The following is a 72,089-nucleotide window of genomic DNA, read 5'->3' as shown; positions in this document are numbered from 1 at the left end:
ATCATAAGCGGGAGAGGAGGTGTTCAGCTGCAAGAAGGTGTGAATGTCTACCCATAATTACTGAAAAATGGGTAAGAAAAGGTGCGAATGCCTAACCATACATCATCAAAAGAGGGAGCGGAGGTGTTCCGCTGTAAGACGGTGTGAATGTCCGACCATAGATGGTAAAAAGCGGGTAAGAAAAGGTTAAATTACCCGACTGTACACAATCAAAAGAGGGAGCGGAGTTGTTCAGCTAAGAGAAGGTGTGAAAGTCCGACCTTGGTTTGTAAAAAGCGGGTAAGAAAAGGTTCGTATGCCCGAATATACACCATCAAAAGCGGAAGCGGAGGTGTTCGGCTGCAAGATATTGTGAACGTCCGACCAAAGTTTGTAAAAAGCAGTTAAGAAAAGGTTCAAATATCTAACCAAACATAATCAAAAGCGGGAGCAGAGCTGTTCGACTGGAAGTAGGTGTGAATGTCAGATCATAATTTGCAAAAAGCTGATGAGAAAGGGTGAGAATGCCCAACTATACACCATCAAATGCGGTAGCGGAGTTATTTGGCTGTGAGTAGTTGTGAATCTCCAACCATAATTGCTGAAAAATGTGTTAGAAAAGGTAAAAATGCCGGTCCATACATCATCAAAATCGGGAGAGGTGGTGTTCAGCTGCAAGAAGGTCTAAATGTCCATCAATAATTGCTAGAAAACATGAAAGAAAATTTTCGAAAATCAAACCACACATGATCATAAGTGGGAGAGGAGGTGTTCAGCTGCAAGAAGGTGTGAATGTCCACCCATAATACCTGAAAAATGGGTAAAAAAAAGGTGCGAATGCCCAACCATACATCATCAAAAGCAGGAGTGCATGTGTTCGGCTACAAGAAGGTGTGAACGTCCAACCAAAGTTTGTAAAAAGCAGTTAAGAAAAGGTTCGAATATCCAACCAAACATAATCAAAAGCGGGAGCAGAGCTGTTCGACTGCAAGTAGGTGTGAATGTCAGATCATAATTTGCAAAAAGCTGATGAGAAAGGGTGAGAAATCCCGACTATACACCATCAAATGCGGTAGCGGAGTTGTTCGGCTGTGAGTAGGTGTGATTCTCCAACCATAATTGCTGAAAAATGTGTTAGAATAGGTAAGAATGCCGGTCCATACATCATCAAAAGCGGGAGAGGTGGTGTTCGGCTGCAAGTAGGTGTGAATGTCCATTAATAATTGCTTTAAAACATGAAGGAAAATTTTCGAATATCAAACCTTACATGATCATTAGCGGGAGAGGAGGTGTTCAGCTGCAAGAAGGTGTGAATGTCCAGCCATAATTACTCACAAACGGGTAAGAAAAGGTACTATTGCCAGACCATATATGATCAAAACAGGGAGCGGAGGTGGTTCAGCTGCAAGAAGGTTTGAATGTCCAACTAAAGTTTGTAAAAAGCGGGTAAGACAAGGTGTGAATGCCCGACAATGTATGATCAAAAGAGGAGCGGAGGTTTTCGGCTGCAAGAAGGTCTGAATGTCCACCCATAATTACTGAAAAATGGGTAAGAAAAGGTGCGAAAGCCCAACCGCACATGATCATAAGTGGATGAGAAGGTGTTCGACTGCAAGTAGGTGTGAATGTAAGATCATAATTTGTAAAAAGCGGGTAAGAAAAGGTAAGAATGCCCAACCATAAATTATCAAAAGCGGCAGCAGAGTTTCGGCTGGTATTTATCAATGTCTAGATAGATTTCAACAAAAAACAACGTTGTACTTTGCAGTAAAAGAAAGTGCAAATCAAAAGTTTTAGGAATCCGAGAATAAGCTTATTTTCATGAGTTCTGCACGATTTCGGATTTTATGTATAAAATGAATTTCTTCACGCAAACTAAGTTAACACTGCTTTGTCCTTCATATGTACCCATTTCTACATATATTTCAAGCATAAACTTCCTCATATTACCCTGAATGAGAAAGAGCCACACTTGTGATTAAGCCATACCTCCCTTTTGAGGAGTTCTGCATGATTTGGGATTTTATCTATAAAATTAATTCCTTCACTCAAACTATGTTAAAACGGCTTTTACCTTCATATTTATCAATGTCTCGATAGATTTAAACAAAAAAACAACGTTGTACTTTGCAATAAAAGAAAGAGCAAATCAAAAGTTTTAGGAATCCGAGAATAAGCTTATTTTCATGTGTTCTGCACGATATCGGATTTTATGTATAAAATGAATTCATTCACTCAAACCAAGTTAAAACTGCTTTTTCCTTCATATTTATCAATGTCTAGATCGACTTCAACAAAGAACAACATTGTATTTTGCAGTAGAAGAAAGAGCAACACTGAAGGATCAGGAATCCGAGAATAAGCTTCTTTTCATACGTTCTGCATGATTTGGGATTTTATGTATAAAATGAATTCCTTCACTCAAACTAAGTTAACACTGCTTTGTCCTTCATATGTACCCATTTCTACATATATTTCAAGCATAAACTTCCTCATACTACCCTGAATGAGAAAGAACCACACTTGTGATTAAGCCATACGCCCCTTTTGAGGAGTTCTGCATGATTTGGGATTTTATCTATAAAATCAATTCCTTCACTCAAACTATGTTAAAACGGCTTTTACCTTCATATTTATCAATGTCTCGATAGATTTAAACAAAAAAACAACGTTGTACTTTGCAGTAAAAGAAAGAGCCGATCAAAAGTTTTAGGAATCCGAGAATAAGCTTATTTTCATGAGTTCTGCACGATTTCGGATTTTATGTATAAAATGAATTCATTCACTCAAACCAAGTTAAAACTGCTTTTTCCTTCATATTTATCAATGTCTAGATCGACTTCAACAAAGAACAACATTGTATTTTGCAGTAGAAGAAAGAACAAAACTGAAGGATCAGGAATCCGAGAATAAGCTTATTTTCTTATGGGCAAGTGGGAACTGCTTTGTCCTTCATATTTATCAATGTGTAGATGGATTTCAACTTCTTCTACTGCAAAGTCCAATGTTTTTCTTTGTTGAAGTCGATCTAGACATTGATGAATATGGAAGGACAAAGCAGTTTTAACTTGGTTTGAGCAAAGCAATTCATTTTATAGCAAAATCCGAAATCGTGCAGAACTCATGAAAGCAGGCTTATACTCGGATTCCTGAAACTTTAGATTTGCTCTTTCTTTTACTGCAAAGTACAACGTTGTTTTTTTGTTTAAATATTTCTAGACATGGTAAATATGAAGGACAAATCAGTTTTAACATAGTTTGAGTGAAGTAATGCATTTTATAAGCAAAATCCCAAATCATGCAGAACTCACGAAATGCTTTTTCTCGCTTTTCACTGCTTTTTACAAACTTTGGTCGGACGTTCACACCTTCTTGCATCCGAACACCTCCGCTTCCGCTTTTGATGATGTATGTATATACCATTGTTCACCCACTTATGATCATGTGCGGTTTGATTTTCGAAAAGTTTCTTTCATGTTTTCTAGCAATTATTGATGGACATGTAGACCTTCTTGCAGCTGAACACCTCCGCTCCCGCTTTTGATCATACATTGTCAGGCATTCGCACCTTGTCTTACCCACTTTTTACAAACTTTAGTTGAACAGTCACACCTTTTTGCAGCCGAACACCACCTCTACCGCTTTTGATGATGTATGGTCCAGCATTCTTACCTTTTCTAACACATTCTTCAGCAATTATGGTCGGACATTCACACCTACTCAGAGCCGAACACCTCCGCTCCCGCATTTGATGGTCTATAGTCGGGCATTCTACAGCGGAAAAGACTCATTCTTATGTTTGGTTGGATATTCAAACCTTTTCTTAACTGCTTTTTACAAACTTTGGGCGGACGTTCACAATATCTTGCAGCCGAACACCTCCGCTTCCGCTTTTGATGGTGTATATTCGGGCATACGAACCTTTTCTTACCCGCTTTTTACAAACCAAGGTCGGACTTTCACACCTTCTCTTAGCTGAACAACTCCGCTCCCTCTTTTGATTGTGTACAGTCGGGTAATTTAACCTTTTCTTACCCGCTTTTTACCATCTATGGTCAGACATTCACACCGTCTTACAGCGGAACACCTCCGCTCCCTCTTTTGATGATGTATGGTTAGGCATTCGCACCTTTTCTTACCCATTTTTCAGTAATTATGGGTAGACATTCACACCTTCTTGCAGCTGAACACCTCCTCTCCTGCTTATGATCATGTGCAGTTTGATATTCGAAAATTTTCTTTCATGTTTTCTAGCAATTATTGATGGACATTCAGACCGTCTTGAAGCTGAACACCTCCGCTCCCACTTTTGATGGTGTATAGTCGGGCTTTCGAGCCTTTTCTTCCCCGGTTTTTACAAATTATGGTTGGACATTCAGACCTTCTTGCAGCCGAAAACCTCCACTCCCTCTTTTGATCATACATTGTCGGGCATTCGCACCTTTTCTTACCCGCTTTTTACAAACCATGGTCGGACTTTCACACCTTCTTGTAGCCGAACAACTCCGCTCCCGCTATTGATTGTGTACAGTCGGGTATGTTAACCTTTTCTTACCCGCTTTTTACCAACTATGGTTGGACATTCACACCTTCTTACAGCAGAACACCTCCGCTCCCTGTTTTGATTATGTATGGTTTGACATTCGCACCTTCTCTCACCCGCCTTTTACTATGGTCGGCCATTCACAGCTTCCTCTCCACCATACTTGTATGGTGGGATATTCACACCCACTTGCATCCGAAGACCTCCGCCCCCACTTTTGTTGATATTTAGTCGGTCATTCGCACCTTACCCGCTTTTGGCAAACTATGGCCTTCTTGCAGCCAAACACCTCTGATCTCGCTTTTGATGATGTAAGGTTGGGCATTCAGACCTTGCTTCACCTGCTTTTCACCAAATATAGTCGGACATTCACACCCACTTGCATCCGAAGATCTCCGCCCCAAATTTTGTTGATATTTAGTCGGACATTCGCACCTTACCCGCTTTTGGCAAACTATGGCCTTCTTGCAGCCAAACACCTCTGATCTCGCTTTTGATGATGTAAGGTTGGGCATTCAGACCTTGCTTCACCTGCTTTTCACCAAATATAGTCGGACATTCACACCTTCTTGCAGCCGAACACTTCCGCTCCACCTTTTAGTGTTCTATCACACCTTTTTTTCACCGCATTTTATACATTATGGTTGGAAATTTTCAACCACTCTCATCCGAAGACCTCTCCTCCCGCTTTTGTTAATATATTTGAACTTTAGTCGGACATTCAAACCTTCTTGCAGCTGAACCACCTCCGCTCCCTGTTTTGATCATATATGGTCTGGCAATACTACCTTTTCTTACCCGTTTTTGAGTAATTATGGCTGGACATTCACACCTACTTGCAGCCGAACACAACCTCTCTCGCTTTTGATGATGTATGGACCGGCATTCTTACCTTTTCTAACACATTTTTCAGCAATTATGGTCGGAGATTCACACCTACTCACAGCCGAACAACTCCGCTACCGCATTTGATGGTGTATAGTCGGGCATTCTCACCCTTTCTCATCAGCTTTTTGCAAATTATGATCTGACATTCACACCTACTTGCAGTCGAACAGCTCTGCTCCCGCTTTTGATTATGTATGGTTGGATATTCGAACCTTTTCTTAACTGCTTTTTACAAACTTTGGTTGGACGTTCACACCTTCTTGTAGCCGAACACATGCACTCCTGCTTTTGATGATGTATGGTTGGGCATTCGCACCTTTTTTTTACCCATTTTTCAGGTATTATGGGTGGACATTCACACCTTCTTGCAGCTGAACACCTCCTCTCCCACTTATGATCATGTGTGGTTTGATTTTCGAAAATTTTCTTTCATGTTTTCTAGCAATTATTGATGGACATTTAGACCTTCTTGCAGCTGAACACCACCTCTCCCGATTTTGATTATGTATGGACCGGCATTTTTACCTTTTCGAACACATTTCTAAATTGAGAAAGGAAATTATTTTAGAGGAAGCACTAGAGTTTAGATCCCACATTTGTTGATAGGCATTCATTTATTTCTTCACTTCTGATAAAAATGATAAGACTGACCTAAAGAATTGGAGGCCCATCACACTTTTAAACTTTGACTGTAAACTTTTTAGCAAGGTTTTAACGACACGGATGTCCTCTGTTTTAGAGGAGGTAATTCACCCAGACCAGGCTTGTGCCATCTCAGAGAGACAACTCACCGACAGCCTCGTACTGATTCGAGACATCATTGATTACGCTAGAGACAGAAACACCCGGCTTGTCATCTTAAATTTAGACTTTGAAAAAGCTTTTGATCGGGTCTCTCATCAATATCTCTTTCAGGTGTTGCAGCCATCGAATAGGGCCCGATTGTTCCTACTTGGTGAGATTTGCTTGGTTGAGACGCTTGCTCCCCCCCCTTGCTCCTCGGCTGACCAAGTAGGAACAATCGGGCCCTATTCGATGGCTGCCTTGTCTTTTACTCTGTGCAAAAGACAAGGCAGCCACAAACACCACGGGAACACCGTATTGAGGCTTTGTTCTGACCACTCATTCGGTGTCGCGTTTCTTTCAAGCAATTCTCCCGGTTAGCCCACACTCGGCTCGCTCCCAGAGCTGTGTTAAAGTCTACTTCGCATTCACTCTCTTTTCTCAGCAGATTAAAAGAAAGTTTCATCTTGGGCTCCCTGAAACTTCCATCCTGCACCGCTGTTTGCTTTATCACAAGAGCAGAGAAGAGCGCACCGTTCCCAGCGGCACTGCAGTACTGGGTCGATGCTTGGAGTGAACGGAGCAAGCTTCTTTTTCAACTCCTATTCTTAAAAATCCATTTAATATGTAGTCCTCGTATAGAGGACATATTAAACTGATAAGAACAGATACTACACTTGATCTTAGCCAAAAGGCCGAGAAGCGATAACTGTCCACTGTTTCAGGTCCGAGGGCCCTTGCTGGCACAATGCGCACTTGTAGCAGTGTTCTTTTTATGGCCATAGGTGGCCAGAGTGTCACGTTGCACCTCCGCCCATCCGCTGCACTGAGCACTCTTCAGCCCTTTTAAATGGTATAACTTTGCACTCCCGCATGCTCCAGCAAGCACCATTCAAGCAACAACTTTGCACTCCAGCTTCGAACATCGGCACAATCGCAACAAGTAAGGCGACTCTACTCAGAGAAGTCACTCTGCACAGTAACAAGATTTCTTTTGCACAGACAGAAAGGGCTTCACCCGCAAAGGTAAAGCCTGCCAAAAATAGAAACAACTCATTAGTGCTGCTCTCCACGAAAGTCTTTAGTAAAAGGCGAAAGACTTGTATGTTATGAAGAGAAACCAGAGTACGATTATCCGTCACTGCGGGAGCAGGGCATCAGGCTAGTTGCCATAGCCACCTTCCCCATGGTGAGCGTTGCTTGGTTGAAACGCTTGCCCCTGTGCAATCGACAAGGCAGCAACAAAAACACCACGGGAACACCGTATTGAGGCTTTGTTCTGACCGCTCATTCGGTGTCGCGTTTCTTTCAAGCAATTCTCCCGGTTAGCCCACACTCGGCTCGCTCCCAGAGCCGTGTTAAAGTCTACTTCGCATTCACTCTCTTTTCTCAGCAGACTCTTGGGATTTTATCTATTAAATGAATTCCTTCACTCAAACTATGTTAAAACTGCTTTGTCCTTCATATTTACCATGTCTAGAAAGATTTAAACAAAAAAAAACAACGTTGTACTTTGCAGTAAAAGAAAGAGCAAATCTAAAGTTTCAGGAATCCGAGAATAAGCTTACTTTCATGAGTTCTTCACGATTTCGGATTTTGCTATAAAATGAATTCCTTCACTCAAACTAAATTAAAACTGCTAAACCGCTAATCTGTTACATGTAAGGCAGATGTCAAATTCACCGAAATAGGATCTAAGGGTATTCGGCCAATCGAGCTGTAGCAGCTTTGGTAAAAGAGTATAAGTTGAAGAGTTTGTGAATAAAGGTGTGCGCACACATAGTGAGCTGTAGGAAAATAGGCAGGGAACAATGCCGGCTGGGGTATGTGTTCTTGTATGTTGTCTGACTGTTTGATTTGAATGTGTTGTGTAAGTGTCCTGTTGAATGTTACATGTTTGGGCTTTGACACTTCACTGTGGTTGTTAACTGTGTGGTGTGTCCTGAAATGTTATATGTTTGGGCTGTGTGACATGCTTAATGCTTGTCAGTAGCTACCCACTTATTCATATATAGCAACTGACAACATAAGAAGTCTGGACATACTTTGATAGTAGTTGTAGAAGTATCCTTATTGATAATAGATAACCTAATTCATAGTGATAGAACAGTAGATGAACAGGTGCCTGCACATGTCTCACGAAAATAAAATGGGTGTATGATTGCTGACGGCAGAGCAATACTGCCAAACTTATGAGTTCTTGTGGCAAACTTGATTCAGTGTCTTGACGTGTATACGCTGTTTCGCTGACTTGATTGTCACAAGAAACAAAGTGTGTTTGATAAGATCCGACCATTTTATTACGGGAGGATCAGTATGTATGGATTCTGATGTGACTGATAAACCCATTCGTATCGTAAGCATAATCTAATACGTGAGACAACGCCCTGGCACACAATCAAAAAAAAAAAAGAGAGAGCGGTTTTGTGTCCCCACAGTCCATAATGTAGAAAAGAGAGAAAAAAGCCTTTCTGATTTGGTGTGTGTGCTCACAGTGCAGAGTGTAGAGAAAAGAGAGAAAAGAAAGCCGTTTTGGTGTCACGGGTGTTGTGACTTACACACACACATTTCTAAATTGAGAAAGGAAATTATTTTAGAGGAAGCACTAGAGTTTAGATCCCACATTTGTTGATAGGCATTCATTTATTTCTTCACTTCTGATGAAGTTTCAACAATAAACAACAAACTTTGTATTATGAGAAAGAACCAGACTCATTCTTCAGGAGTCCGAAAATAAGCTCTATTTTACGAGTTATGCACGAATTCGGATTCTCCTATAAAACGAATTCCTTAACTCTAACCAAGTTAAGACTGCTTTGTCCTTCATATTTATTCATGTCTAATCAAGTTTCAACGATAAACAACGTTGTACTTTGTAGAATGAGAAAGAACTTCTTCAGCAATAAGCATCTCACGACATATGACGAAATACAGATTTTGCTATAAAATTAATTCCTTCTATCAGCCTGACTTAAAACTGTTTGTCCTCCTTATTTATCCACTTCAAATCAAGTTTCAACAATTAAAAAAATGTTGTAGTTTGAGAAAAAACAACTTAATCTTAAGCAATCATTATAAAAAGAGGGTAAGAAAAGGTGCAAATGCCAACCATACATCACTAAAAGGTGGAGCGGAAGTATTCGGCTGCAAGTAGGTGTGAATGTTCGACCATAATTTGTAAAAAGCGGGTAAGAAAAGGTTCGAATGCCCGACTATATATTAACAAAAGTGGGAGGAGAGGTCTTCGGATGAGAGTGGGTGAGAATTTCCAACCATAATCTATAAAATGCGGTGGAAAAAAAAGGTGTGAATACCCCATAGAACACTAAAAGGTGAAGCGGAGGTTTTCAGCTGCAAGGTCTGAATGTCCAACCATAATTTGTAAAAACCGGGGAAGAAAAGGCTCGAAAGCCCGACTATACACCATCAAAAGCGGGAGCGGAGCTGTTCGGCTGCAAGTAGGTGTGAATGTTCGACCAAAATTTGTAAAAAGCGGGTAAGAAAAGGTTCGAATGCCCGACTATATATTAACAAAAGCAGGAAGAGAGGTCTTCGGATAAGAGTGGGTGAGAATTTCCAACCATAATCTATAAAATGCGGTGAAAAAAAAGGTGTGAATACCCCATAGAACACTAAAAGGTGGAGCAGAAGTGTTCGGCTGCAAGAAGGTGTGACTGTTCGACTATATTTGGTGAAAAGCAGGTGAAGCAAGGTCTGAATGCCCAACCTTACATCATCAAAAACGAGATCAGAGGTGTTTGGCTGCAAGAAGGCCATAGTTTGCCAAAAGCGGGTAAGCTGCGAATGACCGACTAAATATCAACAAAAGTGGGGGCGGAGGTCTTCGGATGCAAGTGGGTGTGAATATCCCACCATACAAGTATGGTGGAGAGGAAGCTGTGAATGGCCGACCATAGTAAAAAGCGGGTGAGAAAAGGTGCGAATGTCCAATCATACATGATCAAAACAGGGAGCGGAGGTGTTTGGCTGCGACAAGGTGTGTATGTCCACCCATAATTAATGAAAAGCGGGCAACAAGTAGGTTTGAATACCCATCATCAAAAGCAGGAGTGGATGTGTTCGGCTACAAGAAGGTTTGAATGTCTGACCATAGTTTGTAAAAAGCGGGTAAGAAAAGGTTCGAGTGCCCGAACATACACCATCAAAAGAGGGAGCGGAGGTGTTCCGTTGTAAGACGGTGTGAATGTCCAACAATAGTTGGTAAAAAGCGGGTAAGAAAAGGTTAAAATACCCGACTGTACACAATCAATAGCGGGAGCGGAGTTGTTCGGCTACAAGAAGGTGTGAAAGTCCGACCATGGTTTGTAAAAAGCGGGTAAGAAAAGTTGCGAATGCCTGACAATGTATGATCAAAAGAGGGAGTGGAGGTTATCGGCTGCAAGAAGGTCTGAATGTCCAACCATAATTTGTAAAAACCGGGGAAGAAAAGGCTCGAAAGCCCGACTATACACCATCAAAAGTGGGAGCGGAGGTGTTCAGCTTCAAGACGGTCTGAATGTCCATCAATAATTGCTAGAAAACATGAGAGAAAATTTTCGAATATCAAACTGCACATGATCATAAGCAGGAGAGGAGGTGTTCAGCTGCAAGAAGGTTTGAATGTCTACCCATAATTACTGAAAAATGGGTAAGAAAAGGTGCGAATGCCTAACCATACATCATCAAAAGAGGGAGCGGAGGTGTTCCGCTGTAAGACGGTGTGAATGTCCGACCATAGATGGTAAAAAGCGGGTAAGAAAAGGTTAAATTACCCGACTGTACACAATCAAAAGAGGGAGCGGAGTTGTTCAGCTAAGAGAAGGTGTGAAAGTCCGACCTTGGTTTGTAAAAAGCGGGTAAGAAAAGGTTCGTATGCCCGAATATACACCATCAAAAGCGGAAGCGGAGGTGTTCGGCTGCAAGATATTGTGAACGTCCGACCAAAGTTTGTAAAAAGCAGTTAAGAAAAGGTTTGAATATCTAACCAAACATAAGAATGAGTCTTTTCCGCTGTAGAATGCCCGACTATAGACCATCAAATGCGGGAGCCGAGGTGTTCGGCTCTGAGTAGGTGTGAATGTCCGACCATAATTGCTGAAGAATGTGTTAGAAAAGGTAAGAATGCTGGACCATACATCATCAAAAGCGGTAGAGGTGGTGTTCGGCTGCAAAAAGGTGTGACTGGTCGACTAAAGTTTGTAAAAAGTGGGTAAGACAAGGTGCGAATGCCTGACAATGTATGATCAAAAGCGGGAGCGGAGGTGTACAGCTGCAAGAAGGTCTACATGTCCATCAATAATTGCTAGAAAACATGAAAGAAACTTTTCAAAAATCAAACCGCACATGATCATAAGTGGGATAGGAGGTGTTCAGCTAAAAGGTGTGAATGTCCACCCATAATTCCTGAAAAATGGGCAAAAAAAAGGTGTGAATGCCCAACCATACATCATCAAAAGCAGGAGTGGAAGTGTTCGGCTACAAGAAGGTGTGAACGTCCAACCAAAATATGTAAAAAGAAGTTAAGAAAAGGTTCGAATATCCAACCAAACATAATCAAAAGCGGGAGCAGAGCTGTTCGACTGCAAGTAGGTGTGAATGTCAGATCATAATTTGCAAAAAGCTGATGAGAAAGGGTGAGAATGCCCGACTATACATCATCAAATGCCGGAGCGGAGTTGTTCGGCTGTGAGTAGGTGTGAATCTCCGACCATAATTGCTGAAAAATGTGTTAGAAAAGGTAAAAATGCCGGTCCATACATCATCAAAAGCGAGAGAGGTTGTGTTCGGCTGCTAGTAGGTGTGAATGTCCAGCCATAATTACTCACAAACGGGTAAGAAAAGGTAGTATTGCCAGACCATATATGATCAAAACAGGGAGCGGAGGTGGTTCAGCTGCAAGAAGGTTTGAATGTCAAACTAAAGTTCAAATATATTAACAAAAGCGGGAGGAGAGGTCTTCGGATGAAAGTGGTTGAAAATTTCAAACCATAATGTATAAAATGCGGTGAAAAAAAAGGTGTGATAGAACACTAAAAGGTGGAGCCGAAGTGTTCGGCTGTAAGAAGGTGTGAATGTCCGACTATATTTGGTGAAAAGCAGGTGAAGCAAGGTCTGAATGCCCAACCTTACATCATCAAAAGCAAGATCAGAGTTGTTTGGCTGCAAGAAGGCCATAGTTTGCCAAAAGCGGGTAAGGTGCGAATGTCCGACTAAATATCAACAAAATTTGGGGCGGAGGTTTTCGGATGCAAGTGGGTGTGAATATCCCACCATACAAGTATGGTGGAGAGGAAGCTGTGAATAGCCGACCATAGTTTGGAAAAAGCGGGTAAGAAAAGGTTTGAATGCCCGAACATACACCATCAAAAGAGGGAGCGGAGGTGTTCCGCTGTACGAAGGTGTGAATGTCGGACCATACTTGGTAAAAAGCGGGTAAGAAAAGGTTAAAATACCCGACTGTACACAATCAATAGCGGGAGCGGATGTGTTCGGCTACAAGAAGGTGTGACAGTCCGACCATGGTTTGTAAAAAGCGGGTAAGAAAAGGTGCAAATGTCCGACAATGTATGATCAAAAGAGAGAGCGGAGGTTTTCGGATACACGAAGGTTTGAATGTCCTACCATAGTTTGTAAATAGCGGGTAAGAAAAGGTTCGAATGCCCGACTATACACCATAAAAAGCGGGAGCGGAGGTGTTCCGCTGTAAGACGGTGTGAATGTCCGACCATAGTTGGTAAAAAGCGGGTAAGAAAAGGTTAAAATACCCGACTGTACACAATCAATAGCGGGAGCGGAGTTGTTCGGCTACAAGAAGGTGTGAAAGTCCAACCATGGTTTGTAAAAAGCAGTTAAGAAAAGGTTCGAATATCCAACCAAACATAATCAAAAGCGGGAGCAGAGCTGTTCGACTGCAAGTAGGTGTGAATGTCCAGCCATAATTACTCACAAACGGGGGAAGAAAAGGTAGTATTGCCAGACCATACATGATCAAAACAGGGAGCGGAGGTTCAGCTGCAAGGTGTGAATGTCTGACTATAGTTTGTAAAAAGCGGGTAAGACAAGGTGCGAATGCCCAACAATGTATGATCAAAAGAGAGAGCGGAGGTGTTCGGCTGCAAGGTCTGAATGTCCAACCATAATTTGTAAAAACCGGGTAAGAAAAGGCTCGAAAGCCCGACTATACATCATCAAAAGCGGGAGCGGAGGTGTTCAGCTGCAAGAAGGTGTGAATGTTCGACTAAAGTTTGTAAAAAGCTGGTAAGACAAGGAGCGATGTCCCGACATTGTATGATCAAAAGCGGGAGCGGAGTTTCCAGCTGTGAGTAGGTGTGAATGTCCGACCATAATTGCTGAAAAATGTGTTAGAAAAGGTAAGAATACTGGACCACACATCATCAAAAGCGGGAGAGGTGGTGTTCGGCTGCAAGAAGGTGTGAAAGTCCGACAATGGTTTGTAAAAAGCGGGTAAAAAAAGGTTCGAATGCCCGAATATACATCATCAAAAGCGGAAGCGGAGGTGTTCGGATGCAAGAAGGTGTGAACGTCCGACCAAAGTTTGTAAAAAGCAGTGAAAAGCGAGAAAAAGCATTTCGTGAGTTCTGCATGATTTGGGATTTTGCTTATAAAATGCATTACTTCACTCAAACTATGTTAAAACTGATTTGTCCTTCATATTTACCATATCTAGAAATATTTAAACAAAAAAACAACGTTGTACTTTGCAGTAAAAGAAAGAGCAAATCTAAAGTTTCAGGAATCCGAGTATAAGCCTGCTTTCATGAGTTCTGCACGATTTCGGATTTTGCTATAAAATGAATTGCTTTGCTCAAACCAAGTTAAAACTGCTTTGTCCTTCCATATTCATCAATGTCTAGATCGACTTCAACAAAGAAAAACATTGGACTTTGCAGTAGAAGAAGTTGAAATCCATCTACACATTGATAAATATGAAGGACAAAGCAGTTCCCACTTGCCCATAAGAAAATAAGCTTATTCTCGGATTCCCGATCCTTCAGTGTTGCTCTTTCTTCTACTGCAAAATACAATGTTGTTCTTTGTTGAAGTCGATCTAGACATTGATAAACATGAAGGATCATGTTTAACTTGGTTTGAGTGAATTAATTCATTTTATACATAAAATCCGAAATCGTGCAGAACTCATGAAAGTAAGCTTATTCTCGGATTCCTAAAACTTTTGATTGGCTCTTTCTTTTACTGCAAAGTACAACGTTGTTTTTTTGTTTAAATCTATCGAGACATTGATAAATATGAAGGTAAAAGCCGTTTTAACATAGTTTGAGTGAAGGAATTGATTTTATAGATAAAATCCCAAATCATGCAGAACTCCTCAAAAGGGGCGTATGGCTTAATCACAAGTTTGGTTCTTTCTCATTCAGGGTAGTATGAGGAAGTTTATGCTTGAAATATATGTAGAAATGGGTACATATGAAATACAAAGCAGTGTTAACTTAGTTTGAGTGAAGGAATTCATTTTATACATAAAATCCCAAGTCACGCAGAACGTATGAAAAGAAGCTTATTCTGGGATTCCTGATCCTTCAGTTTTGCTCTTTCTTCTACTGCAAAATACAATGTTCTTCTTTGTTGAAGTCGATCTAGACATTGATAAATATGAAGGAAAAAGCAGTTTTAACTTGGTTTGAGTGAATGAATTCATTTTATACATAAAATCCGAAATCATGCAGAACTCATGAAAATAAGCTTATTCTCGGATTCCTAAAACTTTTGATTTGCTCTTTCTTTTATTGCAAAGTACAACGTTGTTTTTTTGTTTAAATCTATCGAGACATTGATAAATATGAAGGCAAAAGCCGTTTTAACATAGTTTGAGTGAAGGAATTAATTTCATAGATAAAATCCCAAATCATGCAGAACTCCTCAAAAGGGAGGTATGGCTTAATCACAAGTGTGGCTCTTTCTCATTCAGGGTAATATGAGGAAGTTTATGCTTGAAATATATGTAGAAATGGGTACATATGAAGGACAAAGCAGTGTTAACTTAGTTTGCGTGAAGAAATTCATTTTATACATAAAATCCGAAATCGTGCAGAACTCATGAAAATAAGCTTATTCTCGGATTCCTAAAACTTTTGATTTGCACTTTCTTTTACTGCAAAGTACAACGTTGTTTTTTGTTGAAATCTATCTAGACATTGATAAATACCAGCCGAAACTCTGCTGCCGCTTTTGATAATTTATGGTTGGGCATTCTTACCTTTTCTTACCCGCTTTTTACAAATTATGAACTTACATTCACACCTACTTGCAGTCGAACACCTTCTCATGTGCGGTTGGGCTTTCGCACCTTTTCTTACCCATTTTTCAGTAATTATGGGTGGACATTCAGACCTTCTTGCAGCCGAAAACCTCCGCTCCTCTTTTGATCATACATTGTCGGGCATTCACACCTTGTCTTACCCGCTTTTTACAAACTTTAGTCGGACATTCAAACCTTCTTGCAGCTGAACCACCTCCGCTCCCTGTTTTGATCATATATGGTCTCGCAATAGTACCTTTTCTTACCCGTTTGTGAGTAATTATGGCTGGACATTCACACCTTCTTGCAGCCGAACACAACCTCTCCCGCTTTTGATGATATATGGTCCGGCATTCTAGTCTTTTCTAACACATTTTTCAGCAATTATGGTTGGACATTCACACCTACTCACAGACGAACACCTCCGCTCCCACATTTGATAGTGTATAGTCGGGCATTCTCACCCTTTCTCATCAGCTTTTTGCAAATTATGATCTGATATTCACACCTACTTGCAGTCGAACAGCTCTGCTCCCGCTTTTGATTATGTTTGGTTAGATATTCGAACCTTTTCTTAACTGCTTTTTACAAACTTTGGTCGGACGTTCACAATATCTTGCAGCCGAACACCTCCGCTTCCGCTTTTGATGGTGTATAGTCGGGCATTCGAACCTTCTCTTACCCGCTTTTTACAAACCATGGTTGGACTTTCATACCTTCTTGTAGCTGAACAACTCCACTCCTGCTTTTGATGATTTATGGTTGGACATTCGCATCTTTTCCTACCCATTTTTCAGTAATTATGGGTGGATATTCACATCTTCTTGCAGCTGAACACCTCCTCTCCCGCTAATGATCATGTAAGGTTTGATATTCGAAAATTTTCTTTCATGTTTTAAAGCAATTATTAATGGACATTCACACCTACTTGCAGCCGAACACCACCTCTCCCGCTTTTGATGATGTATGGACCGGCATTCTTACCTTTTCTAACACATTTTTCAGCAATTATGGTTGGAGAATCACACCTACTCACAGCCTAACAACTCCGCTACCGCATTTGATGGTGTATAGTCGGGATTTCTCACCCTTTCTCATCAGCTTTTTGCAAATTATTCTCTGACATTCACACCTACTTGCAGTCGAACAGCTCTGCTCCCGCTTTTGATTAAGTTTGGTTAGATATTCGAACCTTTTCTTAACTGCTTTTTTACAAACTTTGGTCGGACGTTCGCACCTTCTTGCAGCCGAACACCTCCGCTCCCTCTTTTGTTGGTGTATGTTCGGGCATTCTAACCTTTTCTTACCCGCTTTTTACAAACCAGGGTCGGACTTTCACGACTTTTAGTAGCCGAACAACTCCGCTCCCGCTATTGATTGTGTACAGTCGGGTATTTTAACCTTTTCTTACCCGTTTTTTACCAACTATGGTCGGACATTCACACCTTCGTACAGCGGAACACCTCCGCTCCCTCTTTTGATGGTGTATGTTCGGGTATTCAAACCTTTTCTTACCCGCTTTTTCCAAACTATGGTCGGCTATTCACAGCTTCCTCTCCACCATACTTGTATGGTTGGATATTCACACCCACTTGCATCCGAAGACCTCTGCCCCAAATTTTGTTGATATTTAGTCGGACATTCGCACCTTACCCGCTTTTGGCAAACTATGGCCTTCTTGCAGCCAAACACCTCTGATCTCGCTTTTGATGATGTAAGGTTGGGCATTCAGACCTTGCTTCACCTGCTTTTCACCAAATATAGTCGGATATTCACACCTTCTTGCAGCCGAACACTTCCGCTCCACCTTTTAGTGTTCTATCACACCTTTTTTTCACCGCATTTTATCCATTATGGTTGGAAATTTTCAACCACTCTCATCCGAAGACCTCTCCTCCCGCTTTCTTTAATATATTTGAACTTTAGTCGGACATTCCAACCTTCTTGCAGCTGAACCACCTCCGCTCCCTGTTTTGATCATATATGGTCTGGCAATACTACCTTTTCTTACCCGTTTGTGAGTAATTATGGCTGGACATTCACACCTACTTGCAGCCGAACACAACCTCTCTCGCTTTTGATGATGTATGGACCGGCATTTTTACCTATTCTAACACATTTTTCAGCAATTATGGTCGGAGATTCACACCTACTCACAGCCGAACAACTCCGCTCCCGCATTTGATGATGTATAGTCGGGCATTCTCACCCTTTCTCATCAGCTTTTTGCAAATTATGATCTGACATTCACACCTACTTCCAGTCGAACAGCTCTGCTCCCGCTTTTGATTATGTTTGGTTAGATATTCGAACCTTTTCTTAACTGCTTTTTACAAACTTTGGTTGGACGTTCACAATATCTTGCAGCCGAACACCTCCGCTTCCGCTTTTGATGGTGTATATTCGGGCATACGAACCTTTTCTTACCCGCTTTTTACAAACCAAGGTCGGACTTTCACACCTTCTCTTAGCTGAACAACTCCGCTCCCTCTTTTGATTGTGTACAGTCGGGTAATTTAACCTTTTCTTACCCGCTTTTTACCATCTATGGTCGGACATTCACACCATCTTACAGCGGAACACCTTCGCTCCCTCTTTTGATGATGTATGGTTAGGCATTCGCACCTTTTCTTACCCATTTTTCAGTAATTATGGGTAGACATTCACACCTTCTTGCAGCTGAACACCTCCTCTCCCGCTTATGATCATGTGCACTTTGATATTCGAAAATTTTCTTTCATGTTTTCTAGCAATTATTGATGGACATTCAGACCGTCTTGCAGCTGAACACCTCCGCTCCCACTTTTGATGGTGTATAGTCGGGCTTTCGAGCCTTTTCTTCCCCGGTTTTTACAAATTATGGTTGGACATTCAGACCTTCTTGCAGCCGAAAACCTCCACTCCCTCTTTTGATCATACATTGTCGGGCATTCGCACCTTTTCTTACCCGCTTTTTACAAACCATGGTCGGACTTTCACACCTTTTAGTAGCCGAACAACTCCGCTCCCGCTATTGATTGTGTACAGTCGGGTATTTTAACCTTTTCTTACCCGCTTTTTACCAACTATGGTTGGACATTCACACATTCTTAGAGCAGAACACCTCCGCTCCCTGTTTTGATATGTATGGTTTGACATTCGCACCTTCTCTCACCCGCCTTTTACTATGGTCGGCCATTCACAGCTTCCTCTCCACCATACTTGTATGGTGGGATATTCACACCCACTTGCATCCGAAGACCTCCGCTTCCGCTTTTGATGGGAACTGACAACATAAGAAATCCGGACATACTTTGATAGTAAAATAGTTATTCACGTCGGCGGTAATGACACCCGGTTACGCCAATCGGAGGTCACTAAAATTAATGTTGCATCGGTGTGTAATTTTGCTAAAACAATGTCGGACTCCGTAGTTTTCTCTGGACCCCTGCCAAATCTGACCAGTGATGACATGTTTAGCCGCATGTCCTCATTCAATCGCTGGTTGTCTAGATGGTGTCCAGCAAACAACGTGGGCTACATAGATAATTGGCAATCTTTCTGGAGAAAACCTGGTCTGATGAGGAGAGACGGCATCCATCCCACTTTGGAAGGAGCGGCTCTCATTTCTAGAAATATGGACGAATTTATTAGTCATCCAAAAACATGACATCCCAGGGTTGAGACCAGGATGCAGAGTTGTAGTCTTACACACTTCTCTGCGGCTTCCCACCTGATGCTGCCCCCCCCTCAATCAAAAAACACAAAAGGAGCAAATCCTCTTGTGCAAAAAAAAATTAAAACAAAAACTTTAACTGAACAAAAACATCAAACTATTAAATGTGGTTTGCTGAATATTAGATCTCTCCCTTTGAAGTCTCTGTTAGTGAATGATTTGATTTGTGATCATCATATTGATATATTTTGTCTTACAGAAACCTGGCTGCAGCAGGAGGATCATGTTAGCATTAATGAATCAACTCCCTCTGACTATTTAAATGTTCATGTTCCTAGAACCACAGGCAGAGGAGGAGGAGTGGCAGCTATCTTCAGATCAGGGTTACTAATCAGTCCTAGACCCAAGATTAGTTTTAGCTCTTTTGAATCTCTGATTCTCAGTTTTTCCCACCCAAAGTGGAAATCACAAAAACCTCTTGTGTTTGTTGTTGTGTATCGTCCGCCTGGCCCTTATTCTGAGTTTCTGTCTGAATTCTCAGAGTTTTTATCCCAGTTAGTGGTGAGTACAGATAAAGTCATTGTAGTGGGTGACTTTAATATTCATGTAGATGTTGAAAATGACAGCCTAAATATTAACTTTAATTCTATATTAGACTCTATTGGATTTTCTCAAAGTGTTCACAGACCTACTCACTGCCTTAATCATACCCTTGACCTTGTGCTGACTTATGGCATTGAGAGTGAACAGTTAACAGTGTTCCCTCATAACCCTGTCTTGTCTGACCATTTTTTAATAACTTTTGAATTTACATTACTTGACTACACGGTTTCTGAGAAGAATTCTACATATAGAAGGTGTCTATCAGAGAATGCTGTAACCAGATTTAAAGAGTTGATTTCATCATCCTTTTCTTCACTGCCATGTGCTGATATGACACAGGATGGCTACCTAAATTTTACTCCAGTAGAACTTGACTCTCTTGTTGACAGCACTATAGCTTCAATGCGTACAACACTGGACAATGTTGCCCCTCTGAAAAGGAAGGTAATCAGTCAGAAGAGGTTGGCTCCTTGGTATAATTCACAGCTGCGTGCGTTAAAGCAGACTGCAAGAAAGCTGGAGAGACAGTGGCGTTCCTCTAATTTAGAAGAGTCTCAATTAGTCTGGAAAGATAGTTTAATAACGTATAAGAAAGCACTTCGTAAAGCTAGAACTGCGTATTATTCATTATTGATAGAAGAGAATAAGAATAATCCCAGGTTTCTTTTCAGCACTGTTGCCAGGCTGACAAAGAGTCCGAGCTCTGTTGAGCCATGTATTCCTTTAACTCTCAGCAGTGATGATTTCATGAGATTCTTCATCAATAAAATTGTTTCTATCAGAGAGAAGATTAATGGAATCCTTCCCATTATTATCACTGATGTATCATCAAGTAGAGCAGCTTTAGAAGTATCTTTCGAACCTGAATTGTATTTAGACAGCTTCTGTCCAGTTGATCTTTCTGAGCTAACAACAGCAATAGTCTCTTCTAAACCATCAACTTGTATGTTAGACCCAATCCCAACCAGACTGTTCAAGGAGGTTTTCCCCTTAATTGACACTTCCATATTGGATTTGATCAATCGGTCTTTGTTGACAGGATATGTACCTCAGACTTTTAAGGTTGCTGTAATTAAACCTTTACTTAAAAAACCTACTCTTGATTCAGAAGTGTTGGCTAATTATCGACCTATATCCAATCTCCCTTTTTTGTCCAAAGTTCTTGAAAAAATAGTTGCAGTTCAACTTTGTGATCATTTACATAGAAATAATCTGTTTGAAGAGTTTCAGTCAGGATTCAGAGTGCATCATAGCACAGAAACAGCACTGGTGAAAGTTACCAATGATCTCCTGTTAGCCTCTGATAGCGGACTTGTTTCTGTGCTTGTCCTGTTGGATCTCAGTGCTGCATTTGATACGATCGATCACAGCATTCTGTTACAGAGACTTGAACATGTTATTGGGATTAAAGGAACTGCATTAGGCTGGTTTAAGTCATATTTATCTGATAGATTCCAGTTTGTTCTTGTAAATGAGGAATCTTCCTCACACGTTGGAGTAAGTCATGGAGTTCCTCAGGGTTCTGTGCTTGGACCGATTCTTTTTACTTTATACATGCTTCCATTAGGTAACATTATCAGACAGCATGGCATAAATTTCCATTGTTATGCTGATGATACTCAGCTGTACTTATCTATGAAACCAGATGAAACCTACAGGTTGGTCAGGCTACAAGCCTGTCTTAAAGACATAAAGACCTGGATGACTCAGAACTGTCTGCTTTTAAATTCAGACAAAACTGAAGTTGTTCTCTTTGGACCTGAGCGCTTCAGGGAGAAATTGTCTAGTTATATAGTTACTCTAGATGGTATTTCCTTGGCTTCTAGTTCTACAGTGAGGAACCTTGGAGTTATTTTTGACCAGAATTTATCATTTGACGCACATATAAAACTGGTTTCTAGGACTGCCTTCTTTCACCTTCGTAATATTGCTAAAATCAGGAACATCCTGTCTCAGGGTGATGCAGAGAAACTAGTTCATGCATTTGTTACTTCAAGATTGGACTACTGTAATTCCTTATTATTGGGCTGTCCCACATATTCTCTGAAAAGCCTCCAGCTGATCCAAAATGCTGCAGCCAGAGTTCTGATGAGAACTAACAGGAGAGATCATGTTTCTCCAGTTTTAGCTTCTCTTCATTGGCTCCCTGTTAAATTCAGAATAGAATTTAAGATTCTTCTTCTGACATATAAAGTTCTTAATGACCGAGCTCCATCATATCTTAAAGATTTAATTGTAAGATATTTTCCTAACAGAGCACTTCGCTCCCAAACTGCAGGTTTACTTGTTGTTCCCAGAGTTTCTAAAAGTAGAATGGGAGGTAGAGCCTTCAGTTATCAGGCCCCTCTCTTGTGGAATAAGCTGCCAGTAAATGTCCGGGAAGCAGACACCCTTTCCACTTTTAAGATTAGGCTTAAAACTTTTCTTTTCGATAAAGCTTACAGTTAGGGATGGCACAGGTAATCCTGAAACATCCCATAGTTAAGCTGCTATAGGCTTAGACTGCTGGGGGACCTCATCTGTCACACCTTTCCTCACTTTGCTCTCTTTTTCCCCCTGTTTAATTTCAAAATTGATTTTATGTACATGTGACATTATTGTGGTTATTAACCTATGTTTCCCTGTTCCAACAGATATCCTTTGAATGGCGTTATGGTGTTTTTCCCCCCTCTTTTCCCTCTTTTCTGTCTTCTCAAACCCCAGCTGGTCGAGGCGGATGGCCACCCTTCCTGAGTCTGGTTCTGCCAGAGGTTTCTTCCTGTTAAAAGGGAGTCGTTCCTTTCCACAGTTGCCACAGGCACGCTCAGGACGGGAGATTGGACTGAAGACACATTTCGGTGCAATCTGTTGGTTTCCTTAGCTAGGATATTAATTTTTTGAATTAGCTCTATATGAATTAATTGGATTATGATTACAATGAATTGAATTCCAATTGGCTTGAATTGGACTATATTACTTAAGTGCCTTGAGATGACAATTGTTGTAATCTGGCGCTATATAAATAAAATTGAATTGAATTGAATTGAATATGAATAAGTGGGTAGCTACTGACAAGCATTAAGCATGTCACACAGCCCAAACATATAACATTTCAGGACACACCACACAGTTAACAACCACAGTGAAGCGTGTCAAAGCCCAAACATGTAACATTCAACAGGACACTTACACAACACATTCAAATCAAACAGTCAGACAACATACAAGAACATATACCCCAGCCGGCATTGCTCCCTGCCTATTTTCGTACAGCACACTATGTGTGCGCACACCTTTATTCACAAACTCTTCAACTTATACTCTTTTACCGAAGCTGCTACAGCTCGATTGGCCGAATACCCTTTGATCCTATTTCGGTGAATTTGACATCTGCCTTACATATAACAGATTAGCGGTTTAGCAGTTTTAATTTAGTTTGAGTGAAGGAATTCATTTTATAGCAAAATCCGAAATCGTGAAGAACTCATGAAAGTAAGCTTATTCTCGGATTCCTGAAACTTTAGATTTGCTCTTTCTTTTACTGCAAAGTACAACGTTGTTTTTTTTGTTTAAATCTTTCTAGACATGGTAAATATTAAGGACAAAGCAGTTTTCACATAGTTTGAGTGAAGGAATTCATTTTATAGATAAAATCCCAAGAGTCTGCTGAGAAAAGAGAGTGAATGCGAAGTAGACTTTAACACGGCTATGGGAGCGAGCCGAGTGTGGGCTAACCAGGAGAATTGCTTGAAAGAAACGCGACCCCGAATGAGCGGTCAGAACAAAGCCTCAATACGGGATTCTCGTGGTGTTTTTGTTGCTGCCTTGTCTTTTGCACAGAGTAAAAGACAAGGCAGCCATCGAATAGGGCCCGATTGTTCCTACTTGGTCAGCCGAGGAGCAAGGGAGGGGGAGCAAGCGTCTCAACCAAGCAAAGCTCACCATGGGGAAGGTGGCTATGCCAACAAGCCTGATGCCCTGCTCCCGCAGTGACGGATAATCGTACTCTGGTTTCTCTTCATAACGTACAAGTCTTTCGCCTTTTACTAAAGATTTCTGTGGAGAGCAGCACTAATGAGTTGTTTCTATTTTTGGCAGGCTTTACCTTTGCGGGTGAAGCCCTTTCTGTCTGTGCAAAAGAAATCTTCTTACTGTGCAGAGTGACTTCTCTGAGTAGAGTCGCCTTACTTGTTGCGACTGTGCCGATGTTCGAAGCTGGAGTGCAAAGTTGTTGCTTGAATGGTGCTTGCTGGAGTGTGCGGGAGTGCAAAGTTATACCATTTAAAAGGGCTGAAGAGTGCTCAGTGCAGCGGGTGGGCGACACTCTGGCCACCTTGAAAACCGAGGTTACATCCACTACCAGGGGCAGCCCAAGTTCTGCCGCAAGTGTGGTGAGCATGGGCACCTGTTTGAGGCTTGTACCAAGGTGTTATGTGGGAAGAGCAGAGAAATTGGGCAAACTTTTGGAGAGTGTCCAAATGGCAGGAAATGTAATCTCTGTGGAGAATTAAATCACCTCTTCAGAGATTGCCCTAAATCTTTTGCCAACAAATTAAAGACGGTAAAGCCACAGTCAAGCCAACAAAGAGAAGGACCAAAGGTGGCAGTTGGTGAACAAAGTGAAGAGGTTGACCCAATAAATTCAAACTTCCCGCCAAAAGCTTGGATTGGAAGTGAGGAGCAAAAAGGGGAGGGGCCTGTAGAGGCCTCACCACTCAGTGTTGAAGTCTGTGAGAATTCACAGGCAGAGGGTGGAGCTACGCTAAATGAGGAGGAAGAGCAGACAGGTGAGTCTAGTGAAGATACTCACCTCCCCGAAGGTCAACAGAAGGTCAATTTGTTGATAGGCATTCATTTATTTGTTCACTTCTGATGAAGTTTCAACAATAAACAACAAACTTTGTATTATTAGAAAGAACCAGAATCATTCTTCAGGAATCCGACAATAAGCTCTATTTTATGAGTTATGCACGAATTCGGATTCTCCTATAAAACGAATTCATTAACTCAAACCAAGTTAAGACTGCTTTGTCCTTCATATTTATTCATGTCTAATCAAGTTTCAACGATAAACAACGTTGTACTTTGTAGAATGAGAAAGAACTTCTTCAGCAATAAGCATCTCTCGACATATGACGAAGTACAGATTTTGCTATAAAATTAATTCCTTCTATCAGTCTGACTTAAAACTGTTTGTCCTCCTTATTTATCCACTTCAAATCAAGTTTCAACAAATAAAAAAAAGTTGTAGTTTGAGAAAGTACAACTTAATCTTCAGCAATCAGTATAAAAAGAGGTGCAAATGCCAACCATACATACCTACAAGGTGGAGCGGAAGTATTCAGCTGCAAGTAGGTGTGAATGTTCGACTATAATTTGTAAAAAGCGGGTAAGAAAAGGTTCGAATGCCCGACTATATATTAACAAAAGCGGGAGGAGAGGTCTTCGGATGAGAGTGGGTGAGAATTTCCAACCTTAATCTATAAAATACGGTGAAAAAAAATATGTGAATGCCTCATAGAACACTAAAAGCGGAAGTGTTCGGCTGCAAGAAGGTGTGAATGTCCGACTATATTTGGTGAAAAGCAGGTGAAGCAAGGTCTGAATGCCCAACCTTATATCATCAAAAGCGAGATCAGAGGTGTTTGGCTGCAAGAAGGCCATAGTTTTCCAAAAGCGGGTAAGGTGCGAATGTCCGACTAAATATCAACAAAATTTGGGGCGGAGGTCTTCGGATGCAAGTGGGTGTGAATATCCCACCATACAAGTATGGTGGAGAGGAAGCTGTGAATAGCCGACCATAGTTTGGAAAAAGCGGGTAAGAAAAGGTTTGAATGCCCGAACATACACCATCAAAAGAGGGAGCGGAGGTGTTCCGCTGTACGGAGGTGTGAATGTCCAACCATAGTTGGTAAAAAGCGAGTAAGAAAAGGTTAAAATACCCGACTGTACACAATCAATAGCGGGAGCGGAGTTGTTCGGCTACAAGAAGGTGTGAAAGTCCGACCATGGTTTGTAAAAACCGGGAAGAAAAGGCTCGAAAGCCCGACTATACACCATCAAAAAGAAGGTTTGAATGTCCATCAATAATTGCTTTAAAACAAGAAAGTAAATTTTCGAATATCAAACCGCACATGATCATAAGCGGGAGAGGAGGTGTTCGGCTGCAAGAAGGTGTGAATGTCCACCCATAATTCATGAAAAATGGGTAAAACAAAAGGTGCGAATGCCTAACAATACATTATCAAAAGCAGGTGTGAATGTCAAATCATAATTTGTAAAAAGCTGATGCGAAAGGGTGAGAATGCCCGACTATACACCATCAAATGCGGGAGCGGAGGTGTTCGGCTCTGAGTAGGTGTGAATGTCCGACCATAATTGCTGAAGAATGTGTTAGAAAAGGTAAGAATGCTGGACCATACATCATCAAAAGCGGGAGAGGTGGTGTTCAGCTGCAAAAAGGTGTGACTGTTCGACTAAAGTTTGTAAAAAGTGGGTAAGACAAGGTGCGAATGCCTGACAATGTATGATCAAAAGCGGGAGCGGAGGTGTTCAGCTGCAAGAAGGTCTACATGTCCATCAATAATTGCTAGAAAATATGAAAGAAACTTTTCGAAAATCAAACCGCACATGATCATAAGTGGGATAGGAGGTGTTCAGCTGCAAGGTGTGAATGTCCACCCATAATTCCTGAAAAATGGGCAAAAAAAAGGTGTGAATGCCCAACCATACATCATCAAAAGCAGGAGTGGAAGTGTTCGGCTACAAGAAGGTGTGAACGTCCAACCAAAATATGTAAAAAGAAGTTAAGAAAAGGTTCGAATATCCAACCAAACATAATCAAAAGCGGGAGCAGAGCTGTTCGACTGCAAGTAGGTGTGAATGTCAGATCATAATTTGCAAAAAGCTGATGAGAAAGGGTGAGGATGCCCGACTATACATCATCAAATGCGGGAGCGGAGTTGTTCGGCTGTGAGTAGGTGTGAATCTCCGACCATAATTGCTGAAAAATGTGTTAGAAAAGGTAAAAATGCCGGTCCATACATCATCAAAAGCGAGAGAGGTTGTGTTCGACTGCAAGTAGGTGTGAATGTCCAGCCATAATTACTCACAAACGGGTAAGAAAAGGTAGTAGCCAGACCATATATGATCAAAACAGGGAGCGGAGGTGGTTCAGCTGCAAGAAGGTTTGAATGTCAAACTAAAGTTCAAATATATTAACAAAAGCGGGAGGAGAGGTCTTCGGATGAGAGTGGTTGAAAATTTCCAACCATAATGTATAAAATGCGGTGAAAAAAAAGGTGTGATAGAACACTAAAAGGTGGAGCGGAAGGGTTCGGCTGCAAGAAGGTGTGAATGTCCGACTATATTTGGTGAAAAGCAGGTGAAGCAAGGTCTGAATGCCCAACCTTACATCATCAAAAGCAAGATCAGAGTTGTTTGGCTGCAAGAAGGCCATAGTTTGCCAAAAGCGGGTAAGGTGCGAATGTCCGACTAAATATCAACAAAATTTGGGGCGGAGGTCTTCGGATGCAAGTGGGTGTGAATATCCCACCATACAAGTATGGTGGGTGGAGAGGAAGCTGTGAATAGCCGACCATAGTTTGGAAAAAGCGGGTAAGAAAAGGTTTGAATGCCCGAACATACACCATCAAAAGAGGGAGCGGAGGTGTTCCGCTGTACGAAGGTGTGAATGTCCAACCATACTTGGTAAAAAGCGGGTAAGAAAAGGTTAATATACCCGACTGTACACAATCAATAGCGGGAGCGGATGTGTTCGGCTACAAGAAGGTGTGACAGTCCGACCATGGTTTGTAAAAAGCCGGTAAGAAAAGGTGCGAATGTCCGACAATGTATGATCAAAAGAGAGAGCAGAGGTTTTCGGATACACGAAAGTTTGAATGTCCTACCATAGTTTGTAAATAGCGGGTAAGAAAAGGTTCAAATGCCCGACTATACACCATAAAAAGCGGGAGCGGAGGTGTTCCGCTGTAAGACGGTGTGAATGTCCGACCATAGTTTGTAAAAAGCGGGTAAGAAAAGGTTAAAATACCCGACTGTACAAAATCAATAGCGGGAGCGGAGTTGTTCGGCTACAAGACGGTGTGAAAGTACGACCATGGTTTGTAAAAAGCAGTTAAGAAAAGGTTCGAATATCCAACCAAACATAATCAAAAGCGGGAGCAGAGCTGTTCGACTGCAAGTAGGTGTGAATGTCCAGCCATAATTACTCACAAACGGGGGAAGAAAAGGTAGTATTGCCAGACCATACATGATCAAAACAGGGAGCGGAGGTTCAGCTGCAAGGTGTGAATGTCTGACTATAGTTTGTAAAAAGCGGGTAAGACAAGGTGCGAATGCCCGACAATGTATGATCAAAAGAGAGAGCGGAGGTGTTCGGCTGCAAGGTCTGAATGTCCAACCATAATTTGTAAAAACCGGGTAAGAAAAGGCTCGAAAGCCCGACTATATATCATCAAAAGCGGGAGCAGAGGTGTTCAGCTGCAAGAAGGTGTGAATGTTCGACTAAAGTTTGTAAAAAGCTGGTAAGACAAGGAGCGATGTCCCGACATTGTATGATCAAAAGCGGGAGCGGAGGTGTCCAGCTGTGAGTAGGTGTGAATGTCCGACCATAATTGCTGAAAAGTGTGTTAGAAAAGGTTAGAACACTGGACCATACATCATCAAAAGCGGGAGAGGTGGTGTTCGGCTGCAAGAAGGTGTGAAAGTCCAACAATGGTTTGTAAAAAGCGGGTAAGAAAAGGTTAAAATACCCGACTGTACACAATCAATAGCGGGAGCGGATGTGTTCGGCTACAAGAAGATGTGAAAGTCCGACCATGGTTTGTAAAAAGCGGGTAAGAAAAGGTGCGAATGTCCGACAATGTATGATCAAAAGAGAGAGCGGAGGTTTTCGGATACAAGAAGGTTTGAATGTCCCACCATAGTTTGTAAAAAGCGGGTAAGAAAAGGTTCGAATGCCCGACTATACACCATCAAAAGTGGGAGCAGAGGTGTTCCGCTGTAAGACGGTGTGAATGTCCGACCATAGTTGGTAAAAAGCGGGTAAGAAAAGGTTAAAATACCCGACTGTACACAATCAATAGCGGGAGCGGAGTTGTTCGGCTACAAGAAGGTGTGAAAGTCCGACCATGGTTTGTAAAAACCGGGAAGAAAAGGCTCGAAAGCCCGACTATACACCATCAAAAAGAAGGTTTGAATGTCCATCAATAATTGCTTTAAAACAAGAAAGTAAATTTTCGAATATCAAACCGCACATTATCATAAGCGGGAGAGGAGGTGTTCGGCTGCAAGAAGGTGTGAATGTCCACCCATAATTCATGAAAAATGGGTAAAAAAAAAGGTGCGAATGCCTAACAATACATTATCAAAAGCAGGTGTGAATGTCAGATCATAATTTGTAAAAAGCTGATGAGAAAGGGTGAGAATGCCCGACTATACACCATCAAATGCGGGAGCGGAGGTGTTCGGCTCTGAGTAGGTGTGAATGTCCGACCATAATTGCTGAAGAATGTGTTAGAAAAGGTAAGAATGCTGGACCATACATCATCAAAAGCGGGAGAGGTGGTGTTCGGCTGCAAAAAGGTGTGACTGTTCGACTAAAGTTTGTAAAAAGTGGGTAAGACAAGGTGCGAATGCCTGACAATGTATGATCAAAAGCGGGAGCGGAGGTGTTCTGCTGCAAGAAGGTCTACATGTCCATCAATAATTGCTAGAAAACATGAAAGAAACTTTTCGAAAATCAAACCGCACATGATCATAAGTGGGATAGGAGGTGTTCAGCTGCAAGGTGTGAATGTCCACCCATAATTCCTGAAAAATGGGCAAAAAAAAGGTGTGAATGCCCAACCATACATCATCAAAAGCAGGAGTGGAAGTGTTCGGCTACAAGAAGGTGTGAACGTCCAACCAAAATATGTAAAAAGAAGTTAAGAAAAGGTTCGAATATCCAACCAAACATAATCAAAAGCGGGAGCAGAGCTGTTCGACTGCAAGTAGGTGTGAATGTCAGATCATAATTTGCAAAAAGCTGATGAGAAAGGGTGAGGATGCCCGACTATACATCATCAAATGCGGGAGCGGAGTTGTTCGGCTGTGAGTAGGTGTGAATCTCCGACCATAATTGCTGAAAAATGTGTTAGAAAAGGTAAAAATGCCGGTCCATACATCATCAAAAGCGAGAGAGGTTGTGTTCGACTGCAAGTAGGTGTGAATGTCCAGCCATAATTATTCACAAACGGGTAAGAAAAGGTAGTAGCCAGACCATATATGATCAAAACAGGGAGCGGAGGTGGTTCAGCTGCAAGAAGGTTTGAATGTCAAACTAAAGTTCAAATATATTAACAAAAGCAGGAGGAGAGGTCTTCGGATGAGAGTGGTTGAAAATTTCCAACCATAATGTATAAAATGCGGTGAAAAAAAAGGTGTGATAGAACACTAAAAGGTGGAGCGGAAGGGTTCGGCTGCAAGAAGGTGTGAATGTCCGACTATATTTGGTGAAAAGCAGGTGAAGCAAGGTCTGAATGCCCAACCTTACATCATCAAAAGCAAGATCAGAGTTGTTTGGCTGCAAGAAGGCCATAGTTTGCCAAAAGCGGGTAAGGTGCGAATGTCCGACTAAATATCAACAAAATTTGGGGCGGAGGTCTTCGGATGCAAGTGGGTGTGAATATCCCACCATACAAGTATGGTGGGTGGAGAGGAAGCTGTGAATAGCCGACCATAGTTTGGAAAAAGCGGGTAAGAAAAGGTTTGAATGCCCGAACATACACCATCAAAAGAGGGAGCGGAGGTGTTCCGCTGGACGAAGGTGTGAATGTCCAACCATACTTGGTAAAAAGCGGGTAAGAAAAGGTTAATATACCCGACTGTACACAATCAATAGCGGGAGCGGATGTGTTCGGCTACAAGAAGGTGTGACAGTCCGACCATGGTTTGTAAAAAGCCGGTAAGAAAAGGTGCGAATGTCCGACAATGTATGATCAAAAGAGAGAGCAGAGGTTTTCGGATACACGAAAGTTTGAATGTCCTACCATAGTTTGTAAATAGCGGGTAAGAAAAGGTTCAAATGCCCGACTATACACCATAAAAAGCGGGAGCGGAGGTGTTCCGCTGTAAGACGGTGTGAATGTCCGACCATAGTTGGTAAAAAGCGGGTAAGAAAAGGTTAAAATACCCGACTGTACAAAATCAATAGCGGGAGCGGAGTTGTTCGGCTACAAGACGGTGTGAAAGTACGACCATGGTTTGTAAAAAGCAGTTAAGAAAAGGTTCGAATATCCAACCAAACATAATCAAAAGCGGGAGCAGAGCTGTTCGACTGCAAGTAGGTGTGAATGTCCAGCCATAATTACTCACAAACGGGGGAAGAAAAGGTAGTATTGCCAGACCATACATGATCAAAACAGGGAGCGGAGGTTCAGCTGCAAGGTGTGAATGTCTGACTATAGTTTGTAAAAAGCGGGTAAGACAAGGTGCGAATGCCCGACAATGTATGATCAAAAGAGAGAGCGGAGGTGTTCGGCTGCAAGGTCTGAATGTCCAACCATAATTTGTAAAAACCGGGTAAGAAAAGGCTCGAAAGCCCGACTATACATCATCAAAAGCGGGAGCGGAGGTGTTCAGCTGCAAGAAGGTGTGAATGTTCGACTAAAGTTTGTAAAAAGCTGGTAAGACAAGGAGCGATGTCCCGACATTGTATGATCAAAAGCGGGAGCGGAGGTGTCCAGCTGTGAGTAGGTGTGAATGTCCGACCATAATTGCTGAAAAATGTGTTAGAAAAGGTAAGAATACTGGACCATACATCATCAAAAGCGGGAGAGGTGGTGTTCGGCTGCAAGAAGGTGTGAAAGTCCAACAATGGTTTGTAAAAAGCGGGTAATAAAAGGTTCGAATGCCCGAATATACATCATCAAAAGCGGAAGCGGAGGTGTTCGGATGCAAGAAGGTGTGAACGTCCGACCAAAGTTTGTAAAAAGCAGTGAAAAGCGAGAAAAAGCTTTTCGTGAGTTTTGCATGATTCGGGATTTTGCTTATAAAATGCATTACTTCACTCAAACTATGTTAAAACTGATTTGTCCTTCATATTTACCATGTCTAGAAAGATTTAAACAAAAAAAACAACGTTGTACTTTGCAGTAAAAGAAAGAGCAAATCTAAAGTTTCAGGAATCCGAGTATAAGCCTGCTTTCATGAGTTCTGCACGATTTCGGATTTTGCTATAAAATGAATTGCTTTGCTCAAACCAAGTTAAAACTGCTTTGTCCTTCCATATTCATCAATGTCTAGATCGACTTCAACAAAGAAAAACATTGGACTTTGCAGTAGAAGAAGTTCAAATCCATCTACACATTGATAAATGCGAAGGACAAAGCAGTTCCCACTTGCCCATAAGAAAATAAGCTTATTCTCGGATTCCTGATCCTTCAGTTTTGCTCTTTCTTCTACTGCAAAATACAATGTTGTTCTTTGTTGAAGTCGATCTAGACATTGATAAATATGAATGAAAAAGCAGTTTTAACTTGGTTTGAGTGAATGAATTCATTTTATACATAAAATCCGAAATCGTGCAGAACTCATGAAAATAAGCTTATTCTCGGATTCCTAAAACTTTTGATTGGCTCTTTCTTTTACTGCAAAGTACAACGTTGTTTTTTTGTTTAAATCTATCGAGACATTGATAAATATGAAGGTAAAAGCCGTTTTAACATAGTTTGAGTGAAGGAATTGATTTTATAGATAAAATCCCAAATCATGCAGAACTCCTCAAAAGGGGCGTATGGCTTAATCACAAGTGTGGCTCTTTCTCATTCAGGGTAGTATGAGGAAGTTTATGCTTGAAATATATGTAGAAATGGGTACATATGAAGGACAAAGCAGTGTTAACTTAGTTTGAGTGAAGGAATTCATTTTATACATAAAATCCCAAATCATGCAGAACGTATGAAAAGAAGCTTATTCTCGGATTCCTGATCCTTCAGTTTTGCTCTTTCTTCTACTGCAAAATACAATGTTGTTCTTTGTTGAAGTCGATCTAGACATTGATAAATATGAAGGAAAAAGCAGTTTTAACTTAGTTTGCGTGACGGAATTCATTTTATACATAAAATCCGAAATCGTGCAGAACTCATGAAAATAAGCTTATTCTCGGATTCCTAAAACTTTTGATTTGCACTTTCTTTTACTGCAAAGTACAACGTTGTTTTTTGTTGAAATCTATCTAGACATTGATAAATACCAGTCGAAACTCTGCTGCCGCTTTTGATAATTTATGGTTGGGCATTCTTACCTTTTCTTACCCGTTTTTTACAAATTATGATCTTACATTCACACCTACTTGCAGTCGAACACCTTCTCATCCACTTATGATCATGTGCGGTTGGGCTTTCGCACCTTTTCTTACCCATTTTTCAGTAATTATGGGTGGACATTCAGACCTTCTTGCAGCCGAAAACCTCCACTCCTCTTTTGATCATACATTGTCGGGAATTCACACCTTGTCTTACCCGCTTTTTACAAACTTTAGTCGGACATTCAAACCTTCTTGCAGCTGAACCACCTCCGCTCCCTGTTTTGATCATATATGGTCTGGCAATAGTACCTTTTCTTACCCGTTTGTGAGTAATTATGGCTGGACATTCACACCTACTTGCAGCCGAACACAACCTCTCCCGCTTTTGGTGATATATGGTCCGGCATTCTTACCTTTTCTAACACATTTTTCAGCAATTATGGTTGTAGAATCACACCTACTCACAGCCGAACAACTCCGCTCCCACATTTGATAGTGTATAGTCGGGCATTCTCACCCTTTCTCAACAGCTTTTTGCAAATTATGATCTGATATTCACACCTACTTGCAGTCGAACAGCTCTGCTCCCGCTTTTGATTATGTTTGGTTGGATATTCGAACATTTTCTTAACTGCTTTTTACAAACTTTGGTCGGACGTTCACACCGTCTTGCAGCCGAACACCTCCGCTCCTGCTTTTGATGATGTATTATTTGGCATTTGCACCTTTTCTTACCCATTTTTCATTAATTTTTGGTCGGATATTCAGACCTTCTTGCACCTGAACACCTCTGCTCCCGCTTTTGATTGTGTTTGGTTAGATATTCGAACCTTTTCTTAACTGCTTTTTCACAAACTTTGGTCGGACGTTCACACCTTCTTGCAGCCGAACACCTACGCTTCCGGTTTTGATAGTGTATATTCGGGCATACGAACCTTTTCTTACCCGCTTTTTACAAACCATGGTCGGACTTTCACACCTTCTCTTAGCTGAACAACTCCGCTCCCTCTTTTGATTGTGTACAGACGGGTATTTTAACCTTTTCTTACCCGCTTTTTACCAACTATGATCGGACATTCACACCGTCTTACAGCGGAACACCTCCGCTACCTCTTTTGATGGTGTATGTTCGGGCATTCGAACCTTTTCTTACCCGCTTTTTAAAACCAGGGTCGGACTTTCACACCTTTTAGTAGCCGAACAACTCCGCTCCCGCTATTGATTGTGTACAGTCGGGTATTTTAACCTTTTCTTACACCGCTTTTTACCAACTATGGTTGGACATTCACACCTTCTTACAGCGGAACACCTCCGCTCCCTCTTTTGATGGTGTATGTTTGGGCATTCGAACCTTTTCTTACCCGCTTTTTACAAACTATGGTCGGACATTCAAACCTTCTTGTAGCCGAACACATCCACTCATGCATTTGATGATGTATGGTTGGGAATTCGCACCTTTTCTTACCCATTTTTAAGTAATTATGGGTGGACATTCACACCTTCTTGCAGCTGAACACCTCCTCTCCCGCTTATTATCATGTGCGGTTTGATATTCGAAAATTCTCTTTCATGTTTTCTAGCAATTATTGATGGACATTCAGACCTTCTTGCAGCTGAACACCTCCGCTCCAGCTTTTGATGGTGTATAGTCGGGCTTTCGAGCCTTTTCTTCCCCGGTTTTTACAAATTATGGTTGGACATTCAGACCTTCTTTCAGCCGAAAACCTCCGCTCCCTCTTTTGATCATACATTGTCGGGCATTCGCACCTTTTCTTACCCGCTTTTTACAAACTTTAGTCGGACATTAACACCTTCTTGCAGCTTAACCACCTCCGCTCCCTGTTTTGATGATGTATGGTCTGGCAATACTACCTTTTCTTACCCATTTGTGAGTAATTATGGCTGGACATTCACACCTACTTGCAGCCGAACACCACCTCTCCCGCTTTTGATGATGTATGGACCGGCATTCTTACCTTTTCTAACACATTTTTCAGCAATTATGGTTGGAGATTCACACCTACTCACAGCCGAACATCTCCGCTCCCGCATTTGATGGTGTATATTCGGGCATACGAACCTGTTCTTACCCGCTTTTTACAAACCATGGTCGGACTTTCACACCTTCTTGCAGCGGAACACCTCCTCTCCCGCTTACGATTATGTGCGGTTTGATATTCGAAAATTTTCTTTCATGTTTTATAGCAATTATTGATGGACATTCATACCTTCTTGAAGCCGAACACATCCACTCCTGCTTTTGATGATGTATGGTTGGGCATTCGAACCTACTTGTTGCCCGTTTTTCATTAATTATGGGTAGACATTCACACCTTGTCGCAGCCAAACACCTCCGCTCCCTGTTTTTATCATGTATGTTTTGACATTCGCACCTTTTCTCACCTGCTTTTTACTATTGTCGGCCAATCACAGCTTCCTCTCCACCATACTTGTATGGTAGGAAATTCTCACCCACTCTCATCCGAAGACCTCTCCTCCCGCTTTTGTTAATATCTAGTCGGGCATTCGAACCTTTTCTTACCCACTTTTTACAAATTTTGGTCGAACATTCACACCTACTTGACGCTGAATACTTCCGCTCCACCTTTTAGTGATGTATGGTTGGCATTTGCACCTTTTGTTAGCCTCTTTTTATACTGATTGCTGAAGATTAAGTTGTTCTTTCTCAAACTACAATTTTTTTTTAATTGTTGAAACTTGATTTGAAGTGGATAAATAAGGAGGACAAACAGTTTTAAGTCACGCTGATAGAAGAAATTAATTTTATAGCAAAATCTGTATTTCGTCATATGTCGAGAGATGCTTATTGCTGAAGAAGTTCTTTCTCATTCTACAAAGTACAACGTTGTTTATCGTTGAAACTTGATTAGACATGAATAAATATGAAGGACAAAGCAGTCTTAACTTGGTTTGAGTTAATTAATTCGTTTTATAGGAGAATCCGAATTCGTGCTTATTTTCGGATTCCTGAAGAATGAGTCTGGTTCTTTCTCATAATACAAAGTTTGTTGTTTATTGTTGAAACTTCATCAGAAGTGAAGAAATAAATGAATGCCTATCAACAAATGTGGGATCTAAACTCTACTGCTTCCTCTAAAATAATTTCTTTTCTCAATTCAGAAATGTGTGTGTGTAAGTCACAACACCCGTGACACCAAAACGGCTTTCTTTTCTCTCTTTTCTCTACACTCTGCACTATGAGCACACACACCAAATCAGAAAGGCTTTTTTCTCTCTTTTCTACATTATGGACTGTGGGGACACAAAACCGCTCTCTCTTTTTTTTTTTGATTGTGTGCCAGGGCGTTGTCTCACGTATTAGATTATGCTTAAGATACGAATGGGTTTATCAGTCACATCAGAATCCATACATACTGATCCTCCCGTAATAAAATGGTCGGATCTTATCAAACACACTTTGTTTCTTGTGACAATCAAGTCAGCGAAACAGCGTATACACGTCAAGACACTGAATCAAGTTTGCCACAAGCACTCATAAGTTTGGCAGTATTGCTCTGCCGTCAGCAATCATACACCCATTTTATTTTCGTGAGACATGTGCAGGCACCTGTTCATCTACTGTTCTATCACTATGAATTAGTTTATCTATTATCAATAAGGATACTTCTACAACTACTATCAAAGTATGTCCAGACTTCTTATGTTGTCAGTTGCTATATATGAATAAGTGGGTAGCTACTGACAAGCATTAAGCATGTCACACAGCCCAAACATTTCAGGACACACCACACAGTTAACAACCACAGTGAAGTGTCAAAGCCCAAACATTCAACAGGACACTTACACAACACATTCAAATCAAACAGTCAGACAACATACACGAACATATACCCCAGCCGGCATTGCTCCCTGCCTATTTTCCTACAGCTCACTATGTGTGCGCACACCTATATTCACAAACTCTTCAACTTATACTCTTTTACCGAAGCTGCTACAGCTCGATTGGCCGAATACCCTTAGATCCTATTTCGGTGAATTTGACATCTGCCTTACATGTAACAGATTAGCGGTTTAGCAGTTTTAATTTAGTTTGAGTGAAGGAATTCATTTTATAGCAAAATCCGAAATCGTGAAGCACTCATGAAAGTAAGCTTATTCTCGGATTCCTGAAACTTTAGATTTGCTCTTTCTTTTACTGCAAAGTACAACGTTGTTTTTTTTGTTTAAATCTTTCTAGACATGGTAAATATGAACGACAAAGCAGTTTTAACATAGTTTGAGTGAAGGAATTCATTTTATAGATAAAATCCCAAGAGTCTGCAGAGAAAAGAGAGTGAATGCGAAGTAGACTTTAACACGGCTATGGGAGCGAGCCGAGTGTCGGCTAACCGGGAGAATTGCTTGAAAGAAACGCGACACTGAATGAGCGGTCAGAACAAAGCCTCAATACGGGATTCTCGTGGTGTTTTTGTTGCTGCCTTGTCTTTTGCATAGAGTAAAAGACAAGGCAGCCATCGAAGAGGGCCCGATTGTTCCTACTTGGTCAGCCGAGGAGCAAGGGGGGGGGGCAAGCGTCTCAACCAAGCAAAGCTCACCACGCCTGATGCCCTGCTCCCGCAGTGACGGATAATCGTACTCTGGTTTCTCTTCATAACATACAAGTCTTTCGCCTTTTACTAAAGATTTCTGTGGAGAGCAGCACTAATGAGTTGTATCTATTTTTGGCAGGCTTTACCTTTGCGGGTGAAGCCCTTTCTGTCTGTGCAAAAGAAATCTTCTTACTTACATAGGTTAAAATACCCGACTGTACACAATCAATAGCAGGAGCGGAGTTGTTCGGCTACTAAAAGTTGTGAAAGTCCGACCATGGTTTGTAAAAAGCTGATAAGAAAAGGTGCGAATGCCCGACAATGTATGATCAAAAGAGGGAGTGGAGGTTTTCGGCTGCAAGAAGGTCTGAATGTCCAACCATAATTTGTAAAAACCGGGGAAGAAAAGGCTCGAAAGCCCGACTATACACCATCAAAAGTGGGAGCGGAGGTGTTCAGCTGCAAGACGGTCTGAATGTCCATCAATAATTGCTAGAAAACATGAAAGAAAATTTTCGAAAATCAAACCACACATGATCATAAGTGGGAGAGGAGGTGTTCAGCTGCAAGAAGGTGTGAATGTCCACCCATAATACCTGAAAAATGGGTAAAAAAAAGGTGCGAATGCCCAACCATACATCATCAAAAGCAGGAGTGCATGTGTTCGGCTACAAGAAGGTGTGAACGTCCAACCAAAGTTTGTAAAAAGCAGTTAAGAAAAGGTTCGAATATCCAACCATACATAATCAAAAGCGGGAGCAGAGCTTTTCGACTGCAAGTAGGTGTGAATGTCAGATCATAATTTGCAAAAAGCTGATGAGAAAGGGTGAGAATGCCCGACTATACACCATCAAATGCGGTAGCGGAGTTGTTCGGCTGTGAGTAGGTGTGAATCTCCAACCATAATTGCTGAAAAATGTGTTAGAAAAGGTAAAAATGCCGGTCCATACATAATCAAAATCGGGAGAGGTGATGTTCAGCTGCAAGAAGGTCTAAATGTCCATCAATAATTGCTAGAAAACATGAAAGAAAATTTTCGAAAATCAAACCACACATGATCATAAGTGGGAGAGGAGGTGTTCAGCTGCAAGAAGGTGTGAAAGTCCACCCATAATACCTGAAAAATGGGTAAAAAAAAGGTGCGAATGCCCAACCATACATCATCAAAAGCAGGAGTGCATGTGTTCGGCTACAAGAAGGTGTGAACGTCCAACCAAAGTTTGTAAAAAGCAGTTAAGAAAAGGTTCGAATATCCAACCAAACATAATCAAAAGCGGGAGCAGAGCTGTTCGACTGCAAGTAGGTGTGAATGTCAGATCATAATTTGCAAAAAGCTGATGAGAAAGGGTGAGAATGCCCGACTATACACCATCAAATGCGGGAGCGGAGTTGTTCGGCTGTGGGTAGGTGTGAATCTCCGACCATAATTGCTGAAAAATGTGTTAGAAAAGGTAAGAATGCCGGTCCATACATCATCAAAAGCGAGAGAGGTTGTGTTCGGCTGCAAGTAGGTGTGACTGTTCGACTAAAGTTTGTAAAAAGTGGGTAAGACAAGGTGCGAATGCCTGACAATGTATGATCAAAAGCGGGAGCGGAGGTGTTCAGCTGCAAGAAGGTCTACATGTCCATCAATAATTGCTAGAAAACATGAAAGAAACTTTTCGAAAATCAAACCGCACATGATCATAAGTGGGATAGGAGGTGTTCAGCTGCAAGGTGTGAATGTCCACCCATAATTCCTGAAAAATGGGCAAAAAAAAGGTGTGAATGCCCAACCATACATCATCAAAAGCAGGAGTGGAAGTGTTCGGCTACAAGAAGGTGTGAACGTCCAACCAAAATATGTAAAAAGCAGTTAAGAAAAGGTTCGAATATCTAACCATACATAATCAAAAGCGGGAGCAAAGCTTTTCGACTGCAAGTAGGTGTGAATGTCAGATCATAATTTGCAAAAAGCTGATGAGAAAGGGTGAGAATGCCCGACTATACATCATGAAATGCGGGAGCGGAGTTGTTCGGCTGTGAGTAGGTGTGAATCTCCGACCATAATTGCTGAAAAATGTGTTAGAAAAGGTAAAAATGCCGGTCCATACATCATCAAAAGCGAGAGAGGTTGTGTTCGGCTGCAAGTAGGTGTGAATGTCCAGCCATAATTACTCACAAACGGATAAGAAAAGGTAGTATTGCCAGACCATATATGATCAAAACAGGGAGCGGAGGTGGTTCAGCTGCAAGAAGGTTTGAATGTCCGACTAAAGTTCAAATATATTAAAGAAAGCGGGAGGAGAGGTCTTCGGATGAGAGTGGTTGAAAATTTCCGACCATAATGTATAAAATGCGGTGAAAAAAAGGTGTGATAGAACACTAAAAGGTGGAGCGGAAGTGTTCGGCTGCAAGAAGGTGTGAATGTCCGACTATATTTGGTGAAAAGCAGGTGAAGCAAGGTCTGAATGCCCAACCTTACATCATCAAAAGCGAGATCAGAGGTGTTTGGCTGCAAGAAGGCCATAGTTTGCCAAAAGCGGGTAAGGTGCGAATGTCCGACTAAATATCAACAAAATTTGGGGCAGAGGTCTTCGGATGCAAGTGGGTGTGAATATCCAACCATACAAGTATGGTGGAGAGGAAGCTGTGAATAGCCGACCATAGTTTGGAAAAAGCGGGTAAGAAAAGGTTTGAATACCCGAACATACACCATCAAAAGAGGGAGCGGAGGTGTTCCGCTGTACGAAGGTGTGAATGTCCGACCATAGTTGGTAAAAAGCGGGTAAGAAAAGGTTAAAATACCCGACTGTACACAATCAATAGCGGGAGCGGATGTGTTCGGCTACAAGAAGGTGTGAAAGTCCAACCACGGTTTGTAAAAAGCGGATAAGAAAAGGTGCGAATGTCCGACAATGTATGATCAAAAGAGAGAGCGGAGGTTTTCGGATACAAGAAGGTTTGAATGTCCCACCATAGTTTGTAAAAAGCGGGTAAGAAAAGGTTCGAATGCCCGAACATACACCATCAAAAGAGGGAGCGGAGGTGTTCCGCTGTAAGAAGGTGTGAATGTCAGACCATAGTTGCTAAAAAGCGGGTAAGAAAAGGTTAAAATACCCGACTGTACACAATCAATAGCGGGAGCGGAGTTGTTCGGCTACTAAAAGGTGTGAAAGTCCAACCCTGGTTTGTAAAAACCGTGTAAGAAAAGGTTCGAATGCCCGAACATACACCATCAAAAGAGGGAGCGGAGGTGTTCCGCTGTAAGACGGTGTGAATGTCCGATCATAGTTGGTAAAAAGCGGGTAAGAAAAGGTTAAAATACCCGACTGTACACAATCAAAAGAGGGAGCGGAGTTGTTCAGCTAAGAGAAGGTGTGAAAGTCCGACCATGGTTTGTAAAAAGCGGGTAAGAAAAGGTTTGTATGCCCGAATATACACTATCAAAACCGGAAGCTTAGGTGTTCCGCTACAAGAAGGTGTGAACGTCCGACCAAAGTTTGTAAAAAAGCAGTTAAGAAAAGGTTCGAATATCTAACCAAACATAATCAAAAGCGGGAGCAGAGCTGTTCGACTGCAAGTAGGTGTGAATGTCAGAGAATAATTTGCAAAAAGCTGATGAGAAAGGGTGAGAAATCCTGACTATACACCATCAAATGCGGTAGCGGAGTTGTTCGGCTGTGAGTAGGTGTGATTCTCCAACCATAATTGCTGAAAAATGTGTTAGAAAAGGTAAGAATGCCGGTCCATACATCATCATTAGCGGGAGAGGAGGTGTTCAGCTGCAAGAAGGTGTGAATGTCCAGCCATAATTACTCACAAACGGGTAAGAAAAGGTACTATTGCCAGACCATATATGATCAAAACAGGGAGCGGAGGTGGTTCAGCTGCAAGAAGGTTTGAATGTCCGACTAAAGTTTGTAAAAAGCGGGTAAGACAAGGTGTGAATGCCCGACAATGTATGATCAAAAGAGGAGCGGAGGTTTTCGGCTGCAAGAAGGTCTGAATGTCCACCCATAATTACTGAAAAATGGGTAAGAAAAGGTGCGAAAGCCCAACCGCACATGATCATAAGTGGATGAGAAGGTGTTCGACTGCAAGTAGGTGTGAATGTAAGATCATAATTTGTAAAAAGCGGGTAAGAAAAGGTAAGAATGCCCAACCATAAATTATCAAAAGCGGCAGCAGAGTTTCGGCTGGTATTTATCAATGTCTAGATAGATTTCAACAAAAACAACGTTGTACTTTGCAGTAAAAGAAAGTGCCAATCAAAAGTTTTAGGAATCCGAGAAAAAGCTTATTTTCATGAGTTCTGCACGATTTCGGATTTTATGTATAAAATGAATTTCTTCACGCAAACTAAGTTAACACTGCTTTGTCCTTCATATGTACCCATTTCTACATATATTTCAAGCATAAACTTCCTCATATTACCCTGAATGAGAAAGAGCCACACTTGTGATTAAGCCATACCTCCCTTTTGAGGAGTTCTGCATGATTTGGGATTTTATCTATAAAATTAATTCCTTCACTCAAACTATGTTAAAACGGCTTTTACCTTCATATTTATCAATGTCTCGATAGATTTAAACAAAAAAACAACGTTGTACTTTGCAATAAAAGAAAGAGCAAATCAAAAGTTTTAGGAATCCGAGAATAAGCTTATTTTCATGTGTTCTGCACGATTTCGGATTTTATGTATAAAATGAATTAATTCACTCAAACCAAGTTAAAACTGCTTTTTCCTTCATATTTATCAATGTCTAGATCGACTTCAACAAAGAACAACATTGTATTTTGCAGTAGAAGAAAGAGCAACACTGAAGGATCAGGAATCCCAGAATAAGCTTCTATTCATACGTTCTGCATGATTTGGGATTTTATGTATAAAATGAATTCCTTCACTCAAACTAAGTTAACACTGCTTTGTCCTTCATATGTACCCATTTCTACATATATTTCAAGCATAAACCTCCTCATACTACCCTGAATGAGAAAGAACCACACTTGTGATTAAGCCATACGCCCCTTTTGAGGAGTTCTGCATGATTTGGGATTTTATCTATAAAATCAATTCCTTCACTCAAACTATGTTAAAACGGCTTTTACCTTCATATTTATCAATGTCTCGATAGATTTAAACAAAAAAACAACGTTGTACTTTGAAGTAAAAGAAAGAGCCAATCAAAAGTTTTAGGAATCCGAGAATAAGCTTATTTTCATGAGTTCTGCACGATTTCGGATTTTATGTATAAAATCAATTCATTCACTCAAACCAAGTTAAAACTACTTTTTCCTTCATATTTATCAATGTCTAGATCGACTTCAACAAAGAACAACATTGTATTTTGCAGTAGAAGAAAGAGCAACACTGAAGGATCAGGAATCCGAGAATAAGCTTATTTTCTTATGGGCAAGTGGGAACTGCTTTGTCCTTCATATTTATCAATGTGTAGATGGATTTCAACTTCTTCTACTGCAAAGTCCAATGTTTTTCTTTGTTGAAGTCGATCTAGACATTGATGAATATGGAAGGACAAAGCAGTTTTAACTTGGTTTGAGCAAAGCAATTCATTTTATAGCAAAATCCGAAATCGTGCAGAACTCATGAAAGCAGGCTTATACTCGGATTCCTGAAACTTTAGATTTGCTCTTTCTTTTACTGCAAAGTACAACGTTGTTTTTTTTTGTTTAAATATTTCTAGACATGGTAAATATGAAGGACAAATCAGTTTTAACATAGTTTGAGTGAAGTAATGCATTTTATAAGCAAAATCCCAAATCATGCAGAACTCACGAAATGCTTTTTCTCGCTTTTCACTGCTTTTTACAAACTTTGGTCGGACGTTCACACCTTCTTGCATCCGAACACCTCCGCTTCCGCTTTTGATGATGTATATTCGGGCATTCGAACCTTTTTTTACCCGCTTTTTACAAACCATTGTCGGACTTTCACACCTTCTTGCAGCCGAACACCACCTCTCCCGCTTTTGATGATGTATGGTCCAGTATTCTTACCTTTTCTAACACATTTTTCAGCAATTATGGTCGGACATTCACACCTACTCACAGCTGGACACCTCCGCTCCCGCTTTTGATCATACAATGTCGGGACATCGCTCCTTGTCTTACCTGCTTTTTACAAACTTTAGTCGAACATTCCCACCTTCTTGCAGCTGAACACCTCCGCTCCCGCTTTTGATGATGTATAGTCGGGCTTTCGAGCCTTTTCTTACCCGGTTTTTACAAATTATAGTCAGACATTCACACCTTGCAGCTGAACCTCCGCTCCCTGTTTTGATCATGTATGGTCTGGCAATACTACCTTTTCTTCCCCCGTTTGTGAGTAATTATGGCTGGACATTCACACCTACTTGCAGTCGAACTGCTCTGCTCCCGCTTTTGATTATGTTTGGTTTGGATATTAAAACCTTTTCATAACTGCTTTTTACAAACCATGGTCGGACTTTCACACCTTCTTGTAGCCGAACAACTCCGCTCCCGCTATTGATTGTGTACAGTCGGGTATTTTAACCTTTTCTTACCCGCTTTTTACCAACTATGGTCGGACATTCACACCGTCTTACAGCGGAACACCTCCGCTCCCGCTTTTTATGGTGTATAGTCGGGCATTCGAACCTTTTCTTACCCGCTTTTTCCAAACTATGGTCGGCTATTCACAGCTTCCTCTCCACCATACTTGTATGGTGGGATATTCACACCCACTTGCATCCGAAAACCTCCGCCCCAATTTTGTTGATATTTAGTCGGACATTCACACCTTACCCGCTTTTGGCAAACTATGGCCTTCTTGCAGCCAAACACCTCTGATCTCGCTTTTGATGATGTAAGGTTGGGCATTCAGACCTTGCTTCACCTGCTTTTCACCAAATATAGTCGGACATTCACACCCACTTGCATCCGAAGATCTCCGCCCCAAATTTTGTTGATATTTAGTCGGACATTCGCACCTTACCCGCTTTTGGCAAACTATGGCCTTCTTGCAGCCAAACACCTCTGATCTCGCTTTTGATGATGTAAGGTTGGGCATTCAGACCTTGCTTCACCTGCTTTTCACCAAATATAGTCGGACATTCACACCTTCTTGCAGCCGAACACTTCCGCTCCACCTTTTAGTGTTCTATCACACCTTTTTTTCACCGCATTTTATACATTATGGTTGGAAATTTTCAACCACTCTCATCCGAAGACCTCTCCTCCCGCTTTTGTTAATATATTTGAACTTTAGTCGGACATTCAAACCTTCTTGCAGCTGGACCACCTCCGCTCCCTGTTTTGATCATATATGGTCTAGCAATACTACCTTTTCTTACCCGTTTGTGAGTAATTATGGCTGGACATTCACACCTACTTGCAGCCGAACACAACCTCTCTCGCTTTTGATGATGTATGGACCGGCATTCTTACCTTTTCTAACACATTTTTCAGCAATTATGGTCGGAGATTCACACCTACTCACAGCCGAACAACTCCGCTACCGCATTTGATGGTGTATAGTCGGGCATTCTCACCCTTTCTCATCAGCTTTTTGCAAATTATGATCTGACATTCACACCTACTTGCAGTCGAACAGCTCTGCTCCCGCTTTTCATTATGTTTGGTTGGATATTCGAACCTTTTCTTAACTGCTTTTTACAAACTTTGGTTGGACGTTCACACCTTCTTGTAGCCGAACACATGCACTCCTGCTTTTGATGATGTATGGTTGGGCATTCGCACCTTTTTTTTACCCATTTTTCAGGTATTATGGGTGGACATTCACACCTTCTTGCAGCTGAACACCTCCTCTCCCACTTATGATCATGTGTGGTTTGATTTTCGAAAATTTTCTTTCATGTTTTCTAGCAATTATTGATGGACATTTAGACCTTCTTGCAGCTGAACACCACCTCTCCCGATTTTGATGATGTATGGACCGGCATTTTTACCTTTTCTAACACATTTTTCAGCAATTATGGTTGGAGATTCACACCTACTCACAGCCGAACAACTCCGCTACCGCATTTGATGGTGTATAGTCGGGCATTCTCACCCTTTCTCATCAGCTTTTTGCAAATTATGATCTGACATTCACACCTACTTCCAGTCGAACAGCTCTGCTCCCACTTTTGATTATGTTTGGTTAGATATTCGAACCTTTTCTTAACTGCTTTTTACAAACTCTGGTCGGACGTTCACAATATCTTGCAGCCGAACACCTCCGCTTCCGCTTTTGATGGTGTATATTCGGGCATACGAACCTTTTCTTACCCGCTTTTTACAAACCAAGGTCGGACTTTCACACCTTCTCTTAGCTGAACAACTCCGCTCCCTCTTTTGATTGTGTACAGTCGGGTAATTTAACCTTTTCTTACCCGCTTTTTACCATCTATGGTCGGACATTCACACCGTCTTACAGCGGAACACCTCCGCTCCCTCTTTTGATGATGTATGGTTAGGCATTCGCACCTTTTCTTACCCATTTTTCAGTAATTATGGGTAGACATTCACACCTTCTTGCAGCTGAACACCTCCTCTCCCGCTTATGATCATGTGCAGTTTGATATTCGAAAATTTTCTTTCATGTTTTCTAGCAATTATTGTGGACATTCAGCCCGTCTTGCAGCTGAACACCTCCGCTCCCACTTTTGATGGTGTATAGTCGGGCTTTCGAGCCTTTTCTTCCCCGGTTTTTACAAATTATGGTTGGACATTCAGACCTTCTTGCAGCCGAAAACCTCCACTCCCTCTTTTGATCATACATTGTCGGGCATTCGCACCTTTTCTTACCCGCTTTTTACAAACCATGGTCGGACTTTCACACCTTTTAGTAGCCGAACAACTCCGCTCCCGCTATTGATTGTGTACAGTCGGGTATTTTAACCTTTTCTTACCCGCTTTTTACCAACTATGGTTGGACATTCACACCTTCTTACAGCAGAACACCTCCGCTCCCTGTTTTGATTATGTATGGTTTGACATTTGCACCTTCTCTCACCCGCCTTTTACTATGGTCGGCCATTCACAGCTTCCTCTCCACCATACTTGTATGGTGGGATATTCACACCCACTTGCATCCGAAGACCTCCGCCCCAAATTTTGTTGATATTTAGTCGGACATTCGCACCTTACCCGCTTTTGGCAAACTATGGCCTTCTTGCAGCCAAACACCTCTGATCTCGCTTTTGATGATGTAAGGTTGGGCATTCAGACCTTGCTTCACCTGCTTTTCACCAAATATAGTCGGACATTCACACCTTCTTGCAGCCGAACACTTCCGCTCCACCTTTTAGTGTTCTATCACACCTTTTTTTCACCGCATTTTATACATTATGGTTGGAAATTTTCAACCACTTTCATCCGAAGACCTCTCCTCCCGCTTTTGTTAATATATTTGAACTTTAGTCGGACATTCAATCCTTCTTGCAGCAAAAATTCAAAAAAAGCAAATATTTGATGTATGATCAAAAGCGGGAACGGAGGTGTTCAGCTGCAAGAAGGTCTACATGTCCATCAATAATTGCTAGAAAACATGAAAGAAACTTTTCGAAAATCAAACCGCACATGATCATAAGTGGGATAGGAGGTGTTCAGCTAAAAGGTGTGAATGTCCACCCATAATTCCTGAAACATGGGCAAAAAAAAGGTGTGAATGCCCAACCATACATCATCAAAAGCAGGAGTGGAAGTGTTCGGCTACAAGAAGGTGTGAACGTCCAACCAAAATATGTAAAAAGAAGTTAAGAAAAGGTTCGAATATCCAACCAAACATAATCAAAAGCGGGAGCAGAGCTGTTCGACTGCAAGTAGGTGTGAATGTCAGATCATAATTTGCAAAAAGCTGATGAGAAAGGGTGAGAATGCCCGACTATACATCATCAAATGCCGGAGCGGAGTTGTTCGGCTGTGAGTAGGTGTGAATCTCCGACCATAATTGCTGAAAAATGTGTTAGAAAAGGTAAAAATGCCGGTCCATACATCATCAAAAGCGAGAGAGGTTGTGTTCGGCTGCAAGTAGGTGTGAATGTCCAGCCATAATTACTCACAAACGGGTAAGAAAAGGTAGTATTGCCAGACCATATATGATCAAAACAGGGAGCGGAGGTGGTTCAGCTGCAAGAAGGTTTGAATGTCAAACTAAAGTTCAAATATATTAACAAAAGCGGGAGGAGAGGTCTTTGGATGAAAGTGGTTGAAAATTTCAAACCATAATGTATAAAATGCGGTGTAAAAAAAGGTGTGATAGAACACTAAAAGGTGGAGCGGAAGCGTTCGGCTGCAAGAAGGTGTGAATGTCCGACTATATTTGGTGAAAAGCAGGTGAAGCAAGGTCTGAATGCCCAACCTTACATCATCAAAAGCAAGATCAGAGTTGTTTGGCTGCAAGAAGGCCATAGTTTGCCAAAAGCGGGTAAGGTGCGAATGTCCGACTAAATATCAACAAAATTTGGGGCGGAGGTTTTCGGATGCAAGTGGGTGTGAATATCCCACCATACAAGTATGGTGGAGAGGAAGCTGTGAATAGCCGACCATAGTTTGGAAAAAGCGGGTAAGAAAAGGTTTGAATGCCCGAACATACACCATCAAAAGAGGGAGCGGAGGTGTTCCGCTGTACGAAGGTGTGAATGCCCAACCATACATCATCAAAAGCAGGAGTGGAAGTGTTCGGCTACAAGAAGGTGTGAACGTCCAACCAAAATATGTAAAAAGAAGTTAAGAAAAGGTTCGAATATCCAACCAAACATAATCAAAAGCGGGAGCAGAGCTGTTCGACTGCAAGTAGGTGTGAATGTCAGATCATAATTTGCAAAAAGCTGATGAGAAAGGGTGAGAATGCCCGACTATACATCATCAAATGCCGGAGCGGAGTTGTTCGGCTGTGAGTAGGTGTGAATCTCCGACCATAATTGCTGAAAAATGTGTTAGAAAAGGTAAAAATGCCGGTCCATACATCATCAAAAGCGAGAGAGGTTGTGTTCGGCTGCAAGTAGGTGTGAATGTCCAGCCATAATTACTCACAAACGGGTAAGAAAAGGTAGTATTGCCAGACCATATATGATCAAAACAGGGAGCGGAGGTGGTTCAGCTGCAAGAAGGTTTGAATGTCAAACTAAAGTTCAAATATATTAACAAAAGCGGGAGGAGAGGTCTTTGGATGAAAGTGGTTGAAAATTTCAAACCATAATGTATAAAATGCGGTGAAAAAAAAGGTGTGATAGAACACTAAAAGGTGGAGCGGAAGTGTTCGGCTGCAAGAAGGTGTGAATGTCCGACTATATTTGGTGAAAAGCAGGTGAAGCAAGGTCTGAATGCCCAACCTTACATCATCAAAAGCAAGATCAGAGTTGTTTGGCTGCAAGAAGGCCATAGTTTGCCAAAAGCGGGTAAGGTGCGAATGTCCGACTAAATATCAACAAAATTTGGGGCGGAGGTTTTCGGATGCAAGTGGGTGTGAATATCCCACCATACAAGTATGGTGGAGAGGAAGCTGTGAATAGCCGACCATAGTTTGGAAAAAGCGGGTAAGAAAAGGTTTGAATGCCCGAACATACACCATCAAAAGAGGGAGCGGAGGTGTTCCGCTGTACGAAGGTGTGAATGTCCGACCATACTTGGTAAAAAGCGGGTAAGAAAAGGTTAAAATACCCGACTGTACACAATCAATAGCGGGAGCCGATGTGTTCGGCTACAAGAAGGTGTGACAGTCCAACCATGGTTTGTAAAAAGCGGGTAAGAAAAGGTGCGAATGTCCGACAATGTATGATCAAAAGAGAGAGCGGAGGTTTTCGGATACACCAAGGTTTGAATGTCCTACCATAGTTTGTAAATAGCGGGTAAGAAAAGGTTCGAATGCCCGACTATACACCATAAAAAGCGGGAGCGGATGTGTTCCGCTGTAAGACGGTGTGAATGTCCGACCATAGTTGGTAAAAAGCGGGTAAGAAAAGGTTAAAATACCCAACTGTACACAATCAATAACGGGAGCGGAGTTGTTCGGCTACAAGAAGGTGTGAAAGTCCGACCATGGTTTGTAAAAAGCAGTTAAGAAAAGGTTCGAATATCCAACCAAACATAATCAAAAGCGGGAGCAGAGCTGTTCGACTGCAAGTAGGTGTGAATGTCCAGCCATAATTACTCACAAACGGGAGAAGAAAAGGTAGTATTGCCAGACCATACATGATCAAAACAGGGAGCGGAGGTTCAGCTGCAAGGTGTGAATGTCTGACTATAGTTTGTAAAAAGCGGGTAAGACAAGGTGCGAATGCCCAACAATGTATGATCAAAAGAGAGAGCGGAGGTGTTCGGCTGCAAGGTCTGAATGTCCAACCATAATTTGTAAAAACCGGGTAAGAAAAGGCTCGAAAGCCCGACTATACATCATCAAAAGCGAGAGCGGAGGTGTTCAGCTGCAAGAAGGTGTGAATGTTCGACTAAAGTTTGTAAAAAGCTGGTAAGACAAGGAGCGATGTCCCGACATTGTATGATCAAAAGCGGGAGCGGAGGTGTCCAGCTGTGAGTAGGTGTGAATGTCCGACCATAATTGCTGAAAAATGTGTTAGAAAAGGTAAGAATACTGGACCATACATCATCAAAAGCGGGAGAGGTCGTGTTCGGCTGCAAGAAGGTGTGAAAGTCCGACAATGGTTTGTAAAAAGCGGGTAAAAAAAGGTTCGAATGCCCGAATATACATCATCAAAAGCGGAAGCGGAGGTGTTCGGATGCAAGAAGGTGTGAACGTCCGACCAAAGTTTGTAAAAAGCAGTGAAAAGCGAGAAAAAGCATTTCGTGAGTTCTGCATGATTTGGGATTTTGCTTATAAAATGCATTACTTCACTCAAACTATGTTAAAACTGATTTATCCTTCATATTTACCATGTCTAGAAATATTTAAACAAAAAAACAACGTTGTACTTTGCAGTAAAAGAAAGAGCAAATCTAAAGTTTCAGGAATCCGAGTATAAGCCTGCTTTCATGAGTTCTGCACGATTTCGGATTTTGCTATAAAATGAATTGCTTTGCTCAAACCAAGTTAAAACTGCTTTGTCCTTCCATATTCATCAATGTCTAGATCGACTTCAACAAAGAAAAACATTGGACTTTGCAGTAGAAGAAGTTGAAATCCATCTACACATTGATAAATATGAAGGACAAAGCAGTTCCCACTTGCCCATAAGAAAATAAGCTTATTCTCGGATTCCTGATCCTTCAGTGTTGCTCTTTCTTCTACTGCAAAATACAATTTTGTTCTTTGTTGAAGTTGATCTAGACATTGATAAACATGAAGGAAAAAGCAGTTTTAACTTGGTTTGAGTGAATGAATTCATTTTATACATAAAATCCGAAATCGTGCAGAACTCATGAAAATAAGCTTATTCTCGGATTCCTAAAACTTTTGATTGGCTCTTTCTTTTACTGCAAAGTACAACGTTGTTTTTTTGTTTAAATCTATCGAGACATTGATAAATATGAAGGTAAAAGCCGTTTTAACATAGTTTGAGTGAAGGAATTGATTTTATAGATAAAATCCCAAATCATGCAGAACTCCTCAAAAGGGAAGTATGGCTTAATCACAAGTGTGGTTCTTTCTCATTCAGGGTAGTATGAGGAAGTTTATGCTTGAAATATATGTAGAAATGGGTACATATGAAATACAAAGCAGTGTTAACTTAGTTTGAGTGAAGGAATTCATTTTATACATAAAATCCCAAATCATGCAGAACGTATGAAAAGAAGCTTATTCTCGGATTCCTGATCCTTCAGTTTTGCTCTTTCTTCTACTGCAAAATACAATGTTGTTCTTTGTTGAAGTCAATCTAGACATTGATAAATATGAAGGAAAAAGCAGTTTTAACTTGGTTTGAGTGAATGAATTCATTTTATACATAAAATCCGAAATCGTGCAGAACTCATGAAAATAAGCTTATTCTCGGATTCCTAAAACTTTTGATTTGCTCTTTCTTTTATTGCAAAGTACAACGTTGTTTTTTGTTTAAATCTATCGAGACATTGATAAATATAAAGGTAAAAGCCGTTTTAACATAGTTTGAGTGAAGGAATTAATTTTATAGATAAAATCCCAAATCATGCGGAACTCCTCAAAAGGGAGGTATGGCTTAATCACAAGTGTGGCTCTTTCTCATTCAGGGTAATATGAGGAAGTTTATGCTTGAAATATATGTAGAAATGGGTACATATGAAGGACAAAGCAGTGTTAACTTAGTTTGCGTGAAGAAATTCATTTTATACATAAAATCCGAAATCGTGCAGAACTCATGAAAATAAGCTTATTCTCGGATTCCTAAAACTTTTGATTTGCACTTTCTTTTACTGCAAAGTACAATGTTGTTTTTTGTTGAAATCTATCTAGACATTGATAAATACCAGCCGAAACTCTGCTGCCGCTTTTGATAATTTATGGTTGGGCATTTTTACCTTTTCTTACCCGCTTTTTACAAATTATGAACTTACATTCACACCTACTTGCAGTCGAACACCTTCTCATGTGCGGTTGGGCTTTCGCACCTTTTCTTACCCATTTTTCAGTAATTATGGGTGGACATTCAGACCTTCTTGCAGCCGAAAACCTCCGCTCCTCTTTTGATCATACATTGTCGGGCATTCACACCTTGTCTTACCCGCTTTTTACAAACTTTAGTCGGACATTCAAACCTTCTTGCAGCTGAACCACCTCCGCTCCCTGTTTTGATCATATATGGTCTGGCAATAGTACCTTTTCTTACCCGTTTGTGAGTAATTATGGCTGGATATTCACACCTTCTTGCAGCCGAACACAACCTCTCCCGCTTTTGATGATATATGGTCCGGCATTCTAGTCTTTTCTAACACATTTTTCAGCAATTATGGTCGGACATTCACACCTACTCACAGACGAACACCTCCGCTCCCACATTTGATAGTGTATAGTCGGGCATTCTCACCCTTTCTCATCAGCTTTTTGCAAATTATGATCTGATATTCACACCTACTTGCAGTCGAACAGCTCTGCTCCCGCTTTTGATTATGTTTGGTTAGATATTCGAACCTTTTCTTAACTGCTTTTTACAAACTTTGGTCGGACGTTCACAATATCTTGCAGCCGAACACCTCCGCTTCCGCTTTTGATGGTGTATAGTCGGGCATTCGAGCCTTTTCTTACCCACCTATTACTTACTATGGTTGGACATTCAAGCCTTCTTGTAGCCGAACACATCCGCTCCTGCTTTTGATGATGTATGATTTGGCATTCGCACCTTTTCTTACCCATTTTTCAGTAATTATTGGTCGGACATTCAGACCTGCTTGCACCTGAACACCTCTGCTCCCGCTTTTGATCGTGTATAGTCGGGCTTTCGAGCCTTTTCTTCCCCGATTTTTACAAATTATGGTTGGACATTCAGACCTTGCAGCCGAAAACCTCCGCTCCCTCTTTTGATCATACATTGTCGGGCATTCGCCCCTTGTCTTACACGGTTTTTACAAACTTTAGTCAGACATTCACACCTTGCAGCTGAACCACCTCCATTCCCTGTTTTGATCATGTGTGGTCTGGAAATACTACCTTTTCTTCCCCCGTTTGTGAGTAATTATGGCTGGACATTCACACCTACTTGCAGCCGAAAAACCACCTCTCCCGCTTTTGATGATGTATTGTCCGGCATTCTAGTCTTTTCTATCACATTTTTCAGCAATTATGATCTGACATTCACACCTACTTGCAGTCGAACAGCTCTGCTCCCGCTTTTGATTATGTTCGGTTGGATATTCAAACCTTTTCTTAACTGCTTTTTACAAACTTTGGTCGGACGTTCACACTTTCTTGCAGCCGAACACCTCCGCTTCCGCTTTTGATGATTTATGGTTGGACATTCGCATCTTTTCCTACCCATTTTTCAGTAATTATGGGTGGATATTCACATCTTCTTGCAGCTGAACACCTCCTCTCCCGCTAATGATCATGTAAGGTTTGATATTCGAAAATTTTCTTTCATGTTTTAAAGCAATTATTAATGGACATTCACACCTACTTGCAGCCGAACACCACCTCTAACGCTTTTGATGATGTATGGACCGGCATTCTTACCTTTTCTAACACATTTTTCAGCAATTATGGTTGGAGAATCACACCTACTCACAGCCGAACAACTCCGCTACCGCATTTGATGGTGTATAGTCGGGATTTCTCACCCTTTCTCATCAGCTTTTTGCAAATTATTCTCTGACATTCACACCTACTTGCAGTCGAACAGCTCTGCTCCCGCTTTTGATTATGTTTGGTTAGATATTCGAACCTTTTCTTAACTGCTTTTTTACAAACTTTGGTCGGACGTTCACACTTTCTTGCAGCCGAACACCTCCGCTTCCGCTTTTGATGATTTATGGTTGGACATTCGCATCTTTTCCTACCCATTTTTCAGTAATTATGGGTGGATATTCACATCTTCTTGCAGCTGAACACCTCCTCTCCCGCTAATGATCATGTAAGGTTTGATATTCGAAAATTTTCTTTCATGTTTTAAAGCAATTATTAATGGACATTCACACCTACTTGCAGCCGAACACCACCTCTAACGCTTTTGATGATGTATGGACCGGCATTCTTACCTTTTCTAACACATTTTTCAGCAATTATGGTTGGAGAATCACACCTACTCACAGCCGAACAACTCCGCTACCGCATTTGATGGTGTATAGTCGGGATTTCTCACCCTTTCTCATCAGCTTTTTGCAAATTATTCTCTGACATTCACACCTACTTGCAGTCGAACAGCTCTGCTCCCGCTTTTGATTATGTTTGGTTAGATATTCGAACCTTTTCTTAACTGCTTTTTTACAAACTTTGGTTGGACGTTCACACCTTCTTGCAGCCGAACACCTCCGCTCCCTCTTTTGTTGGTGTATGTTCGGGCATTCGAACCTTTTCTTACCCGCTTTTTACAAACCAGGGTCGGACTTTCACACCTTTTAGTAGCCGAACAACTCCGCTCCCGCTATTGATTGTGTACAGTCGGGTATTTTAACCTTTTCTTACCCGCTTTTTACCAACTATGGTCGGACATTCACACCGTCTTACAGCGGAACAGCTCTGCTCCCGCTTTTGATTATGTATGGTTGGATATTCGAACCTTTTCTTAACTGCTTTTTACAAACTTTGGTTGGATGTTCACACCTTCTTGTAGCCGAACACATGCACTCCTGCTTTTGATGATGTATGGTTGGGCATTCGCACCTTTTTTTTACCCATTTTCCAGGTATTATGGGTGGACATTCACACCTTCTTGCAGCTGAACCACTCCTCTCCCACTTATGATCATGTGTGGTTTGATTTTCGAAAATTTTCTTTCATGTTTTCTAGCAATTATTGATGGACATTTAGACCTTCTTGCAGCTGAACACCACCTCTCCCGATTTTGATTATGTATGGACCGGCATTTTTACCTTTTCTAACACATTTTTCAGCAATTATGGTTGGAGATTCACACCTACTCACAGCCGAACAACTCCGCTACCGCATTTGATGGTGTATAGTCGGGCATTCTCACCCTTTCTCATCAGCTTTTTGCAAATTATGATCTGACATTCACACCTACTTGCAGTCGAACAGCTCTGCTCCCGCTTTTGATTATGTATGGTTGGATATTCGAACCTTTTCTTAACTGCTTTTTACAAACTTTGGTTGGACGTTCACACCTTCTTGTAGCCGAACACATGCACTCCTGCTTTTGATGATGTATGGTTGGGCATTCGCACCTTTTTTTTACCCATTTTTCAGGTATTATGGGTGGACATTCACACCTTCTTGCAGCTGAACACCTCCTCTCCCACTTATGATCATGTGTGGTTTGATTTTCGAAAATTTTCTTTCATGTTTTCTAGCAATTATTGATGGACATTTAGACCTTGCAGCTGAACACCACCTCTCCCGATTTTGATGATGTATGGACCGGCATTTTTACCTTTTCTAACACATTTTTCAGCAATTATGGTTGGAGATTCACACCTACTCACAGCCGAACAACTCCGCTACCGCATTTGATGGTGTATAGTCGGGCATTCTCACCCTTTCTCATCAGCTTTTTGCAAATTATGATCTGACATTCACACCTACTTCCAGTCGAACAGCTCTGCTCCCGCTTTTGATTATGTTTGGTTAGATATTCGAACCTTTTCTTAACTGCTTTTTACAAACTTTGGTCGGACGTTCACAATATCTTGCAGCCGAACACCTCCGCTTCCGCTTTTGATGGTGTATATTCGGGCATACGAACCTTTTCTTACCCGCTTTTTACAAACCAAGGTCGGACTTTCACACCTTCTCTTAGCTGAACAACTCCGTTCCCTCTTTTGATTGTGTACAGTCGGGTAATTTAACCTTTTCTTACCCGCTTTTTACATTCTATGGTCGGACATTCACACCGTCTTACAGCGGAACACCTCCGCTCCCTCTTTTGATGATGTATGGTTAGGCATTCGCACCTTTTCTTACCCATTTTTCAGTAATTATGGGTGGACATTCACACCTTCTTGCAGCTGAACACCTCCTCTCCCGCTTATGATCATGTGCAGTTTGATATTCGAAAATTTTCTTTCATGTTTTCTAGCAATTATTGATGGACATTCAGACCGTCTTGCAGCTGAACACCTCCGCTCCCACTTTTGATGGTGTATAGTCGGGCTTTCGAGCCTTTTCTTCCCCGGTTTTTACAAATTATGGTTGGACATTCAGACCTTCTTGCAGCCGAAAACCTCCACTCCCTCTTTTGATCATACATTGTCGGGCATTCGCACCTTTTCTTACCCGCTTTTTACAAACCATGGTCGGACTTTCACACCTTTTAGTAGCAGAACAACTCCGCTCCCGCTATTGATTGTGTACAGTCGGGTATTTTAACCTTTTCTTACCCGCTTTTTACCAACTATGGTTGGACATTCACACCTTCTTACAGCAGAACACCTCCGCTCCCTGTTTTGATTATGTATGGTTTGACATTCGCACCTTCTCTCACCCGCCTTTTACTATGGTCGGCCATTCACAGCTTCCTCTCCACCATACTTGTATGGTGGGATATTCACACCCACTTGCATCCGAAGAGCTCCGCTTCCGCTTTTGATGGGAACTGACAACATAAGAAGTCCGGACATACTTTGATAGTATATGAATAAGTGGGTAGCTACTGACAAGCATTAAGCATGTCACACAGCCCAAACATATAACATTTCAGGACACACCACACAGTTAACAACCACAGTGAAGTGTCAAAGCCCAAACATTCAACAGGACACTTACACAACACATTCAAATCAAACAGTCAGACAACATACAAGAACATATACCCCAGCCGGCATTGCTCCCTGCCTATTTTCCTACAGCTCACTATGTGTGCGCACACCTTTATTCACAAACTCTTCAACTTATACTCTTTTACCGAAGCTGCTACAGCTCGATTGGCCGAATACCCTTAGATCCTATTTCGGTGAATTTGACATCTGCCTTACATGTAACAGATTAGCGGTTTAGCAGTTTTAATTTAGTTTGAGTGAAGGAATTCATTTTATAGCAAAATCCGAAATCGTGAAGCACTCATGAAAGTAAGCTTATTCTCGGATTCCTGAAACTTTAGATTTGCTCTTTCTTTTACTGCAAAGTACAACGTTGTTTTTTTTGTTTAAATCTTTCTAGACATGGTAAATATGAACGACAAAGCAGTTTTAACATAGTTTGAGTGAAGGAATTCATTTTATAGATAAAATCCCAAGAGTCTGCAGAGAAAAGAGAGTGAATGCGAAGTAGACTTTAACACGGCTATGGGAGCGAGCCGAGTGTCGGCTAACCGGGAGAATTGCTTGAAAGAAACGCGACACTGAATGAGCGGTCAGAACAAAGCCTCAATACGGGATTCTCGTGGTGTTTTTGTTGCTGCCTTGTCTTTTGCATAGAGTAAAAGACAAGGCAGCCATCGAAGAGGGCCCGATTGTTCCTACTTGGTCAGCCGAGGAGCAGGGGGGGGGGGAGCAAGCGTCTCAACCAAGCAAAGCTCACCATGGGGAAGGTGGCTATGCCAACAAGCCTGATGCCCTGATGCCCTGATGCGGGAGTGCAAAGTTATACCATTTAAAAGGGCTGAAGAGTGCTCAGTGCAGCGGGTGGGCGGAGGTGCAACGTGACACTCTGGCCACCTATGGCCATAAAAAGAACACTGCTACAAGTGCGCATTGTGCCAGCAAGGGCCCTTGGACCTGAAACAGTGGACAGTTATCGCTTCTCGGCCTTTTGGCTAAGATCAAGTGTAGTATCTGTTCTTATCAGTTTAATATGTCCTCTATACGAGGACAACATATTAAATGGATTTTTAAGAATAGGAGTTGAAAAAGAAGCTTGCTCCGTTCACTCCAAGCCTCGACCCGGTACTGCAGTGCCGCTGGGAACGGTGCGCTCTCCTCTGCTCTTGTGAAAAAGCAAACAGCGGTGCAGGATGGAAGTTTCAGGGAGCCCAAGATGAAACTTTCTTTTAATCTGCTGAGAAAAGAGAGTGAATGCGAAGTGGACTTTAACACGGCTCTGGGAGCGAGCCGAGTGCGGGCTAACCGGGAGAATTGCTTGAAAGAAACGCGACACCGAATGAGTGGTCAGAACAAAGCCTCAATACGGTGTTCCCGTGGTGTTTGTGGCTGCCTTGTCTTTTGCACAGAGTAAAAGACAAGGCAGCCATCGAATAGATTGTTTCTACTTGGTCAGCCGAGGAGCAGGGGGGGGGGGGGGGCAAGCGTCTCAACCAAGCAAAGCTCACCAAGTAGGAACAATCGGGCCATTTTCGATGGCTGCAACACCTGAAAGAGATATTGATGCGAGACCCGATCAAATGCTTTTTCAAAGTCTAAAGCAGTAAAATTCTGTGTCAAGTGTGCATTCTCTTTTACGGTTTTGTCAACAAATTTTAAGATTTCTGCCGATGTTTCCAAGTGCACTGGTTTCTCTTTGTACATGTTACTATAAAAGGTATGTACAGTTTCAATCATCTCTTGTGTGGATTTTGTTGAAAACCCATCTTCTCTTTTTAGATTTTGAATACACTCCTTTTTATTTATAACTTTCTTTCTTTTTCACCTTCCTCAATTTCCTGCTCCCTGCTTCTTACAAAAATTCCTTTACTCTTTATTTCTGCTAAAACTGACATTTCCTTTTTGACATCTTTGATTTCTTCTTTAAAGTCTATGCCACACTGATTTAGTTTAAAGTAGCGCTGTAAGCGTTTATGTAGTCCCATCATACATCTATTCTCTTTCCTTTTTTTACGTTTACCTTGCTGTTTAAAAAAAGTCTGGGTCGTTTCCTTCACCATTTCCCACCATTGTGCATGTGTTTTTAGAGGTCTTGAAGGGTCTGCCACTCTTTATAACATTCCCTGTACTGACTGACTATGATTTCATCCTCCAACAGGGAACAGTTGAGTTTCCACAGACCACTTCCTACCGTCACACCAGAAGGGGGTGAAAGGGTGCAGGAGAGCATAAGGTGGTCTGAAAAGAAAACAGGGGTTAATCTAACATCAGTGGGTGGGCAATCTCTAGTAAAGAAATAATCAATGCGAGAGGCTCTGGTGCCATCATGACTAAACCAGGTGAAGCCCTCCTCTCTGGGATGCATGGTTTTAAAACAGTCAGTAAGCTTAAAATCCCTGCATATGCCCTGAAGTAAAATCGAAGTCTTATCCACTTTAAAATCTACCCCTGCTCTTTTTCTATCTTTCCTGCTCAAGATACAGTTAAAATCCCCTCCTACAACTAAAGGTACTTGCCCTAGCATGTAAAGCTGTATATCTTCTAAAAGGTCATACCTTTCATTTTTTCCATTGAAACCATAAATATTTAAGAGGTTAAAGTCTTGCCCCATAAAATTCAAGTGTGCTAAAAGTGCCCGTCCGTCTCTCACCACTGTGCTACCTTTCACCAGAACATGCAGATTTTTAATTAGAATGGCCACACCATCATTTTTATTTTGATTTGAGCCACTCCATATCGATAAATGGGGCCACATTTCCTCCCATTGTCTATGGTTTTTTAAAAAAGGTAGTCCACATTCTTGTATTAAAAACACATCTGATTTTATGGAGTCTAAGAAGGATAAAATACTCTGGGCTCTTGTCTTTGATTTCACACTTCTCACATTTAGTGTTGAGAAGGTGAGAACCATTAAAAGCATAAAGGAAAGTAGGTATGTCATTTTCGTTTTTCTAAGTTATCAAAACAAATTACACACAGGTTATTTCTTGGGAAACTAGCTCTTCCTTCATTTCTTTAGGTGAAAAGTGAGTAGGGTGATCTATATTTCCTTTTCGGACTCTCGGTGTTGGCCTCTGACGCAATGTTGCATTTAACTTTGAGTCCCTGGGGGTTGATTGCAGAGCTGAAGTTAAAAAGGAGACCTCATTTGGTGAGTCGGAGGGGAAGACTCTAGGTTCTTCCACTGAAGAACTGTCTGAAAGGGACCTAACCCTTCCCCTCTTCTCTGATAACACTGGGGAATCAGAGGCTCAGATGCAATCCTCTTCGGCTGTTGACCTTCGGGGAGGTGAGTATCTTCACTAGACTCACCTGTCTGCTCTTCCTCCTCATTTAGCGTAGCTCCACCCTCTGCCTGTGAATTCTCACAGACTTCAACACTGAGTGGTGAGGCCTCTACAGGCCCCTCCCCTTTTTGCTCCTCACTTCCAATCCAAGCTTTTGGCGGGAAGTTTGAATTTATTGGGTCAACCTCTTCACTTTGTTTACCAACTGCCACCTTTGTTCCTTCTCTTTGTTGGCTTGACTGTGGCTTTACCGTCTTTAATTTGTTGGCAAAAGATTTAGGGCAATCTCTGAAGAGGTGATTTAATTCTCCACAGAGATTACATTTCCTGCCATTTGGACACTCTCCAAAAGTTTGCCCAATTTCTCTGCTCTTCCCACATAACACCTTGGTACAAGCCTCAACCAGGTGCCCATGCTCACCACACTTGCGGCAGAACTTGGGCTGCCCCTGGTAGTGGATGTAACCTCGGTTTTCAAGGTGGCCAGAGTGTCGCCCAACCGCTGCACTGAGCACTCTTCAGCCCTTTTAAATGGTATAACTTTGCACTCCCGCACGCTCCAGCAAGCACCATTCAAGCAACAACTTTGCACTCCAGCTTCGAACATCGGCACAGTCGCAACAAGTAAGGCGACTCTACTCAGAGAAGTCACTCTGCACAGTAAGAAGATTTCTTTTGCACAGACAGAAAGGGCTTCACCCGCAAAGGTAAAGCCTGCCAAAAATAGAAACAACTCATTAGTGCTGCTCTCCACAGAAATCTTTAGTAAAAGGCGAAAGACTTGTACGTTATGAAGAGAAACCAGAGTACGATTATCCGTCACTGTGGGAGCAGGGCATCAGGCTAGTTGGCATAGCCACCTTCCCCATGGTGAGCTTTGCTTGGTTGAGACGCTTGCTCCCCCCCCCCCTTGCTCCTCGGCTGACCAACTAGGAACAATCGGGCCCTATTCGATGGCTGCATTGTCTTTTACACTGTGCAAAAGACAAGGCAGCAACAAAAACACCACGAGAATCCCGTATTGAGGCTTTGTTCTGATCGCTCATTCGGTGTCGCGTTTCTTTCAAGCAATTCTCCCGGTTAGCCCACACTCGGCTCGCTCCCATAGCCGTGTTAAAGTCTACTTCGCATTCACTCTCTTTTCTCAGCAGACTCTTGGGATTTTATCTATAAAATGAATTCCTTCACTCAAACTATGTGAAAACTGCTTTGTCCTTAATATTTACCATGTCTAGAAAGATTTAAACAAAAAAAACAACGTTGTACTTTGCAGTAAAAGAAAGAGCAAATCTAAAGTTTCAGGAATCCGAGAATAAGCTTACTTTCATGAGTTCTTCACGATTTCGGATTTTGCTATGAAATGAATTCCTTCACTCAAACTAAATTAAAACTGCTAAACCGCTAATCTGTTATATGTAAGGCAGATGTCAAATTCACCGAAATAGGATCAAAGGGTATTCGGCCAATCGAGCTGTAGCAGCTTCGGTAAAAGAGTATAAGTTGAAGAGTTTGTGAATAAAGGTGTGCGCACACATAGTGTGCTGTAAGAAAATAGGCAGGGAGCAATGCCGGCTGGGGTATATGTTCTTGTATGTTGTCTGACTGTTTGATTTGAATGTGTTGTGTAAGTGTCCTGTTGAATGTTACATGTTTGGGCTTTGACACGCTTCACTGTGGTTGTTAACTGTGTGGTGTGTCCTGAAATGTTATATGTTTGGGCTGTGTGACATGCTTAATGCTTGTCAGTAGCTACCCACTTATTCATATATAGCAACTGACAACATAAGAAGTCCGGACATACTTTGATAGTAGTTGTAGAAGTATCCTTATTGATAATAGATCACTAATTCATAGTGATAGAACAGTAGATGAACAGGTGTTTGCACATGTCTCACGGAAATAAAATGGGTGTATGATTGCTGACGGCAGAGCAATACTGCCAAACTTATGAGTTCTTGTGGCAAACTTGATTCAGTGTCTTGACGTGTATACGCTGTTTCGCTGACTTGATTGTCACAAGAAACAAAGTGTGTTTGATAAGATCCGACCATTTTATTACGGGAGGATCAGTATGTATGGATTCTGATGTGACTGATAAACCCATTCGTATCTTAAGCATAATCTAATACGTGAGACAACGCCCTGGCACACGATAAAAAAAAAAAAAAGAGAGAGAGCGGTTTTGTGTCCCCACAGTCCATAATGTAGAAAAGAGAGAAAAAAGCCTTTCTGATTTGGTGTGTGTGCTCATAGTGCAGAGTGTAGAGAAAAGAAAGCCGTTTTGGTGTCACGGGTGTTGTGACTTACACACACACATTTCTAAATTGAGAAAGGAAATTATTTTAGAGGAAGCACTAGAGTTTAGATCCCACATTTGTTGATAGGCATTCATTTATTTCCTCACTTCTGATGAAGTTTCAACAATAAACAACAAACTTTGTATTATGAGAAAGAACTAGACTCATTCTTCAGGAATCCGAAAATAAGCTCTATTTTATGAGTTATGCACGAATTCGGATTCTCCTATAAAAAGAATTCATTAACTCAAACCAAGTTAAGACTGCTTTGTCCTTCATATTTATTCATGTCTAATCAAGTTTCAACGATAAACAACGTTGTACTTTGTAGAATGAGAAAGAACTTCTTCAGCAATAAGCATCTCTCGACATATGACGAAATACAGATTTTGCTATAAAATTAATTCCTTCTATCAGCCTGACTTAAAACTGTTTGTCCTCCTTATTTATCCACTTCAAATCAAGTTTCAACAATTAAAAAAAAATTGTAGTTTGAGAAAGAACAACTTAATCTTCAGCAATCAGTATAAAAAGAGGTGCAAATGCCAACCATACCTAAAAGGTGGAGCGGAAGTATTCAGCTGCAAGTAGGAGTGAATGTTCGACCATAATTTGTAAAAAGCGGGTAAGAAAAGGTTCGAATGCCCGACTATATATTACCAAAAGCGGGAGGAGAGGTCTTCGGATGAGAGTGGGTGAGAATTTCCAACCATAATCTATAAAATACGGTGAAAAAAAATATGTGAATGCCTCATAGAACACTAAAAGCGGAAGTGTTCGGCTGCAAGAAGGTGTGAATGTCCGACTATATTTGGTGAAAAGCAGGTGAAGCAAGGTCTGAATGCCCAACCTTACATAATCAAAAGCGAGATCAGAGGTGTTTGGCTGCAAGAAGGCCATAGTTTGCCAAAAGCGGGTAAGGTGCGAATGTCCGACTAAATATCAACAAAATTTGGGGCGGAGGTCTTCGGATGCAAGTGGTTGTGAATGTCCGACTATATTTGGTGAAAAGCAGGTGAAGCAAGGTCTGAATGCCCAACCTTACATCATCAAAAGCGAGATCAGAGGTGTTTGGCTGCAAGAAGGCCATAGTTTGCCAAAAGCGGGTAAGGTGCGAATGACCGACTAAATATCAACAAAAGTTGGGGCGGAGGTCTTCGGATGCAGGTGGGTGTGAATATCCCACCATACAAGTATGGTGGAGAGGAAGCTGTGAATGGCCGACCATAGTAAAAGGCGAGTGAGAGAAGGTGCGAATGTCAAACCATACATAATCAAAACAGGGAGCGGAGGTGTTCTGCTGTAAGAAGGTGTGAATGTCCAACCATAGTTTTTAAAAAGCGGGTAAGAAAAGGTTAAAATACCCGACTGTACACAATCAATAGCGGGAGCGGAGTTGTTCGGCTACTAAATGGTGTGAAAGTCCGACCATGGTTTGTAAAAAGTGGGTAAGAAAAGGTGCGAATGCCCGACAATGTATGATCAAAAGAGGGAGTGGAGGTTCTCGGCTGCAAGAAGGTCTGAATGTCCAACCATAATTTGTAAAAACCGGGGAAGAAAAGGCTCGAAAGCCCGACTATACACCATCAAAAGTGGGAGCGGAGGTGTTCAGCTGCAAGACGGTCTGAATGTCCATCAATAATTGCTAGAAAACATGAAAGAAAATTTTCGAATATCAAACTGCACATGATCATAAGCGGGAGAGGAGGTGTTCAGCTGCAAGAAGGTGTGAATGTCTACCCATAATTACTGAAAAATGGGTAAGAAAAGGTGCGAATGCCTAACCATACATCATCAAAAGAGGGAGCGGAGGTGTTCCGCTGTAAGACGGTGTGAATGTCCGACCATAGATGGTAAAAAGCGGGTAAGAAAAGGTTAAATTACCCGACTGTACACAATCAAAAGAGGGAGCGGAGTTGTTCAGCTAAGAGAAGGTGTGAAAGTCCGACCTTGGTTTGTAAAAAGCGGGTAAGAAAAGGTTCGTATGCCCGAATATACACCATCAAAAGCGGAAGCGGAGGTGTTCGGCTGCAAGATATTGTGAACGTCCGACCAAAGTTTGTAAAAAGCAGTTAATAAAAGGTTCAAATATCTAACCAAACATAATCAAAAGCGGGAGCAGAGCTGTTCGACTGGAAGTAGGTGTGAATGTCAGATCATAATTTGCAAAAAGCTGATGAGAAAGGGTGAGAATGCCCGACTATACACCATCAAATGCGGTAGCGGAGTTATTTGGCTGTGAGTAGTTGTGAATCTCCAACCATAATTGCTGAAAAATGTGTTAGAAAAGGTAAAAATGCCGGTCCATACATCATCAAAATTGGGAGAGGTGGTGTTCAGCTGCAAGAAGGTCTAAATGTCCATCAATAATTGCTAGAAAACATGAAAGAAAATTTTCGAAAATCAAACCACACATGATCATAAGTGGGAGAGGAGGTGTTCAGCTGCAAGAAGGTGTGAATGTCCACCCATAATACCTAAAAAATGGGTAAAAAAAAGGTGCGAATGCCCAACCATACATCATCAAAAGCAGGAGTGCATGTGTTCGGCTACAAGAAGGTGTGAACGTCCAACCAAAGTTTGTAAAAAGCAGTTAAGAAAAGGTTCGAATATCCAACCAAACATAATCAAAAGCGGGAGCAGAGCTGTTCGACTGCAAGTAGGTGTGAATGTCAGATCATAATTTGCAAAAAGCTGATGAGAAAGGGTGAGAATGCCCGACTATACACCATCAAATGCGGGAGCGGAGTTGTTCGGCTGTGAGTAGGTGTGAATCTCCGACCATAATTGCTGAAAAATGTGTTAGAAAAGGTAAGAATGCCGGTCCATACATCATCAAAAGCGAGAGAGGTTGTGTTCGGCTGCAAGTAGGTGTGACTGTTCGACTAAAGTTTGTAAAAAGTGGGTAAGACAAGGTGCGAATGCCTGACAATGTATGATCAAAAGCGGGAGCGGAGGTGTTCAGCTGCAAGAAGGTCTACATGTCCATCAATAATTCCTAGAAAACATGAAAGAAACTTTTCGAAAATCAAACCGCACATGATCATAAGTGGGATAGGAGGTGTTCAGCTGCAAGGTGTGAATGTCCACCCATAATTCCTGAAAAATGGGCAAAAAAAAGGTGTGAATGCCCAACCATACATCATCAAAAGCAGGAGTGGAAGTGTTCGGCTACAAGAAGGTGTGAACGTCCAACCAAAATATGTAAAAAGCAGTTAAGAAAAGGTTCGAATATCCAAACATACATAATCAAAAGCGGGAGCAGAGCTTTTCGACTGCAAGTAGGTGTGAATGTCAGATCATAATTTGCAAAAAGCTGATGAGAAAGGGTGAGAATGCCCGACTATACATCATCAAATGCGGGAGCGGAGTTGTTCGGCTGTGAGTAGGTGTGAATCTCCGACCATAATTGCTGAAAAATGTGTTATAAAAGGTAAAAATGACGGTCCATACATCATCAAAAGCGAGAGAGGTTGTGTTCGGCTGCAAGTAGGTGTGAATGTCCAGCCATAATTACTCACAAACGGATAAGAAAAGGTAGTATTGCCAGACCATATATGATCAAAACAGGGAGCGGAGGTGGTTCAGCTGCAAGAAGGTTTGAATGTCCGACTAAAGTTCAAATATATTAAAGAAAGCGGGAGGAGAGGTCTTCGGATGAGAGTGGTTGAAAATTTCCGACCATAATGTATAAAATGCGGTGAAAAAAAGGTGTGATAGAACACTAAAAGGTGGAGCGGAAGTGTTCGGCTGCAAGAAGGTGTGAATGTCCGACTATATTTGGTGAAAAGCAGGTGAAGCAAGGTCTGAATGCCCAACCTTACATCATCAAAAGCGAGATCAGAGGTGTTTGGCTGCAAGAAGGCCATAGTTTGCCAAAAGCGGGTAAGGTGCGAATGTCCGACTAAATATCAATAAAATTTGGGGCAGAGGTCTTCGGATGCAAGTGGGTGTGAATATCCAACCATACAAGTATGGTGGAGAGGAAGCTGTGAATAGCCGACCATAGTTTGGAAAAAGCGGGTAAGAAAAGGTTTGAATACCCGAACATACACCATCAAAAGAGGGAGCGGAGGTGTTCCGCTGTACGAAGGTGTGAATGTCCGACCATAGTTGGTAAAAAGCGGGTAAGAAAAGGTTAAAATACCCGACTGTACACAATCAATAGCGGGAGCAGATGTGTTCGGCTACAAGAAGGTGTGAAAGTCCAACCATGGTTTGTAAAAAGCGGATAAGAAAAGGTGCGAATGTCCGACAATGTATGATCAAAAGAGAGAGCGGAGGTGTTCGGATACAAGAAGGTTTGAATGTCCCACCATAGTTTGTAAAAAGCGGGTAAGAAAAGGTTCGAATGCCCGAACATACACCATCAAAAGAGGGAGCGGAGGTGTTCCGCTGTAAGAAGGTGTGAATGTCAGACCATAGTTGCTAAAAAGCGGGTAAGAAAAGGTTAAAATACCCGACTGTACACAATCAATAGCGGGAGCGGAGTTGTTCGGCTACTAAAAGGTGTGAAAGTCCGACCCTGGTTTGTAAAAAGCGGGTAAGAAAAGGTTCGAATGCCCGAACATACACCATCAAAAGAGGGAGCGGAGGTGTTCCGCTGTAAGACGGTGTGAATGTCCGATCATAGTTGGTAAAAAGCGGGTAAGAAAAGGTTAAAATACCCGACTGTACACAATCAAAAGAGGGAGCGGAGTTGTTCAGCTAAGAGAAGGTGTGAAAGTCCGACCATGGTTTGTAAAAAGCGGGTAAGAAAAGGTTCGTATGCCCGAATATACACTATCAAAACCGGAAGCGTAGGTGTTCCGCTGCAAGAAGGTGTGAACGTCCGACCAAAGTTTGTAAAAAAGCAGTTAAGAAAAGGTTCGAATATCTAGCCAAACATAATCAAAAGCGGGAGCAGAGCTGTTCGACTGCAAGTAGGTGTGAATGTCAGAGAATAATTTGCAAAAAGCTGATGAGAAAGGGTGAGAAATCCCGACTATACACCATCAAATGCGGTAGCGGAGTTGTTCGGCTGTGAGTAGGTGTGATTCTCCAACCATAATTGCTGAAAAATGTGTTAGAAAAGGTAAGAATGCCGGTCCATACATCATCAAAAGCGGGAGAGGTGGTGTTCGGCTGCAAGTAGGTGTGAATGTCCATTAATAATTGCTTTAAAACATGAAAGAAAATTTTCGAATATCAAACCTTACATGATCATTAGCGGGAGAGGAGGTGTTCAGCTGCAAGAAGGTGTGAATGTCCAGCCATAATTACTCACAAACGGGTAAGAAAAGGTACTATTGCCAGACCATATATGATCAAAACAGGGAGCGGAGGTGGTTCAGCTGCAAGAAGGTTTGAATGTCCGACTAAAGTTTGTAAAAAGCGGGTAAGACAAGGTGTGAATTCCCGACAATGTATGATCAAAAGAGGAGTGGAGGTTTTCGGCTGCAAGAAGGTCTGAATGTCCACCCATAATTACTGAAAAATGGGTAAGAAAAGGTGCGAAAGCCCAACCGCACATGATCATAAGTGGATGAGAAGGTGTTCGACTGCAAGTAGGTGTGAATGTAAGATCATAATTTGTAAAAAGCGGGTAAGAAAAGGTAAGAATGCCCAACCATAAATTATCAAAAGCGGCAGCAGAGTTTCGGCTGGTATTTATCAATGTCTAGATAGATTTCAACAAAAAACAACGTTGTACTTTGCAGTAAAAGAAAGTGCAAATCAAAAGTTTTAGGAATCCGAGAATAAGCTTATTTTCATGAGTTCTGCACGATTTCGGATTTTATGTATAAAATGAATTTCTTCACGCAAACTAAGTTAACACTGCTTTGTCCTTCATATGTACCCATTTCTACATATATTTCAAGCATAAACTTCCTCATATTACCCTGAATGAGAAAGAGCCACACTTGTGATTAAGCCATACCTCCCTTTTGAGGAGTTCTGCATGATTTGGGATTTTATCTATAAAATTAATTCCTTCACTCAAACTATGTTAAAACGGCTTTTACCTTCATATTTATCAATGTCTCGATAGATTTAAACAAAAAAACAACGTTGTACTTTGCAATAAAAGAAAGAACAAATCAAAAGTTTTAGGAATCCGAGAATAAGCTTATTTTCATGTGTTCTGCACGATTTCGGATTTTATGTATAAAATGAATTCATTCACTCAAACCAAGTTAAAACTGCTTTTTCCTTCACATTTATCAATGTCTAGATCGACTTCAACAAAGAACAACATTGTATTTTGCAGTAGAAGAAAGAGCAACACTGAAGGATCAGGAATCCGAGAATAAGCTTCTTTTCATACGTTCTGCATGATTTGGGATTTTATGTATAAAATGAATTCCTTCACTCAAACTAAGTTAACACTGCTTTGTATTTCATATGTACCCATTTCTACATATATTTCAAGCATAAACTTCCTCATACTACCCTGAATGAGAAAGAACCACACTTGTGATTAAGCCATACGCCCCTTTTGAGGAGTTCTGCATGATTTGGGATTTTATCTATAAAATCAATTCCTTCACTCAAACTATGTTAAAACGGCTTTTACCTTCATGTTTATCAATGTCTCGATAGATTTAAACAAAAAAACAACGTTGTACTTTGCAGTAAAAGAAAGAGCCAATCAAAAGTTTTAGGAATCCGAGAATAAGCTTATTTTCATGAGTTCTGCACGATTTCGGATTTTATGTATAAAATGAATTCATTCACTCAAACCAAGTTAAAACTGCTTTTTCCTTCATGTTTATCAATGTCTAGATCAACTTCAACAAAGAACAACATTGTATTTTGCAGTAGAAGAAAGAGCAACACTGAAGGATCAGGAATCCGAGAATAAGCTTATTTTCTTATGGGCAAGTGGGAACTGCTTTGTCCTTCATATTTATCAATGTGTAGATGGATTTCAACTTCTTCTACTGTACAACGTTGTTTTTTTGTTTAAATATTTCTAGACATGGTAAATATGAAGGACAAATCAGTTTTAACATAGTTTGAGTGAAGTAATGCATTTTATAAGCAAAATCCCAAATCATGCAGAACTCACGAAATGCTTTTTCTCGCTTTTCACTGCTTTTTACAAACTTTGGTCGGACGTTCACACCTTCTTGCATCCGAACACCTCCGCTTCCGCTTTTGATGATGTATATTCGGGCATTCGAACATTTTTTTACCCGCTTTTTACAAACCATTGTCGGACTTTCACACCTTCTTGCAGCCGAACACCACCTCTCCCGCTTTTGATGATGTATGGTCCAGTATTCTTACCTTTTCTAACACATTTTTCAGCAATTATGGTCGGACATTCACACCTACTCACAGCTGGACACCTCCGCTCCCGCTTTTGATCATACAATGTCGGGACATCGCTCCTTGTCTTACCTGCTTTTTACAAACTTTAGTCGAACATTCACACCTTCTTGCAGCTGAACACCTCCGCTCCCGCTTTTGATGATGTATAGTCGGGCTTTCGAGCCTTTTCTTACCCGGTTTTTACAAATTATGGTTGGACATTCAGACCTACTTGCAGTCGAACAGCTCTGCTCCCGCTTTTGATTATGTTTGGTTGGATATTCGAACCTTTTCTTAACTTCTTTTTACATATTTTGGTTGGACGTTCACACCTCCTTGTAGCCGAACACTTCCACTCCTGCTTTTGATGATGTATGGTTGGGCATTCACACCTTTTTTTTGCCCATTTTCCAGGAATTATGGGTGGACATTCACACCTTGCAGCTGAACACCTCCTATCCCACTTATGATCATGTGCGGTTTGATTTTCGAAAAGTTTCTTTCATGTTTTCTAGCAATTATTGATGGACATGTAGACCTTCTTGCTGCTGAACACCTCCGCTCCCGCTTTTGATCATACATTGTCAGGCATTCGCACCTTGTCTTACCCACTTTTTACAAACTTTAGTCGAACAGTCACACCTTTTTGCAGCCGAACACCACCTCTACCGCTTTTGATGATGTATGGTCCAGCATTCTTACCTTTTCTAACACATTCTTCAGCAATTATGGTCGGACATTCACACCTACTCAGAGCCGAACACCTCCGCTCCCGCATTTGATGGTCTATAGTCGGGCATTCTACAGCGGAAAAGACTCATTCTTATGTTCGGTTAGATATTCGAACCTTTTCTTAACTGCTTTTTACAAACTTTGGTCGGACGTTCACAATATCTTGCAGCCGAACACCTCCGCTTCCGCTTTTGATGGTGTATATTCGGGCATACGAACCTTTTCTTACCCGCTTTTTACAAACCAAGGTCGGACTTTCACACCTTCTCTTAGCTGAACAACTCCGCTCCCTCTTTTGATTGTGTACAGTCGGGTAATTTAACCTTTTCTTACCCGCTTTTTACCATCTATGGTCGGACATTCACACCGTCTTACAGCGGAACACCTCCGCTCCCTCTTTTGATGATGTATGGTTAGGCATTCGCACCTTTTCTTACCCATTTTTCAGTAATTATGGGTAGACATTCACACCTTCTTGCAGCTGAACACCTCCTCTCCTGCTTATGATCATGTGCAGTTTGATATTCGAAAATTTTCTTTCATGTTTTCTAGCAATTATTGATGGACATTCAGACCGTCTTGAAGCTGAACACCTCCGCTCCCACTTTTGATGGTGTATAGTCGGGCTTTCGAGCCTTTTCTTCCCCGGTTTTTACAAATTATGGTTGGACATTCAGACCTTCTTGCAGCCGAAAACCTCCACTCCCTCTTTTGATCATACATTGTCGGGCATTCGCACCTTTTCTTACCCGCTTTTTACAAACCATGGTCGGACTTTCACACCTTCTTGTAGCCGAACAACTCCGCTCCCGCTATTGATTGTGTACAGTCGGATATTTTAACCTTTTCTTACCCGCTTTTTACCAACTATGGTTGGACATTCACACCTTCTTACAGCAGAACACCTCCGCTCCCTGTTTTGATTATGTATGGTTTGACATTCGCACCTTCTCTCACCCGCCTTTTACTATGGTCGGCCATTCACAGCTTCCTCTCCACCATACTTGTATGGTGGGATATTCACACCCACCTGCATCCGAAGACCTCCGCCCCCACTTTTGTTGATATTTAGTCGGTCATTCGCACCTTACCCGCTTTTGGCAAACTATGGCCTTCTTGCAGCCAAACACCTCTGATCTCGCTTTTGATGATGTAAGGTTGGGCATTCAGACCTTGCTTCACCTGCTTTTCACCAAATATAGTCGGACATTCACACCCACTTGCATCCGAAGACCTCCGCCCCAAATTTTGTTGATATTTAGTCGGACATTCGCACCTTACCCGCTTTTGGCAAACTATGGCCTTCTTGCAGCCAAACACCTCTGATCTCGCTTTTGATGATGTAAGGTTGGGCATTCAGACCTTGCTTCACCTGCTTTTCACCAAATATAGTCGGACATTCACACCTTCTTGCAGCCGAACACTTCCGCTCCACCTTTTAGTGTTCTATCACACCTTTTTTTCACCGCATTTTATACATTATGGTTGGAAATTTTCAACCACTCTCATCCGAAGACCTCTCCTCCCGCTTTTGTTAATATATTTGAACTTTAGTCGGACATTCAAACCTTCTTGCAGCTGAACCACCTCCGCTCCCTGTTTTGATCATATATGGTCTGGCAATACT

At 41.5% G+C, this 72,089-nt stretch overlaps 6 non-coding genes across 6 annotated transcripts; 3 read left to right on the top strand and 3 right to left on the bottom strand.

Moving 5' to 3' along the window:
- Positions 1–6,716: 6,716 nt before the first annotated feature.
- Positions 6,717–6,900, bottom strand: LOC140287486 (U2 spliceosomal RNA). Its single transcript, XR_011911644.1, has one exon. It is a non-coding gene; the product is annotated as a U2 spliceosomal RNA (small nuclear RNA).
- Positions 6,901–7,208: 308 nt separating this feature from the next.
- LOC140287487 (U5 spliceosomal RNA) lies at positions 7,209–7,322 on the bottom strand. Its single transcript, XR_011911645.1, has one exon. It is a non-coding gene; the product is annotated as a U5 spliceosomal RNA (small nuclear RNA).
- Positions 7,323–23,709: 16,387 nt separating this feature from the next.
- On the top strand, positions 23,710–23,823 carry LOC140287494 (U5 spliceosomal RNA). Its single transcript, XR_011911651.1, has one exon. It is a non-coding gene; the product is annotated as a U5 spliceosomal RNA (small nuclear RNA).
- A 13,810-nt stretch (positions 23,824–37,633) lies between these two features.
- LOC140287490 (U5 spliceosomal RNA) lies at positions 37,634–37,747 on the top strand. The gene has a single exon (XR_011911647.1). It is a non-coding gene; the product is annotated as a U5 spliceosomal RNA (small nuclear RNA).
- Positions 37,748–57,825: 20,078 nt separating this feature from the next.
- LOC140287491 (U2 spliceosomal RNA) lies at positions 57,826–58,009 on the top strand. The gene has a single exon (XR_011911648.1). It is a non-coding gene; the product is annotated as a U2 spliceosomal RNA (small nuclear RNA).
- A 2,824-nt stretch (positions 58,010–60,833) lies between these two features.
- On the bottom strand, positions 60,834–60,947 carry LOC140287493 (U5 spliceosomal RNA). The gene has a single exon (XR_011911650.1). It is a non-coding gene; the product is annotated as a U5 spliceosomal RNA (small nuclear RNA).
- Positions 60,948–72,089: the final 11,142 nt, after the last annotated feature.

This window comes from Leuresthes tenuis, unplaced genomic scaffold, assembly GCF_036924035.1.
Source record: "Leuresthes tenuis unplaced genomic scaffold, fLeuTen1.0.hap1 SCAF_139, whole genome shotgun sequence".
Taxonomy (NCBI): Eukaryota; Metazoa; Chordata; class Actinopteri; order Atheriniformes; family Atherinopsidae; genus Leuresthes; species Leuresthes tenuis.
The sequence above is the reverse complement of the archived record's forward strand: the minus strand, read 5'-3'. Positions and strand labels throughout refer to the sequence as shown.